The sequence below is a fragment of the Anguilla anguilla genome, chromosome 10, assembly GCF_013347855.1.
Source record: "Anguilla anguilla isolate fAngAng1 chromosome 10, fAngAng1.pri, whole genome shotgun sequence".
NCBI classification, from domain to species: domain Eukaryota; kingdom Metazoa; phylum Chordata; class Actinopteri; order Anguilliformes; family Anguillidae; genus Anguilla; species Anguilla anguilla.
In genome coordinates this window covers 16,930,015-17,002,103 of record NC_049210.1, presented here as the reverse complement: position 1 = coordinate 17,002,103, position 72,089 = coordinate 16,930,015, and the positions used below count along the sequence as shown (strand labels likewise).

Here is a 72,089-nt window from a genome sequence, read left to right as displayed (position 1 = left end):
TACGTTAATGCGATTCACCGGGGGGGGCGGGGGGGGGGGGGGGGGGGTCCGACAGCCATTTCGCTGCAGGAGGCAAAAATAAGTTAACCTATCGGACGGGTTTCTGGCAGCAGCAACGCAGAGGACAGAGGGGTCAGTGCTTTTGGTCAGCTGTGGCGGGGAGATGGGGGGGGGGGACTTGACTGGAGTAAGCAGGAGTTAAACACCCGGGATGCGAGGGCTTGCTCGGTGACTAAAGGATTCCTGCACAGCCTTCAGTGCACATCTCCTCTGTTCCCACTGAGTGCACAGGCAGCCACTGCTGGCAGGGAGTCACTGAGGCCCACTGCAAACAAGGGGCTCTGAATCACCGTGCACAATCATAATCTCTCTCTCTCTCTCTCTCTCTCTCTCTCTCTCTCCCTCTCTTTCTCTTTCTCTTTCACTCTCTCTCTTTCTCTTTCACTCTCTCTCTCTCTTTCTCTTTCACTCTCTCCCTCCCTCTCTCTCTCTCTCTCTCTCTCTTTCTCTTTCACTCTCTCCCTCCCCCTCTCTCTCTCTCTCTCTTTCTCTCTCTCTTTCTCTTTCACTCTCTCCCTCCCTCTCTCTCTCTCTCTGTCTGTATGTCTCTCCCTGTCTTTCTCTCCTTCCCCCTCTCTCCGTCTGTGTCTGTCTTCCTGTGTCCGTATCTTTCTCTCTTTCTCTCCGTCCCTCTCTCTGTCTCTCCCTGTCTTTCTCTCCTTCCCCCTCTCTCTCTGTCTGTCTTCCTCTGTCTCCATGTCCTCCCTCCCTCCCCCCCATCTCTCTCTCACACACACACACAGGCCTGGCTCACTTTTCTCTTCACTGACAGCCTCTGGTCATATTGGAAAGGTCCGTTCCTGTAAATGAACTTTATTCCTTTTTTTTGAAGCCATAGTTAAACCATACTGGACCACATGCACACCTAGTCAAGCTACTCTTTTTTAAGTACTGTTTTTTAAAAAAATATATAAATTACTGATGCATGAAGCCTGTCAATATCCATGGGTTTTCATTTTCTCATGGGATCATCTTGGGTGCTCCTTAACCCTAAGAGTACCCTCTGACATCACATCCCCTGTGGAATCTGTGGGTCTGTCGCTAGTTCAGCGCTCCACTGTTCTCTATTGAGTTTTTGTTTAAATTAGAACAAATCCAAGCATGCTGCATTATCGTGCATTCTACACTTATACTACACACACCAAAGCTGAGGCAATAACAGAATTTGGGATTGCTTATGTAGTAATTAAAAGAGTAACGGGAGTGACTGGAAGGGATTAAACAGGTCGGCAGCAGACCCATTATAATGTGCGTTTGTGGTAAGCAGTAACGGTAACCCTGCTGAAGGATTAACTGGAATTCGCTCCGATTCTCAGTCTCTCAGGAACACACTCAAGCTCATTTAATTTAAAAATAAAACAGGCATGACGACTAATTATAGATAATTTTGCTCCCAGAACAAAACAAAAAAAAAAAATACTCACCCACTTGCTGTGAAATTCTAACAAAGAAATGCATTCTCAAGCAAAAAAGAAAGAAAAAAATGATTAAATGTTGTATATTCACAGAATATATGAAATAAATGTGAATGCATTATTGTGTTTCAGACTAGTTCTAATAAGTATTATAAATATAATAATTATAAACCCTCTTTTAGCCTGAGGATATACCCACAGGGCACAGGCTGGTTTCAAAGCAGCGAGTTAGTGGAGCTGTAGGACTTCTCATCTGAAATATCTGCTTGTTGTCTGGTCATCAGCTTCTCCACCTTACTCACGACAAGAACACAAACGAGAGCACAGAACTTGACTAGAACTAGATCTTTCTTTCTGGAATCGACAAGGCGTACAGATATTAAAAGGCATACAGACATTCCACTCATGTTGATATTACTTAGTGATGTATTATCAGTGATGATTATTAGCATTGCAACTACTCTGGTCAATAATAACACTTAAATTGTTGAATTGTAATGAATTATTATTAACGGCTGTGTGATTTAAGATGCATTTGAGCCTTGGACACAGTGCTGCATGGAGGGACGTGGGCGGGACGGGCAAGACCCTGCTCCTCACTCACCCGTGAACTCTCCCATTAACTTCAATTAATGTGATGGTTCATCCGGGCTGGACTGCCCTGTCACGGCCAATAGTAGAGTATTTATCTGATTCTGTTCTTCGCCTGAGAATGATACACAAATTCAATTAAAACTGACCTATTTTTAATGACAAGGATAGAAATTGTGGGGGGGGGGGGGGGGGGGGGGGGCTGTTGAAGATAATGGAATTTAGTCATTAATTTCTTTTTCATTTTGGTCAAAACATTGATTGTGCATGAAATGATCCCTGTAAAAGTTTCCCAATCCATGTAGAATGTACCTAATATTACATGTAACTTTAATTATAAATAACCACTTTTTAAAATGCTCAACTCAGTTGAAGTAATAAAGGCATGAGTACGCCAGTCCCTCATTTAACATCGGCATCAGCAGTTCTACTTCTATAAATCTGTAGGCTGTTCATTTCCATGTATATTGTACATGACATTGAAAGTTTTTAGCCCACTATTATAAGTGTTAACTGATGTTGCGTTAGGCTGAAGTTAATACACCGTTAACTGCATGAATATGAGAATAAAAGTGCTCCACATAAACGAACATCGTTCAAATCCATCCCTTTAAAGAAAGAAAGAAAAACGATCAACGCCTGTGAATCCAAGCACCGTTTTTGAAAAAGCAAGGGCTCCCTCTACTGGTAGCCCATACGGCATGCACAATCAAATCAGTGGCAGAATTTAACTGGTCGTTTTTAGAACCATCTTAAAGACTGCTACTGTCATGTCATGGAAAGATAAATGGGCCCGACCAACGCCATTTACAATATGGATAGATTTTTCACATGAGAAAAGAGGGGGTGGGGGGTAGTATCTTTTCTCCAGCAATGTTGCTGCCCTGTGACACTCCAGTCACCATGAAAAAAGACAATAGATTTTCTGAAAAATGAGAATTTTTTCTCTTGACTTCATCTCCAGGCTGAGATGACCAGTGATTCACATTGAAGATGGAATAACTTCCCATATTAAGCAATGCTGCAGAGTATGTGTGTGCGCGTGTGTGTGTGTGTGTGTGTGTGTGTGCGTGTGTGCGCGCGCGGGCGTCTGTGTCTGTTTGAGAGAGCTCACTGACTCAAAGGATCGATGGTGTGAGGGGATTTGGAGCCAATTATTTTTAGCTTAATGGTCCCTCAGGTAAGTGGGGGAAACAACAAAACGTCGAGAAGAAAGAAGCATACGGACAATCAAACTCCGCTTTGTCGCCACTGTTGACGAGACATTAAATCCGAGCAGTTTGTACCTTCAGCCCACAGACCGGGGGTGGCTTGGGAGGGGCGGGGGCAAGGGGCATCCTAGTAACTGCGCAGTTGAAGCGGATCAAGCCACTGGACCAGCAAGTAACTGAAATGTTTGTGGATTTCGCTTCCTTTATCCTGGAGTGATGAACCATTCTGACACCTGAATGGCACAAGGATGGAACGGCACCGTTGTGCCAGACGTGAAATGCACTGAAATCTCACAGGGTCGCATAATAAATGATCACATGATCTTTATTTTACCTTCCATCATTTTGCACAAGATATGAACATATTTTTGCAAAATGCTTAGTACACTACGTGAAGCATAGGCTGTGTTCTTTTGATTTATTTATCATTTTATTTTATTCAGATTTTCCCACTGAAATGCATTATTGTGAATTCATATTGTATGCTTATTGAAGCTGTTGCTTCTGGCCAATTAGATTACGTATTCAAGTTTTACATGTTGAGTCAACTGAAAAATACAAAAACAGCACAATATGCAGGTGCTTGCCTTTTACCTTCTGGCTATTTTATTTATTCTATTTTTTCCACTACAAGGACTGTACTGCTGACGAATATAACTTGTAATTAATTATATGTATACCTCTGGCTTTGTTTTTATAGAGACAGCATTGCTAACAAGCTAAGATTACATTCCCATCTAGACATATATCTATATTTTACCTTTTTTCTTGCAACTATTAATAAATATCAATTATTACATAGCATAACGCTTGTCATGCATTTGCCATACTTGGTCATGCACTGGTTTATGACTAGTGACCACAAGTTTTCTGGTGAGCTAAGTTATTCTTGCTATTCTTGTCACAGATTCAAAGTGACTTAGTTTGCTGAAACCATAGTGCAAGCTACAAGCTACAGGCCTTAGTAAAAAAAATATCCCAGGGGGTATTACCACAGACCCACACCTACTTAAATGCACACACACTTGTCCTCCCATTAAAAATAGTAGGTGTGGTATCATAGTACAGCTGCTACCCTACTGACATTGTAGAAATACAGTAATTTGTAACTGGTTTGTGCTTTTCCCAAAAGCACCATGACTTGCTTACCAATGATCCACTCAGGGAATGGGATTTTATTTCCAGGAAATTTCACCACTGACATATTTCCATCAATCTACAGTAGCTGCCTAATTCTAGACAGAAGGGATAGAAAACTAGTTGTATTATAAAAAATAAGTCACTTACAAACAAGTAAACTTTGCTGTATAAAATTATATTTTACAACCAAATTTACAGCTTCTGTCCAATCAATTAAGGCCTCTTATGGTCACATATGGTCATATGGTAGTTAGGCTTGTATTATTATTATATTAAATAACCAATTATATATAACTGTGATGGTGTCCATGACCTAATGTTCTTACCCGAGCAGTGATTCAACAGAGCAATAGTCGGAGAAAATACACCCTTAGATTTTTAAAGTCTGTTTTTTTTTCTTCAGATATTTGCATTTTCATTTCAGTGAACATTTTTCTCATATTTCACTATTTTCAAAATAAACTTTGATATATTCCAGATATGTTTTAATAAAAGCTTAAACCAAAAGGGGCTTCAGCAGACAGTATATCCCAAAGGCCCAGTTTCAAGTGTAGAATGAAATCCACAAGGAGCTAGAGAAAACCGTAGGAAAAATAGTCTTAATCTGTATCGCCCTATTCGTTTTAGTGAAATCTTTAGGTTTGAACAACTAAAACGAACAAGAATCCCGCGGTATAAATCTACAGCGTGATGAAATGAAAGCTGAGAGAGGTGTCGACACCATCTCTCTTCCTACCAATCCCTGTCTCTTTACCAGCAGGAACTTGAGTTCTTTCAAGCGTTCCCAGAAGGGATCTTATATGCATTGTTCAATGAGCTGCCGCTGGCAACACTTTCTCAGCAGCTTATTCCTCATAAACTATTTAGGTAGACACTTAATACTAGCGGATAACTAAACATCTACGGGCTACAGGGCCAACAGTGAAGGTGCTCACACCTACGGGGCTGTTACGTAATGGACAGCGAATTTTAGTTTTTATTTTTATAAATGCAAAATGCCTAATATTTAAAAAAAAAAAAAAAAACGAATCTAATTCAAACAAACATACACCCCATACTGCCAAAATCCAAAAGACACCAGAAAATAAATGCGGGAGATGTTTGGATAGTTGAAGGAGTTTTTAAGAGAGCGGCGGGGGTATTGCACGCTTGTCTCTCCTACAGCAGGAGCAGCCGGTAGAAGGAGGGGGTAACCTGGGGAACGCGGTCTCCAGGGCTCTCCCAACTCCCTCTGTCTGTAAACGAGTCCACACCCACGGTGCTGCAGCGAAGCAACCACTCATCCGTGACAGGCCTGCCTCTGCGGACGCTCTGCTCTCCCTTCCGTCAGCGCTGCTCCGCAAACGTGTCCCCGGACTCCCATGTGCGGCTCTATTAAGTGCTGCATGACAAATGGGCGGCGGTTGCGCGGGAGGCAGAGGGCCCCCACCGGTCAGAGAGCGATGACCACAGCTGCCACAGCGCTCACCGGGGGGACACGAGCGCCGCCCGGAAGAGTTCATTACCGCGACCGACAGGCCCTCCTCCAAAACGCCGTCAGAGGAATAAACACTGCGTGGGACAAAATAAATAACGCAGCGCACGACACCAGCAACGTTCCGGCCCGCATGTGGGTTTGATAAATTATTTATCGCGCTGGAAATGCAGCGTGCGTGTTGTTAATATCCGCACCTGCTCGTTGCGTCTTTTAAAAGATGATTTATGTGTTATGGCGACGCTAAATTTCGCACCAACCGGCTTGTGGCTGCCGGGGTCTGTGGAGACACAAAGTGGTGGTTAAAAACTGGCAGCGCAGGGGAGAAGGGAATCAAACCGGGCCGGCGGACCTGCTACCTGGAGAGCTGTTACAGCAGTTTGTTGCGTCTCACAAATGGAGAGATGAACAAAATCCTCTCTGGCGAGGACGACGAAGTTTGATTGTGTATGCAGGAGAAATCACAAATGAGTTGTTGATGTTTACAGTATGGCGTGCCTCTAACAGTATGCACAATACAGCGCTGTCAGATTTATTATGCTTAATATAAGAATGTAAATGAGATCTATTTAAAGTGGGAATTGTCAAATGAGATTACTTTCTAAAACAACCAATAGTTTACCGACAAATCAATCCACATCCTGTCTGTCCGTATTTGTAGCTGCTTGACATAAGATGTTTTATAATTTGCACGGAAATTAGAATAAAAACGAGTTCATGTTGTGACCCCTTGCCAGAACTACATAACCGAGCAGAGGGTGTCTCTATTTAAAGCAAGAAAAAAAAACCCGACGCATTCTTCTGTGCTCGGTTTAAGCATTGAGCATGTGCGACGTGCCACCCACCACAAACTGTAATCTATCCTTAATATCAGCCTAATTCTGCTCACACCAGTGTCACGCACAGAGCTATATTTCAACAATGCAGTAACCAGCACCACGCCAGTGCCACAAACCATCTTAATATTTCATAGCCATATTAAATATGCCTGAGTTTCTGTTCAGCATCTGCTGTCTTTGGGGTATTGCAACCCCCAGGAGACCTGTTTGATCTGTAATTGGGTAGTATACTGAATTAATCAGCAGTTTATCTTATTTTTAATTGAAATAACTGTTTCAAAACACTGCTTACATATTGTACATTGCCAGTATTCCCTTACTTATTGTCAAATTCCATTTGTACTTACTAAATTTTAGCATTTATTTTTTTAAGGGATCCGTAGGAAAAAAAATGACATTAGAGACTTAACCCAGTTATGGAAAATGACTGAAAGCATGTTGAGGTGCTTTTCTTCTACCCAGGCACAAAAGAGCATCTGTAATCTACAGTAGTAAAATGAAAAAAGAGGTCATAAATAAAGCAGTGTGTGCTTGTGTGTCTGTGTGTGTGTCTGTGTCTGTGTCTATGTGTGGCTATGTTAGCGAATACATCGATAAATGTGTGAGCTACACCTCCACATTGAGATTTTAATTTGTCTGGTGTACACCAAAAAACATATACAAGCAAAATATAATATACTGATTTACAATCGGTTTGAAAGATTTGGAATTAAATGTAGTCCATAATGTCTGGTGAGCCATGAGCCCATCAGCACTACAATGTGGGCCAAAATGCATTTGGATCACTGTAAACTCAAAACCCGCTCATTGGTCTCCGGCAAGGGGCAGCATGGTCCCTGTACCCCCCCCCCCCCCCCCCCCCCCCCCCCCACTCGCCCCCGCTCACCCACCCCCACCCCTACCCCCTGAATGGAGAACACCTCCACCCACAGAGTCATTAGAGCTCCAGTGTCAGCTGGTGATTCTCGCCCGCAGGCCCCTAAACCTGATCCCTCTGGCACCGGCTCCAGCAGTTTAGAGCTACATCCCCCACAAACACAAAATTCATATGCAGCCTGTCAGCACAGGACCCCAGTGACACCCCTGCAAGACAGATGTCACCCTGGCCCCACCCCAGACAGGTGCTGGGGGGCCTGGAGGATGTAGACGGTAGACTGGGAGGATCTGGCAACAATATCATTACGTTAAATAAAATAAAAACAGACACTGACGACCACGACACTGAGGGGTTAGACAGTGCTTGTTTGGAGTCAGCACTTCAATAAACAGGCACAATTTATTAGTGCACTGCACCATGATATCTGCACAGATTTCTGAAGACCCTTCGCCTCCAATTAAAAATATGGTATCAGAACAATAATGTATACAATCTCTATGCTGCTTTGATTCAAATGGTAATAACATATTGATATTGAAATCATTGCCAAAAACAGTACAACACCAATTTTACTTGCCTAGTATATATATATATATATATATATATACATCCATTGGTCCTGAAAACACAACCCCCAGAGACAAGCATGACCATTCATTCCATCACTTTCTCCCAACAATAAAGACATAATAGAAGTTTTTAAAAGCTGCAGCCGTGGAGATCAATGTTCGCAGAGAGGAGGAGGCGGCCGTAATTCCCCCCTCCCCCCCATCCCTTCCATCCCCCCCCCCCCCCCGCCCGCTCCGCTCTCCGTGTTTAAGGGAGATCTATGGCTCCCGCGCTTGACAAATGAAGATCATTCTGGAGTAGCTGTTCGGTACTTGGCATCATGGCGGTGCGGAGGCCTGCGGGCCTTGAGGGCAGAGCCGCCTCACATCTTCAGCGATCCATAAGCGTCCCTCCGGAGGCCCCGGCCGCGCCTCGCAGCCAAACGCGGCCCCATAAATCAGGCCGGCGGACTGGCACTCCCGCGCCGCGCCCATCTATCTTAGCGGGGGCGGGCCTCCGAAGGGCGTCCGGCGGAGCCCCGCCGTCCCGGCGGACCGGCCGGCGAAGGAGCCGCCGCCGCTCTGGCAGTGACAAAGCACGCGCTGCTCGCGGCCCAAAGACGCCGCCGAGACGTTCGCGGGGGGACGGGGGCCGTTGGGCTGGGCCGGTGGGGGGTGGGGGGAAGGAAGGATGGAGGGCTGGGGCGGTGGAGGGGTAGAGGGAAGGAAGGATGGAGGGGTGGGGGGGGGGGGTAGAGTGGGGGAGGTACAGGGAAGGAGGGATGGAGGGGTGGGGGGGGTGGAGGGGCGATCCAAATATAAAGAGAAGCGGCGGAGGAGGAGTGCGGGCGCGGACTCCGCCTGGGGGGGCGCTAGCGGAGGCTGGAGCGACTCATCTTCAGACGGTGCCAAGCCGGGGCTCCAGGACCGCACAGAGCGGGGCAGCGCCCCAGGCCCTGGGCCCCGGTTTAGTGAAGCCCCACATCTTCAAAGAGGGGCGCGCGCTACTGCGGGGCATGGCAGCTGGGACGGCTCGGCCTGATCCTCCCCGCTTTCGGGCAGCGCGCCCCTCTCAAAGTTTCCCCGCGACGACGACGACGACAACAACAACAACAACATCGGCGACGGCAAACAACAACTACAAGAAAGGGAAGAATTCTTCAAGTTGCCATTATATCCCGTTATGCACATTCTATGAATATTGCTGTGCTGTCTGCAATGGCAAGACTCTCGTGGGACCTCGAAGTGTGCCAATAGCAACAGCATAAATAACAGTCCCATTCTTCAAATGAATGCAAATTTTTTTTTCCCCCCCCAAACTTTGTTCACATATTGATGCGCTCTGCAAATCAACTTCAATGGCGTGAGCGATACAGCTGAGAAAGGGAACCCCGATTATTTTTTCAGCAGTATTCAAATGGCGCTTTCATTAGCCTGGCATTAATTAGACTCCTTGTGCTAATTTGCAAGTCGATACCAGTGGCTGCAGGACAGGCGGCTTTGAATTGCACCCCTGTGATCTTGGGGTCTTGCAGCCCCACCACCCTTAGACAGAGCATGCAAGCCTTCCTGACAATTAGTACAAAAGGGATTAATGTTCCACTTCACAGATACATTATTCATATTTTCTCCCTACTTAAATAAATCATAACATTCTAGAGGGTTTCACTTTAACCCCACCCCACCCCCACCCCCTCCCTCCATCTCCAAATAAGATGCAGCACAAAATGACCTTGGCACCATCTCTGGTACATTTCCTGTTAAAAAAAGAACCTTAGATGAAGATTGATTCAGGAGTGATTCAAGCAAGACCTAGTCTTATCTGAATCCTTTCCCAGATAGGAATGTCTCGGAATGGTTGAGGGCTGGTCAAATGCAGCATGCTGAAAGTCCGCTAGCATTTTTAGCAGAATTACACTCCTGCAAACGAGTATTTGTCCAGGACCAGCTATGTGGTTCTGGCCCATGCTCGAGGCCCACTTCCTGTCTGTTCCACGCTCCAATTACCGTGGAAAATCATCATCATCGTTAAAGGAAACTGATCTTCATCCTGGGTTTTTCCAACACACACCAGCATAATACAAGTCTTCCTTCCTCCATCAATATCTACTTGCACAAACCTTTCCTACAGACAGCTAAGTGGGTGGGTCTGTGTTCTTCCACAAAGTGTCCAAATTGCTTGGCTCCTGCAACAACAGGTTTCACAGACATAAGATCAGATAAAATCCCGAATGTTTTGCTTTATGAAACAGTTTTACTGCGAGTAGATGGATGTTCCTCTCGAGACGTAGCTAAAAAAAAGAATGAAAAATGATGCAGTGAGCAGAAAGAAGTTTTAAAAGTGAACTACTGATTTATATCTTGTGGGCCAGGGGGCATGTCATGACATCAGTGTACTGTATCATGTCATGATGATGTGATTTGCACCTTGGGGATTTACTCCCTGAACACCTCCTGGGGATCCTCAAGATTCCTTTACTTTGATATCTATGGAAAAGCAGCATTTTCTCTTTTTTTCATAGAATTTATTTTACGTCAGGAATCATGGAACACCCCTAGCAACAAGGGACAGAGGCTAAAATCACACAGACATAGATACCTTGGGCATAGATTTCAGTGCAATCCTGAAACAGAATTGGCCATCCAAATATACCTGAATGTGACATGCTTTTTACAACAATTTAAGATGAGTTGTCATGCCTCCTAGTTTGACTTAGCATAGGTTAGGTTGAAGTAATGTTTACTGTGCGAACTGGACTTAATATGTTCTTGGCTATGAATGACTGTTAAAAAATTTGTATTGTACCTTATTGGACCTGTGTTTTGTACTTTTTCCAATGACCTTCGGTATGCACTTATTGTACGTCGCTTTGGATAAAAGCAACAGTTATGTAATGTAATGTAAGCTGGGTTGTCAGAACTAGGCTTCTGAATGGACAATGCCCTCACTCATTTTCAAATGCCTCAACAGCCTTTCTTTGCTAGCTTTAAACTCAAGGTCCTTCCAAAGTACCATTCTGGTTATTGCTGTTCTTTGTCAATAGCTTTCAGTTTCTCAAAAAGTAATTAACATTCTTTTCATAACTGAATTTACATCTTTTTAGACAATGGTTCCCACCCATAACCTCTACATGCAAGCCTTCAGTGCGGAGTCCAGTTCCCTATCCGCTACACAGCACTACAACCTGCCTATCTGCCATCGTAATCGGAATGTATAATACAAATCATAAAAGTTCACTTTTCCATTAATATGCGTTAAGTGCAGTGACTCTAAACCCATTATTTGTCTAGACTTTTACCTGTCCTAAAAGACAAGTCTGAGCCTAGAAAAAGACAATCTCACGGTTAATCAAAATGCAGTGTGGGAAGGTTCAATGGAAACTTGGAAGCTTTTACTTTTCAGCTTCCTTACTTTGAGAGTTCAAATGTGGGGTCAAACTCACCACTTCTTAAAAAACTGCAACTGCAGCTAAATGTTTGTGTTTCAGCTTTAAAAGGTCAGGCTTTTAAAAAAAAAATGCCCGCGATTGGAAGAGATCTATGAGCTTTGCTGTGTGCGCTTCTGTCACTGGAGACACGGCCCTGTAACAGGTAAAGCAATTAGCCCAGTGTGAACGCGTTTATCTGTGACAGAGGCCAAAGAGGGAGAAAGCCTGCAGACAAGCTCCCTTTTTATGGAGGCTATTAGGCAACTTCACAGCGCTCTTTTTTTTTTTTTGAGCGGCAAAAAAAAGGAGGGAAAAAACGAACCTCCATTTTTCTACCCAATTAAGGGAGAGGGTTTCTCTTTTTTTCGGCGTTTATTGCGCTTTTACGGCGTTCTGCATGCCGCGATCAGTTTCTGTAACTAGGCAGCGTTGGAAAAAAAAAAGAAAAAAAAGAAAAGCGCAACGGCTCCATTTGCTGTGATTTGTGTGCGACGCTTGACCACCTCCGCATCTGGGCCGGGGCGGCGGACGCCCAGATTAAGGGGTTTGGAATGGGGCGCCCCTGCTGTTTTATCAAGTCTGCCGAATCGGTAATGAAATAAGGAGGGCTGACAGTGACGGGGGCTTTTTTTTTTGGGAGGGGGGTGGTGGTGGGCGGGGGGGGGGGGGTAGCGGGGGGGCGCCGCCGTAGCCGAATCATTTAAGCAAGGCCCCCAATTATGGATCAAGTCTAATAGGAGGAAACAGCATGCTTTAAAAAAGAGGAGCAATAAAGGCACACAAATCAATGAATACGTTGATGGTAATCGGTATGACAGAAAGGCCTGTCAACGGATATGGCTGTGCCCGAGGATCATTACACACCCTATACCCAATACATTAGCGCGCAGAAAGAGACGGAGGACAAACAAAGAGCAGTGGGGAGGCTGGAAGTGTTCACTGTGCCATCTGTATTATGGGCAATGACTGCTCATTTGCAGGCCGACGACGACGCAGCAGTTCAATTTTAAGAATATATTCCCTGTTTAGTGCGCTGTGTTTCGCTTCGCTTAAAGACCTCGACCCCGACATCGCCGGGGTCAAGGTAATTAAGCGAAAAATCTTGTTTTGGCACCGTCTTGCGTGTACGTTCCCCGCTATTGTTGTCCGCAGTAAAATATCAACTGTTCGTTTCCATTTCCTCTCGGTCCGTTCGGCGAGAATTTATCGGCCCTCTCCGCCGATGTGATTTCAGAACTTTAATTCTTTCTCGACAAAACTACAGTAACAAAAGCCCTCGACGGCACAGCCAAAAAGCAGTCTTCGGTAAACAAGATTAACATAGGTTTGGATTTCTCTCCTTCTCTCAGACCGTGTATTAAAACTGCATAAATAACCATCTGTAGTGGTTTGGATCTAATGACGGTGGGGGCCTCATTCAAATCCCCACCCCTGGGAGTGAGATGGTGGGGGGGGGGGGGGGCTGGGGGCCCTCTAGCTTGGCCTGGAAGGGCTTGTTCAGCACCAGTATCCTCCCGGAGCCTGCGTTTGCCATCTGCTGCAGTCGCCACGCCTGTCCGCTGGCTCCAGCCATTGGCCGGCGCACTGGGCGGTGAGTCACTCCGCGTTTTTTGGTGGGAGACCAAGCGACGATATTCTGACCAAAAACGGATAGCATTTTTTAAAAAAACAACTCAAATGGCACATTGCGTACTCATATTGACAATGAAACCGGGTAGAGGAGGACCATATGAAACGCACAAATACAATTGTCACTGGAGAGCGCTGGCACTACAGACCCTCTTGTTTTAGCGGGAACTCATTCAGCTGGATGTCTATCGGCTGCAATAGTTATGAAGTGGTGTCAGCAAGGGAAGGGGCGGAAATGATCAGCTGACTGTTGCCTGTTGGCACAGGTCACCCACATCAGCTGATGAGGGTGTGGCTTCAGAGAAGTTGCTGTCCATCCAATGGACCATCCAGTGAAAAGGAGTGTCCCATTTTCTGCCAACACACCTGTGTTTTATCTTCAAACTCTCATGTGATCTGCAAATATAATTGGAGCTGTAAGTTAAATATATGTTGTCAGAGTGCAAATAAAATTTTAGAGGAAGTGTTCAGTTGGCCATGGAAAAACCGAAAATGAAAGGAATTATTTAAGCAAGGCTAATCTGAAACCTCTCCCGATTTCAAAGGGTACAGCCGATGTGTCCCCTTGAATTTTACTGTTTCATATAAAATCCTACGTGCCTTTTAAAAATACACTTAATGGCGATTACAGAATACACATTACATAATGGCGAGTCTACTGGCTTTAGTGTTTTATACATCGTTGTTGTGTTTTCAATATGAAAGCTGAAATCTTTCAAGCACTTCTTTGCATAGAACAACGGCATCCGCAGCACTGGATTTATTCTACTCCAACGGTTTCACAACTCATACTACTGAATTATATGGTGGTTTGATTATGTATAGGAACTGTAGTGCAGAGTGTAAAAGGATTCAAGAGAACATGAGATGTGTAGCTTGTTATATTGATGAGAAGGTAATCAGTGAGCGTGGTGGTGAAATAGAGTTGATTTGTTAAAACACAGTCTTGCCCAGGTGAAACTGCATTGCACTTAATTGAATGTAAGTGGTCTAGTGAAATATAGGAAGACATCCAATCTTTTGGTTTTGATACTGTAATTACTCATAAAACTGTATTTAATGGCAAGAAAATGCTGTTGGTGAAAAATGCAAAAATCTATATTGATTAATGGGTAAATAATTTGGAATTCTCCTCGTAGAATGACAATTGACACTCATCAGCAGTCAAGATCATTTTTTCATAAGAATTATGATGTTGTGGTACTGTCAATCTTAAACTTTTAAATGGAGTGCACTGGATTTTTTAACATCAGATGAGGTATTCTATGTTATACTCTCAATATTAAAATGGCCCATTCTGTGTGATTATTGTCATTTTTTCATGAATTAAAGAGATTTTTTTTTTTAAGTAGGAAGAAAGGTGCACATACACAATAGGTTTCATCTTCATTTAAGTCAAATTATTATTATTATTATTATTATTATTATTATTATTATTATTAGTCCTTAATGTTTAAATATGTTTAAAACTTTTTTTTTGCCAACATGTCCCTGAAGCAAACAGGAACAGAAAATGGCTGCAGTACAGGCCTAGCAGTACATCACCATGCACGATACCCAGTGTCAGGTAATGTCTGTAGATCACAGACTTCAGGCAGTTATCGAATTGAAAGGGTATACAACCAAGCAGTAAATATGACAACTTTATATCAGCAGTTAATTTATCCAATTACTATTTCTCCCCTAAAATGGGGGGACTACATATAAAAAGGGTATTTCCTGTAATTCCAACATGGATCACCTGATATGGGCTCCAATACCCTCAAATTAAAAGTTGAAAGTCTGCACTTTAGCTTAGCATATTTGTTGTTTTGTTTCAAATCCAATGTGCTGGAGTACTGAGCCAAAACAACAAAAATTGTGTTTGCATTTAACTGTGTCTATCAAGGTGAACTGACTGTGAGAATAGCTTAACTATCAATCAGAATAAATTAGCGCACTAATGCAGTGTAATTTCACGTAAATAAATACACAGAGTGAGAGATTGCAAGGCATTTAAGTACCTGACACTGAGATAAACAAGCCACATTTTTATCCATTATGGAGCATGAGCAGCACATCCAAAAAGGTGCGCACAGATTCTTAGAGCACAATCGGAGTAAAGAGAAACTTTGAGGAGGGGAGGTAAGGATCTCGGAAGAAAAACTGGGAAATGCTGAGCAGTGTTTGGGGTCACTGCGGCCCTGCACCAACCCTCTCCTCAACTCTCCCCTGTGCCCCAGGCCCAAACTGCACCCATGCTTGCTGTGGAGACCTTCGCAGGGCCCAGAGAAAACCCCACCCAGGTCCCCTTGTTCATCCATCAGTGACAAAGCAGGATGGCAGAGTGCTTATTCACGCTTACTCATTGATATTCATTTTACCGCTACTCCTGGCGAAGGAAAAACATATATATGCACGGTACGCACGCCTATGAAAATTGGGAGCTCGTCTCCGGCCCCCATTGATCTGGATCATTTTTCAAGCCCTGCTTCCCAGGCTGAGGGGGCCCTGTCTCCCGGTGCTGTACCCAGCCCACGTGGTAACGCTTGCCAAAGCGTGAAATTCTGATTTATGAATATGAAAGAGCTGGCCGGGGCGAGCGAGCGGCGGGGAGGGAGAGAGGGAGAGAGAGGGGGTCCAACGCCCACCGGAGGGAGGAAGGGAGGCCACGCTCAGAAGCCGCTGCACCGGTGCAGCCGAAACCTTGAGCTGCCCGCCTCCGTGCGCCCCCCTCGCCCCCCTCACCCCGCTCGCCCCGCACACCCCCGCGCCCTCGCTCTACCTAATCTCATGCACACATTTCATTAGAGCCGGCATCGGCCAGGAGACATTTATTTCTTGACACTTTTAGCAACTAGACACAATCTTGCATCGTTTGCCAGAGGGGGGAAAGAAAATACACATTTGTCCTTTGTCAGCACAAACATTTTAATTTGATGGTTTCACTCCTGAGTAAGCACCAAATATCTCCTAAACTCCTCAGAGATACAGGAAATGGTTGTTACTCCCCCACCCCCTATGAGAAATAATGCTACAACAAGATTTTTTTTATGAAATAACATAAACGAATAAATGCTGAATGTTATGGCCATTGTACAGACTTACATGACAGCAGCGTAACCACAAGACCAAAATATTGTAAGGTTTTCTACATCTGAACCCATTTTTGTTTCACGGCTAAATACTGTGCAGTTTGATAGTTTCAAATATATAGTATAGCATATAACCAAATATATAGTGCTAACACTGGAACACTAAGTTGTAGTTTATCTATTTTTTTTTTTTTTTGTCAATATGCAGTTTGTAGTATTTTACATGCATACTTTAATCCCATGGCCCATGTTTTAAGACGTACTGTATTTTGTGCATCTGTTTATGATGATGTAAATAGATTACTGTCCATATCCATTTCATGATGCCTGGGACCCTGAAAGCTAAATAATGTGCAATTAATAATGGCATAATTGAAAGTCATTTTATCTGTAAATCATGGCTGCTCTGTGCAATTTCAGCCAGTACAAGCTTTTCCTCGTGTTTCTGAAGCCTACATATAACACGCTTTGAATGTACTACAGGAGATTTGTTTGTATGATGCAAGGTTATTCTTTAATAACGGGGTGCTTGATACGTTTAGACTCTTCCCATGGGTGATGACTCAGAACCTGCTTTAAACAGCCCCATTGTAGGCCAACGTGTCCGCAAAAACAGCCCACAGGCCCGTCTGTTGCCGACATGCCTGTCCAGTTACAGCATAGAAAGCACAGAGTCATGCCTGCCTACTGCATGCAGACCAACCATTGCCTCCGCTTACACCCGTTATTAGGACAGCCGAACCCTAGCGCTCAACACGTAGCCTCCGAAAAAGCAAACGTGCGGCCACGTGCAGAGCACTCTCCGTGTGCCCTGAAACCCGCCGCTTGCCTCGTTGCCCGCCGCTGAACCGAGCATGTGACACCTTTGGCTGTCATCAGAGTTAAAATGGCGTCATAGCATAGCATCAGCTCTCCCCTCACCCAGAGCATCTCCTAATAACGGCCTTTGTTTTATTCATATGGGGTTAGGGACAGCTTCAGCAAAAGGGCTGGGTAGCAAATGTAATCTTTAAGATCACTGAAACCTGACATTTTATAAACCGCTATAAAATGCACGTGGCTGCACAGTATTGACTGTGGTGTGTTGCGTGCAGATCTAGAACTGTCAGTTCTCTTTTTTTTTCTTTTTTTTTAAAATAACGGTAAAGCGCTATAATCTGAGTCAACAATTAAATTTCTCAGGATGTCCTCGATGACTAATGAGGATAATGTGCTCAAGTTCAACAAATCTTGTCATCCTATGCAAAAATATCTAATTATCTCATTTACGGCTTGGAGATCAGCTACCTTGCAGGTGCGGATGCGCGGTGAATAGGGTAATTCCAGTGGCTGCAGAGGATTGTGGGGGATGGGGTACACAAGTCACAGTGTGGAGGTGCTGAGCAGTATTAAATGGAAGCTTCTGTTCTCTGTAATTGCACAGCTGTCCTGACAAATCTGTCAGTGTTTGTGGCTGTAATTGCCTTCCCTTCATCAATATACATGGCCCGTAACTCCAGTTTGTAAAAGGAAGCACAGGTGAATGAACATTGCACTTCCTGGGCGATGTAATGAACGGCAGCACTACGAGCATTCATTACCGGAACAGGTGCACACGGGTATGCTTCATTTGATGTTAATTATGCATTATGTGTTGGTTACTTCACAGTAATGAAATAAGCTATATACAGGCCGTTTACTGTAAACATATCAAATGAATTATGGACACGTAGCATACATTTCCAGAAATGGAGTTTATAACAACCCTTAAAAACATCAGTTACATTTTAAGAGCAGAGGTGTCTAATTAAAATGCGAGAATGAGCAGGAAGCAAATATAAGTGCACAAATGCATTTAATCCTTTGAGTAGGGTTTTTGGAATGCTTTTCAAAACTCTAAAGTCAGTGTTCTAGGACTCCATTACTTTCAACTACCAGAGGTGATTGTTACATCAGCATTAGAAATTTCAGTTAAGAACATTCTAATCACACATTTGTGATTTTACACCTTAAAGGGTTAATAACTGCATATTGAAATGCCCCAGCAATACAGAGTGCACTGGGGAGTTCTGGCACCACAGCAGCATCTAGTGGAAGTTTTGAGGCATGCATATAGGAATGTGATATGCACGTGTTCTGGGTGTGTCTTTTGGATTGTCAAGCATTTAACTGTGGGATCTGAACACTGAAATTGTTTTAAAAAAAATATCCCCATTGTAGAGCAAACCACTTTTTTTCTTTATTATTGTAAGCCTTTGCTGCTATTAAAAGTGTATTAAAAATATATTTTTTCCTACACGTTTAAGACACTGCTGCAGCCTTCTCTGGGTAATGACCTAGAGACCTTGACACGTGTTCCTAAAGTGATTCAGAACAGGAGCGCTGGTCTAGGATCAGCTTCCACAGTCCATATCCTAACCTTGTCCATTATGGACTAAATGTAAAACTTATACCGCACTCTTACTCTGTGTTCCACACTTGTAATGTCATTTGGGTGTGATAAATAGTGATTAAACGGTGATTAACATAAGTGATTAACATAAAAAAAGAAAACATTCAGCACATTTTTGATACAGAACAGGAAACAACGCTACAATTCACAAATATGTGTTCTGCGAAACCCGTTTAAGGCAGTTAAATTATTTTATTAGTCTAAATTAACATTTTTTGAAATACCAAAATTCTATTTTCTAAATGAAAAACACATTTCATCTCTTCATCTCATTCTTATTCCTTTGAGGAACATCCCAGTCTTCATCTTCCGTGCAGTATTTCATTAATAATTATCTTGCCATTGTTCAAAACACAGAGGAGAAGAAAAAATGTGGGGTTGCGTGAAACCTTGGGAGCAGCCAATGGAACTGGGTTGTTCCTGTACAAGATTGTTTTCTTGTTCAGGGTGGTTTTCCTTAAGCTGGTCTTAAAGTACTCGTAGCAAGCTAGGCCCAAATCAAGAAAAGGGTAAAGGTTGAGCGAAAATAGTGATTTATATCAACTAAGATGCTTTGTTCTATCAATTTCCCTTTTTCCAAAATCCCATCAAAGAGTTTTCTTGGCTTTGGGGTATAAAGTACGTCACGTACACTAGGATCCAAAAAGAGCAATGCTGACACGTAATGACTGAGCACTGTAATACCATGGCCATGTGAACACTAATCTGCCATATGTAATACATTGACTTTGTACAGCCTATAATGATTAGCCTACTTTAGCTGTGATAAAGGATGTAAATTCATGGTCAGACATACAGTAAACAAAGAAAAAGCCATGTGGGACTGACAGAAATACTCAATACTCACAATTTGTTTCTGTTATTGCCATTTGCTTTGGTTTCACTTAGAACAATGGACAATCTGTTTGGACAGTGTCTGTTTTGTTTTTGGCAGAACACTTTCCTGTTTGTTGGTGCGAATCTGTTGTAATGGCATTAAATTGTCTTGTCTAGATGCTAAATTAATGTTGCATTCTGAATTCAGTAAATGTTTATTTTCCTTCGATGCAGGTTTGTGTTCTTTTATGTGTCAACAGCAGTTTTGGGGCATCAATTTGAGGCATGTGAAATTATTTTTAGTACACAGAATTTTGCATGTTGAGTTCATTGTTTTGAAAATTGCACTTAAGGTTTAAAATGTGTTGTGTCCTCAATGTATCAAAAAACTGTAGCATATCATCAAACGTGTTATACCATTCGCAACTTAAACACTGTACATCAAAATCCTATCTGCCTTACTATGAATTACTATGCATACTCTGCATTCCCTGCAGGGAATTTTATTCCTCCGTGGAGATCCATGTGAAATGAATCAAAAGTCTTAAATGTGACTGAAAATGCATCAGCGCATCATATTAAACAGCACCAGCTGACATAAAGATACTGATATCAGCAAATGCATGCTTTTGTCTGCTTCCAGTAATGTGTAATGATACTGAATGTGTAAATTATCTTCAAATGGAGTTTTTGTTTAATGTATTTTAGGAACTTTATCGGTTATCTTGCCCGATATCATAAATGCAAGTCTTTTCTTCAACTGCTTCCCATGCATATTTCCAATACTTTTCCTTATACTTCATTTTAAAATCCCATATTGCTAATAATGAATGGAGTCAATAAAATCAATGACTCCATGCATTTTACTGTGAAACTTCCCCCATGAATATTTAATGTGTTCTACATTATGATAAAACCCTCTCGTCTGGCAACCCTGAATGTAGTCTGGACAACAAATGGCATGAGAGGTGCAGACCAATAGAAAAGAGGTGAGCATGCCCCACATTAATAATAATTTACTTCTGTTTGCTTTTCAACTATAAAATAAGTGAAAGAGCTGGGCTTTAAGGAAAATCCTGCATTATTTTCTGAGTGCAAGCACTGCAGCTAAGCCTTTGATTGCTCATTTGTAGCTTTTAGCACACGATGTCACACCTTGAAAATTTGCCCCACCATACTGCTCCACATTAGGTATTTAATAAAGGATAAAGCATATTTGATTACAGTGTAATAATGCATAGAGGAACAACAATATTGTCTAGGTGTGTTCCCAAAAGCAATAATTTTGCATTCTTTTATTCTTTTATGTCTGTCCATGACTGCCCATTTATTATTGCTTCATCTTACATGGTCTAGTATGGTTCTGGGATTGCAAAGTGCGCAACTGTTGTGGCATTTAAGCACTGATATAAATGCTAGGTTTTTTTTTAAAGATCTAATATTATGACATGTGACACAGTACAACCTGTAAATCTTATTGACATTTTAGTCATCCGGAGAAATGACAGAGGTTGACGTCTGAGCTGTGAGATCAAGTGGATTTGGCAATGTCAGACAGTGATAAGAAGATATATTATGGAAATCAGACCTTGGCTTGCTACATTCCAAACACACTGCCTACAGGCCTACAGGTAGGCTCCAAAAGACTCTAACTCCGTGGATCCGATAGTGATTCCCTTCAAAGGAGAAGTTCAGCAGCGAGGAAGAAAACGAGCACAGAGCTTCAGAAAAAAAATGGGACTCCGTTATTGCGTGCGCTATTGACACGGATCAAGGCAGCGATGGTGCCCGAGACTGATCTGATTTTCGGGAGATGTTATAATGATGCTCACCTCCAGTCTGCCTGCAGATCAAAATGACGAGGTGTTTGCGTATAACTGTTCGACAAAAGAACCGCAGAACTGCTTCCTTCATTATCACATCTGGTCCCGTAATATTTAAGTACGAAATTCAGCCCACTGGATTGTCGAACTCTTCAACTTTAAAAACTTGTGAGAAGTTGCACATTTATTGCATCTGCACAATGTTTCAGTTGAATTATTAGAAATGCACTATAATACACTTTAACAGCTTTCACAAGGTCAGTGACATTAGTGTTTTCTTACATAAACAGCTCTTAAATTATATTAAATCCGTGCTGAGATGATAAATTAAATTTATCTTGATGTTTTATCTTTCAAACACAGTAAAATTACGCTATAGAATTATCATACTGGTTTACTACCAGTATTATCATTTTAAATGATGTTTTTTTGGTCCTGTTATATTCAAAATCATAAAATATTGTGGTTGAAACTCAGAGAAACCCATCTCCAAATTTAACAGCACATAGATTAGTGGCCAATAATCCCATGACTCAATTTTCTCAATTCTGTTTTTTCGCTCCTAAAGTCCAGAAAATCTCCCTTGTGATCTTCCTAATGAACCATTTTAGAGGTGTTTTTTCTCTCCTAACACATAGCTGGGATATGCAAGTCCCCTTTTATTCACCAACTGAGTGTTATCAGACCCCAGGCTCCTATATGACACATTTTAAAATTTCATGATAATCAACATACTATCATTACAGTACTGTGCTCCACAGCTATTTCAAAAAGATGATGAAGCATATTGTATTAGCAATTTGTATCATACTGCAACATTTATCTTACTGAATGTGATGGGTGGAATTACACATTTTAAATTAAGTCTTCTGAAGATGCCCAGATGAAATGAATCCTGTTAATTATGTTAATTACACATGTAAATGGCCACTCAGTTCCCAACTGACTCCGTCTTGTTCACTCACAATAGGCTTATTCAACTCAAAGCAATAATGTTCACTTTGTGGTCTTTGTTCTGCCAGTTTTAGGCAAGGTCAAAAGGTTTTATTGAAGGGAATAGACAAGCCTTGAATAAAAGGAAAGTGTTAAAACCATAAATACACTTTTGCCCAGTATCATCAAAATGGCGGCTAAAACACTGTACATAAAAATCCTATCTGTTTTACTCTGAATTACTATGCATGCTTTTCATTCCCTGCAGGGAATTTTATTCCATCATGGAGGTTCATATAAAATTAGTCAAAAGTCTTAAATGTGACTGAAAATGCATCAGCACATCATATTAAACAGCACCAGCTGATATAAAGATACTGATATCAGCAAATGTATGCTTTTGTCTGCTTCCAGTAATGTGTAATGATACTGAATGTGTAAATGATCTTCAAATGGAGTTTTTGTTTAATGTATTTTAGGAACTGGATCGGTTATCTTGCCCTAAGAACCCACCTGAAAAGCCTACTGCAGAAAAAGCTGCACCCATGAAGTTTTACTCGGATAACAATGAGCATATCCTCCAGGAAGTCACAGCTTTTCCACACTTGAGAATTGAGAGAGGGAGAGAACACAAGAGATGGGGAAAGGGAAGACAGAAAGAGTGAAATAATGAAGTGTTGATAAGTCACTTTCGGGCTTTGCATTTCTACTCTAGATTGACAGGGACAGACACCTCTCAGCTACAAATGGTGTGTGCGTGTGTGTGTGTGTGTGTGTGTGTGTGTGCACGTTTGTGCGTGTGTATGTGCATATGTGTGTGTGTGTGTGGGGGGGAGCGGTGTGTGTGTGTGTGTGTGCACCTGTGTGCGTGTGTATGTGCATATGTGTATGTGGGGGAGGGGGGGGGGGCGTGTGTGTGTGTGTGTGTGTTTGCTGCTTGCGGCTCCTTGGTTCATAATGCACTTGCACAATGCATCCAATGAGCAGGTGAGCCAAATATGTGTGTTTGTTTGTGTGTGTGTGTGTGTGGGTGTGTGTGTACGTGTGTGTTCTTCTTTTCAGAACTGTCACTGGTTCTGTGAATGAGAGGTAAAAGAATGATAGCCAGACCAATGAAATGGCAGGAGTCTGTCTGTTTGTCTTTCTGTCCCTTAATGCAAATATGATATTCCTCCAGTCTGTATTTTCCTGAAGCTCTCAGAAGCTGTCAGACAGTCCTCCCAAGTAGCCACTCTCTCGCCACTCAGAAAACAGATTTTGTGCTTAAATTGGGGGTGGCTGATGTAATTAGCATGAACTAGACCAGAGGCCTCAGCTGTCCCCAGTGATCAATAGCTTTGCAGCTTTTTTAGAGTACCAAGATAAACGTTGAGGTGTCGAGCACAAGGAGGGATGTTGCTAAAAAAGGGCACAGGGATTTCCACTGCCTCAAAATAATTGGTGCAGCAGAGATTTTACCAGACAGATCTTGATGAGGAAACGTTGACAAATTATTCCACAGCTTCTCCTTTCTCTCTTCCTGGTTGAAACACTTTTTTTTTTTTTGAAAAAAAAAAGGATTCCTGTCCTGCTTATTTACCAGTCTCACACGTTATTTTTAGCCTCTAAGCAGGGTACAAGAAGCAGTGCTTCCCAGTGCAGTCATCTGGTTTATTCCTGGGTGTGCTCAGTGCTGTAGATGTGTAGGGACAGGCAGCTGTTGGCGTCGTCACGGTGATTCGCAGGAGGGCCTGGCGTATGGACAGTCTTGCCACATGGTGTCAGCATGTCAAAGGGAATCTCTGAGCCGTTCCTGTTCTCCGTGTAGCGCGGGATACAGTATGACGGGCGATTCAGACGGGTATGTTCACAGGGACATGCACTGGCGGTGCCCGCCGTAGGCATCCTTTTGTAGCTGAATTCATTTTTAATTCAATTTCTCCCTTCTTCCGTCTCTAAATTTGCTACAAATGCACACGGTTCATCAAAATTATCTGCCGGTATGTAGATAGCTAAGGGAGTAGTCTACGTACTTAATGGCCACATGCTGTGGCAGTGGCCTTACTGAGGTACTTCAGCAACTGTTTTTATTTGACTTCTGAAATTTCTGAAATACGCTTTTTTCTCATTGTTTTCTAGTTTTTGTACGCCACCTAAATAACCACTCATATAGACTATTTGATGTACAAGCTTATTATTTGTATTCATTTTATTCATTTGCACTCCTGTAAAAAGGACCATAAAAAGCATTGATACCTCTAATTGGTGTATTGTACCTGTACCTAATACCCCTGCTAGGTAAGGTAAAAAAAGTTATTGCATATTGGTGTACGGTGCAAATCTTCATAATATACATAAGCGTAACCTATTCAATTGATTCATTTAAAAATATATTTAAAGATGTTATTCATCAAAATCATTCATATTTTGTATATAGGCAGCTGCCTTGAAGATGAATTCAGAGCAATTAAGTGAACTGCTTTGCCAATTTTCCTGAAGTACTATCTTTATAACTTCTTTTTTTCAACGGCCTATCAGCTGTGTTGAAATGAAATCCCGTCCTTAAAAATATTTAATAAAATAGAAAAATTATAGAACACTGGTAGGAAACATTTCTCCCTCACTTGGATACAAAGTGGCATTCTACCTGTCACATTTGTGGCCAAGTAGACAGAAAGTATCTTTCTGAATTTAGTACCTTTTTAAACTTTCAATATTAAACAAAATGGCCCTTCAGCTTTAAACACAAATGCCAACGTTTTCTGGAAAAAGAGGACAGATATTTATTTGAGGCAGCACTTATCCTCACCCCTACCCCCCATCCCCCCACCCCACCCCATACCCCCCCCCCCCAAACCTCAAAGGCCTTTACCACAAGCGTATAAAGGAGACCTGGATGAACTCGCATATAGAGAGAAAAAGAGTCTCTTTTTTCCCCCACAAATTTTCATTTCCTCTATTGCTTTTCTTTCAATTGATTTTTGATAAATGTGAGGTTTATGGAGTTTGAACATTTGAAAGCTTTGAACGTGCAACAAAGAGGTCTGCGTTCCTGTCTGGAAAAAACGACAATGGTTCACCTTCAATCGGAGCTGCCAGTGCAGGCAAAGAGAAGTGTGTCTTTCTAAAGGTCAAGAGACTGGGATCATAAAACTTTCCATCTTCCTCTATTTTATTCCACATCAGCACATGAGAATAGTTCTTATTTTTTCTTTATATATTTCGGTCTGTTTTATATTTCCTCAGATCTCCAGCCAGTAAATGAAATGTGCAAATTACTAAACCTGCAAAGGGATTAAGTGTTTGTGACTTAAGGAAACTGCTGTGTTTTCACTGTGATGGGTAGTTTGTGTATGTGTGGGCTTCTGAAAACAAAACATTTTTATTATTAGGATATGATGTTGACTATAATTATTATTGTTGTTGCTACATACAGTAACAAAATAACAAGTCAGAATCATCATCATCATCATCATCATCATTCAAATAATTGCCAAAATTCAAAGGATTTTTTGTGCATTCCAGAATACTGCAAGGCCATTTTCAAAATATTTAAGATATCCTCCATCTGCAGTAGAAGCCCCATCTGGCAGTAAAAGTGAATTGTCACACATACAAACCGCATAGAAAAGAGGGATTTCTGACTGTTTAGTGCGCAGCATAAAAATAAATGTATGAGAGCAGTGTCCAAAATGTTGACGAGCATTTAATCAGTGGCAAAGCAAAACACACAGCCACTTCTTTTCATTGGTATAGTCTTCTGGTACAGTAACAATGCAGTAAGATTCCATTGGTGTGCATAAATTAAGGAATAGAAGTAGCATCTGATTGTGTGTTCTTTTCTGAGCTCCATGTGTATATTCATTGGGCTGTTTAGTACCATTTCATAATAAACAGACCTAATAATAATAAATTTATTTTATATAGCGCTTTTCATGAACTCAAAGACGCTTAATCTGACCTACATCTGTGATTACAAAGCAATGGTAGCTTGCTTCTTTTCTATATGGTATGTACTTTTTTTGTTGTTCATTGCTACTTCTTGACCAACTCCCCAGCTTCACACTGTCACATTTGAGAAGAGGCAAGAAACTGACAAAATATACACATTTTCCAATCAGCTATGCTTCTTATTGCAGAAATGAGATTCCAATAATTCCAAGAATTAGATTACAATGTGACCCAGTTTGCCCACAATGTACTGGGGTTGAGGTTGGGGGGTGGTGGGGGGGGGGGGTGCGCCAGGCCATCTCCTTGCGCCGTCTTTTGGCCGCGTCCCTGCCCCTTTGTTCCTCCCCTCAGCGTTTATGGCGGTGCCTCCGAGCCCGTCGCCGTGGAGACGATAGAGCCGTCACCCTCGGCAGACAGGGGCCCTGAGTGATGGGCTGGAGGGTCGGCCATAAAGCGCGTCTGCCGAGGCCAGATTAGGGCAGACAAACATGCTCCGAAAGGCCGGCGTGGCAGGAATGTTTGTTTACGAGGGAAGCGTTCCGCCATTTTCCCCCCGGCAGATTTACAACAGCGCCCGGCTCCTCGTCCATTTCACCAGCTTATTTATTTATTTATTTATTTATTATTTTATTTTGGGTCTGTTCTGGAAAAAGATCCATTTCAGAAAGCCCGAGGACGGGACAGATCCTGTTGTGTCACTCAAATCTCGTTGGGCGGCCGCATTGGGGGTCGCATATAATGACTTTCCCCTATGTGTGCTCATTCTCCTCGAGTGAATTACCTTCAGTAGGAGGCTGTTCGTCACCTTCCATCCAGGTGGCTACCTGCATAGTTCAAGAAAACCTGCCCTCGCAGACCTTGTGATAACTTTATCAGTGTTATGTGCATTTATGCCCTCATTTTTGGGTTTCGTAGTCACAGAGTTTCTGGATGGGAAGTATATGGCTCAAGTTCTGCGAGCCAAAATGATATAGCAGTATAGTTGAGCAGTACAGCATAATCCTTTGACTCAAGTACACTCAAAAGCAAACTTAATCTTTGCTGTTCATTGCATATTTTTAGATTATACATCATATAAACATAATTATCTTGAAGATACCAGCCTGCGGGCCGGACGATAGAAGTAAGTAAAGATTCTGGGAAGTCTACTTGTCTTCCTTAGGGCACCTCTCTTCAGGTGCACTAGTGTCTCTTTGCTGATGTATGCTGAGTTCTAGACCCACCTGAATTCCACCCTTCCATTGCTCCTGTGGTCTGACTATAAGAGTTGCTTGTCTCAGAATGCTTCCTGTGTTGTCACTGAATTTCCACTAGGTGTATTGCCTTCTAGTAGGAATCACTGGGACTGGACAGATCATGAATGTCCCCCTAGGAACCGATGGCGAACCATGTTGACGCACAGATTCATTACAAACTACCGGTATATTTCTCCCATCAATTAGACCACTCGGACCAGACATTACAAGCCTATAGCTTGCTAACTAAACAAGTATAGATAAATAGCAAAGTGAATGTAGCGTTTCACTATGCTGTACCTACACTCAAATAATGAACTATTTCTGAAATCGTATCTGCCTAGTGGGAAGGATGGCTCTGACTCTATGATTGAGTGCATTTCAACCGCTCATTTCTAACCTCCTTGCTTTCTTTTCTTGCCTCCTTTTCATGTATGGAAGGCAAACATTTGTGAAATGGACATCTGGAATCACATATTGTCAACTTTGATGCATTTCTATTATTCTATTCGTCCTTTGTTTCCAAGGTCCTTTCAAGGAGCTAGGAGGCTCCCAAAGAATTCTTGAGTGAGGAAACGCACGTAATAATACATAACACATATAATGATCGAGCCGTGGATCCACCTCTCCCCATCTGCTATGTTTGTAATTGACATGGCTTCAAACTGACGCTTGAAAGAGCAAGGACGTTCCAATTGCTTTATACTTGTTTCCTCGATTTCTCCATCCTCGTGTCCTATCCTTGCATCCTCTGATGGGTTTGGATAGGAGCAAAGAAAGGAAACAAGGATATAAGATAAACAAATGGAATGAGCCAACATTGACAATGCGTGATTCCAGACATCAATTTCACATATTTATGACCCGTTTGGCCTTCCATACTAGGAAAGGAGACAAGGAAAGGAGAAAAAATAAGCGGTTGGAACTCATCCATTGTCTGGGCAAGATCCCTCCGTAGACCCCCCAGGTTTAAACCTCGGCAGGCAACGGTGGACCGTTCTGTACATGATCCTCACCCTACATGTCAGCACAGCACATCATCGCTTCAAGTGGAAGTTCCAGGACAACTCAGCATGTAATAGTGGCCGCCCAGATCAAAGCATTCCTCTTATTGTGAATGATAGCATGCTGAGGAAATTCTCAGGGGGCGTCAAGGAAATCCACCTTGCGATCGATGATGTTCTGACCTAGCTCACCGACTTGGACGTGTCTCTATGTTGGCTACTGCAATGGTCAATAGCAGTGTCTCTGCCCTGGACCTGTTCTAAGCACCTGTAGTCCAGGAAATGAGAGAATTTTGCTCTATTCTCCTTGATAACGTGCCTCAGATTGTCCTTGGAGAAAGTACATTATTTCAGAGATGAAATTTGTCAGGCAATGACCTCCAAATACCTCTCATATTTTTCTTGGTTAGCTTGCTATGTTGGCTGAAATTAGATTTTACAGGCATACGATGAAAGACAGAAAAACTTTAATGGCAAAAACAATGACAGCGGGACTGCTCTATCCCAGAATTCACTGCTCCACACTGCTGGTACTTCTGGGAAAGAACCTCCTCCTTGCACTACACAGAGGTCACTGCCCCTTTGTCTCCAATAATGTGGGCCCAGAGAATGTTTGACGTTGCCATGCCATTCTTAGAACTTTCAAGTTGCCATGGAAATGTGCTGGGTGGCAATGGATGCAATGGCTCCAGAAGAAGAAGTCGGGGGGTTCAATTAACTTAACCACTTTATGTCTTTTTTTCCTGTAGTGGGAAAGCTAGAACTATGTTTCCCTTTTTTGTTCACTCTGGACACATGGTGAGCTAATGTTGATTAAAAGGAGCTGTTAGCCTGCCCTGGCATGGAGATGCATTTTAATTGAAGCAAAGCAAGAGAGTGAGAAATGACTTTTGAACACAAAAACAGATGCCTTAAAGAGACAGCAAGGCCTGATTGTTTGGAGAGGCAACCTTAGGACCTCGGTTAGGGACTATAACATTATTTTTATGAGTTCAAAACAAAGAGAGAAAATGATGAGGAGAGATCATTTGTGTTCATTGACGTTTTAACTGCATTAAACTGTAGCAGGGTCCTGTTTTACATCTGTAAGCAATCAATTTTGAGAATGGCAGAGCTAACTGCTGCTCTTTAGGACACATCATGTAAACTGTGATTGGCGACGAGCAAAAGATACCCCCTGTAACAAACAAAATAAGCTAAAAAATAAAATAAAAATAAGAACAAAGAAAATATCAACAGTTTGTTTTTGTGTGCAAGCTAACATCCCACATCAGATGCATGAAGAATAGCAGAAATGATCACTCTGTGTTTGTACGTAAGCGTGTGAATAGGTCTGTGTCTGTGGGGTGGGGGGTGTCTGCACTATAGCCTGGCTAGCAATCCCAGGTTTGTCTCACTGTTAGCGACTAACAGTGATAAAGGTGAAAATGACTTTGCCTTACAGAGTGATTTTTAAAAAAAACATCTCAATTCCGCTTCTTACAAAAGGCCTCCCTGCTGCTCCTCACACACCTGATTTTAATTCAAGCTAATTGCAATCACCAGCAGGTGTGCAACTGACCTTAACCAGTCACAGACTGCATCTCAACTGGCAAAAACACAGCATTCAAAAGAGGGGAAGGCATCAAGGTACATCTCATTCGAAAGTCAGCAGAAGAAAATGTGCCTGCTAGGTTACCTTCAGACAATACTGAAGGCAGCATTGGATGTATTGGATGTATTGTTCACCAGGTAAGATATCCCATAGGCCTTCATGATTATTTCAGGCTACTTACTTCTGCTAAAGTAATGCCTGCTGAAAACAGCAAAGTGGCTGTTGTGGTGGCAACAGAGGAGCTCATTTACAAGTGTGAGCATACTGTGAACTCAATCATTTGTCATAGTTTATAAATATTTTTAAAAATACAGTTTAATTATTTAATAAACTAGTTAATGCATATAATGTATTTAAGCCTCGGTGAGCTTTCCATGAACTACCCAGCATGCTACTTTTCTGTGACATCATCCCGCCTTCAAATTGTGTCCCAAATTTGTTGCCTTTTGAGGTTCCTTTTTTGTTAGATTCAGAAGGAGCCACTTCTAAGGATGTCCACATCAGTGCAGCTGCATTCTGTTTGAGACACAGCCACAGTAACAAATTCTAAGACTATTAGCAGTTCAAGACAAAACAATGTGTTATACAGAAGATGTTGCCCTGACAATAAAAAACATGTCAATCATCAGCTACAGAATGACGTCACAGAAAACTAAAAAGGTTACTAGAAAGTTCACTGGCTAATTCATGGAAAGCTCAATGAGGCTCAAAATCATTGCATGCATTATTCCAGTGTATTAACCCCTATCGTACCAGCCCGTATTCTGGCCCTAGTTTGCATTCATTCTGTTTTTTATGGTGAAATTTTCAATCAATTTGGTTACACGATAAACCATTTGAAGTGTTAAAACTCACGGTTCTATCTCTATAAAGAATTTTACAATGCCAAGGTTTTAGCCAAGCTTGGGGGGGCCCTCCCCTTCTATGTGTTTTGGATAGACGACATAGATCACAGAAAAGTTGGTATCCTTATCATGGCAAAAATCCAGTATACAAAATTCATAGTCAGTTTTAGTCCCCAAAACATGTTAACTCAGAGAAACATCTAAAAAAAAAAAAAGTCCATCATTCACCGAGAAATTATCATTGTTGTTTTGCCATTGTACACATGCTGAAAGTATTGTGCGGACAGGACTGTTATTATCTCTGATTTATATAGATTCTCTGAAACAAGATGAGCCAACTTACACGCTTCTTTGAGGAGTCCTGGCCAAGCGGTCCCTCAGTATAGCCAATGAGACCCGCCGTGTGTGCGTAATGACTCAGCCTGGACAGTATAAGTTCTGCCCAGAATACAGCCAGCCATTGGCAAGCTATTATACTGATGACCCAAAAACATCTTAGCCATTTTTGATTACTTCCGTTAGGGACCTATGAAGGATAAGTGTGTAAAACTGTGAAAATAGTGAAAAAATTGCTGCCTTCTATGGCAGCTGATTTTTGTTTTAGACAGCCATCAAATACATAGTGAAGAGGCCTTTATCCACACGCACGCGTCCGCACACACACGTGCACACACTACTTTTATTACAGAAAAACAAACCTTTTCACATTCTTAAGAAAAGGTCAAGTAAACTTATAATCTGATGACAATGTTCAGCTTCATTAATTCCACACTGAAAGAGAAGTGTAGATAAGCTAAAGGCTGTTGTATACGTGAATAGTTACACAGTAAAATACGACTACATCAATTCTGTGTTTTCTATGAGTCAAATTGGGACCATATGTGCTCTAAGGTACTCTAAGCGAGTCGGTTTAACACTGAACGTTTTGCTGTGTGCGGGGGAGAAAGTGTCGGTCTGTGCCGAGGTCTGCTTCAGAGGTTCAGTCCGCTTGTCATGTCCTGCCTGCGCCTGTGGACAATGCCGCATTTAAAAGGCTGTTTTTTATCCTGGCTTGTATTCATGTTGCGGCCGTCTGTTGCTCGGGGAGCCCTTTGAAAATGCTCCAATGCCTCCCGCTTGTCCCAATCTAATGGGGCACATTTGTGTTGACCAATGCCGCTTTTACAACTCAATGATTCATTGCGTGGCAGTTTGGCATGCCGATGCTACGAATGAGTCATTAGATGAAATCTGCCTCTGCCACGGCCTCATATGGAACCTCTGATTCATCATCTGCTCGGATGGGTGGCCTGTAGGCCTAATAATACTAATAATAATAATAATGATAAGAAGAAAAAGACGAAGAAGAAGGATCAAAGAAAAATCATTTTTTAAATGTAACCACGGCAACATCATGTTGTTCTTGTCTACCTGTAGAATTTTACGACCGTTGTTTTCAAACTCAATCCCACAGTGTTTGCTGATTTTTGGCATATCCCATATCTTCAATTTGGGTTGTTGGAAATGTGTGTTCTAACAGAATTTTGAAATTCCAATCATTCCCACATAATGCAGATTTGACATTTTTGGACATTTTTGGACTTAAAAAAATAGTTTCAGTGGCCACTTGACCATATTTTCACCATTTAGGACCCCAGTGATTTCACATATTAGTCTATAAGTGCATCAGTTCAGAAATGTAACATTTTTCTTAAAGGCATAATTAGCATTAGCTGATTAGCTGATCATATTGATTAAAAGTCCTAGGATGTAAATTTGGAAAATGTATCCATCACTGTATACATAGCTATGTTTACCATAATGCCACAAATAATCTTTCAGTAGACATTAAGTGTCTGATTTAGAACAATTAATTAATGAAGGAATTAATTAATTCATTAATTATACGGTGTTGTAATTTTGGTAGAAATGAAAATCTGCATACACAGCTGGCCCAGGGTTAAGTTTGAAAACCCCCAGCTGCACATGAAGAGGAAGAATCCACTTTTTCTTTTCTTTGTGAATGTGGCGCTTAATTTGCTGTTCTGTGAGCACAAGCGCGTGGGACCGTGCAGACTCACCGCTCATTGTGCAGTTGTGCTGTGTGAGTCATGCAGATCAGCTGTGGGGTTCACTGCGGTTCACTGCGGTTGGTCTTTTCAGCGGGCGTACGGTCAGCGCACTTCAGGGTGCGGCCCCTGCTGTGATGTTCCCCTGGCTCTCAGGGAAGAGCAGTCAGTTACGCTTCATCTGTGCAAGTTCTGCGTCTGGCAGAAGTAAAGTGGGGATTTCGGTTTCGGGAAGATGATGTGAAGGTGAAAGTGAGGACGAGAGTGAGACAAGGAGATAGAGAGAGAGGAGAAAAGATTGAGAGGGGTTCTGAGGGCAGTTGAAAACTAAAAGCTGTCTCCGTAGTACAAAATAGGAAAGACTTTGCTGAAATTAGTCATGTAGTTATGAACATATATAGTCATATTTAGGCGTGTAGTCAGAACAGATAGTAACATAGCTAACACAAAATGTGCTCACAATGTTACTGGAATGTTTTGTCGGTGTTACAGCATTTCCACTACATTGTAGCGACATTGCAGTGCCTTCATCATCAGCTGAGTCAGCAGTCCTTGCAAATAGAGGAATGGTGAGTTGGAGTCCATTTAACATCATGCCATACATGCGAGCAACATTTCTGCCTTCTTAGCTAATTTCCTATATGGTAATGTTTTTCATACAACAGGCAATGCTGCTCATGGCGTAGGTGTAAATGTATTTCAGCATTCGGCTATATTTTTTGCATTATTACGTGAGTTAAGATCAGGTTACACTGCTGACGTGGGCAGGTTTGGGGCTGATCACAGGGGGCATGGGAATGAGGTCTTCATTGCTGGGGAATTTATAAGAGCTGAATTGGGACAGGGCAGCAATGCTGGTGTCTAACAATGCAAGGAGGCGGGAAGTGGTCACCCAACGGCCAACAAAAGCCAACCATAAATACTAGTGTTCGGCATATGGGGGGGGAGTGGTGTCCAGGAATCCTGACCACACTGAAGTGTCAGGCTTCTGTGAAGGGGGCAGGGAGCTCGGGGCAGGAAGCAAAGATAATTAATTCAGTTAAAATTCCCCCACCCACATTGATCTCAGTACATCTATCACTTTTACTGTAGCACTTGGTCAACAGTCTCTATTTTGGGGGGTGGGCTCTATTTGTTGCATAGAAATTTAGCTGAGCAAGCGACATTTGCGTGACCTCATCTGAGGTTTTTGTTCTACCATGTTATGCCATAAAATCTAAATTTATTAATTACTTTCTTTGGATTGTTATTAACGTCTCTTAATAGAAAGCCATCAGCCATCATCATCTGTTTTCAAAAAAGCACAAAAACTACCACTGGTTTTGTCAGCATTATCCAAAAATAGCAGACAGGCATATCATATGAAAGCTAGGTTGGGTTGAGGTTTAGGTCAGGAAATGCAGTTTAATGAAATGACCAGAAATCTGTGTGCTATTCGGATTTTTTTCCCGTGAAGTTTATGAGTTGTTATATGCCTCAAGTAGACAGAAACTGGTTGCATAGTTTATCAAATCTAATGTTTCTTTGTCGAGAGAATCAAACTCCTTATAGTTGGCAAGGCGCGTGATTGTGCTCAGAAGAATACTAATGGGGTTGTTTGTCTTACGGATTCTTGTACTTTGGGCATTAGTGATGTCATTCATTTTGTCTAAAGGTCCACTAGGCCCGTGTGCATGCGTCTGTGAGTGAGTGTGTGTGTGTGTGTGTGTGGATTTGTATGTGCTTAGGGGTACACGAGAGGCCAAACCCTTCAAAAAGGGACCAAAACAAATAAGAAACAAGAGTACCCCTCTTTCCATCTCAGCACAGTGAGGCTCCCTACCATGGAAACTCTCCACAAAGAGACACACTCAGAAAGTTTAGAGCGCTATATTTTTTCTTTCATACCTTTTTCATATTCTTCTTTCTTTCTTTCTTTATGGTAAAAAAGCTGCCAGGGAACACTATAGCTGATACTGTAAATATTATGCAATCCTGTGCATGTTTTTTTGGGGGGAGAGGAATACAGTACAGTTTTTTTCTCTTGTTATGAGAAGACTTTGATGCCCCCCCTCTGTATTGGTTTAAAATGGGGGAGGAAGTGTTAAGAGAGCACGTCTGCATTGTGTAAGGAGAAGGGAAACTGGGACGTAAATAACACACAGGCTGGTCGGCTCTGGCTGCCACCAGGTCCTTGATGAACTCTATATGCCAAAGCCTGACACTGCTTGCGCAAGAAGCCTTCTTTTAAAAATGGCCCCATTTGCATGACAAAGAGGCTACTGAATCAAGGGCCAAGTGGTGTGTGTGTGTGCGTGTGTGTGTGTGTGTGTGTGTGTGGGTGGGTGGGGGGGTACAGAAAAGGTCTGATTTCACCTCCCACTTGGTAGCAGTGGTTTTTTGCCAGACAGGGCAGTGGGTCCTGTAGAGTGGGAAAATGAGGATGGAGGGGTGGAGGACTGTGCTCTGACCGTAGACGCATCTGTGGGAACTGACCGCGGCTGTGGATGCTGGACGCTGCACACAGTACACGGCGGACAAGTTCTGGGGGAAAGCAAGACCTTCCTCAGCTCGCTGGACGGCTGTTTGTTTCTGTGCGATCCAGTTAGCGTTGGGCACATGGATTTATGTCAGCGGGTAAGTCTACATGTTCTGCTTTCCAGATGAGAATTTTTTAATCATGAATAATTAATGGAAAATCATAGCGATATGCTGCTTTTTTCTTACAGACTACCAAAATCCATTTACTTTCTGCCAACTCCAATTAAGCTCTGTGTCTATATATTAATAAGTTGCATGTTACTGAGGTAGAATACTAACTTACATCTTAAGTCTAAATGACGGATTATCTTTGTCCGGAACAGATGGGAATGTTTAGGATATCCTGACATGAATGATACACCATATAATTGTCCAAAGGGAAATAAACGATATGCTTTGTTTCAGCTCTGAAACGCCAAATGATAACCATGTCAGGAGTCTGGCTGAAAATTGCCTCAGTGGTGAATTTCATTGTGGTAAAGTATACATCTCTCACTGCAATCAATGATCTATCACTTTGTTGTGTGAGCTATGCACCAAGCTTTCCTTAGTGCTGTAAAAATTCAATAGTTTTTTAATCGAAGGGATAGTTTGTAAAATGCTAAGTTGTGTTAAAACCAAGGGGTTTCTGTTTGATGTGGTTCATCTAGTTTGATACGCTGGACTTGTTTCTGTTACTTCTGTCCAAAAAAATGTTTGTCTGCTTCACAGCTCCCCCCCCCCCCCCCCAAACACACACACACACACTCACACACTCAGACACACCATCTCTGTTCAGAAGAAAGGGCCATCGTCAGTCTGGTATTCACAGTGCCTTTTTCCCCGTCTCTTTGGCTAAAGGTGCTTTGCAGCAGTGAACCTGTGCGATCTTGGACAGACAGAGGTAGGTGGAACAGATTTAATGCGCTCTGAAAGTTTCACTGTGCTCCACTATTTCCTTTTAAGCTCTTCTGAGTGGCTGTATGTAGTGTCAGTTCTTATTCCTCTACATCTGACTGGCTATACAGTCTGTCACATTTTTCTAAAACTTTAATTCTCCAAGTCATCACTACAGATAAGACTTGCGCTTTCAGTTGACCTACCTGGTTAAGTAATAAAGAAAATCAGTAATACAATTAATATTCATATCACACAAAGAAAATTGCAATTGCTTATTTGTTAAGTTTTCCTAGCAGAGCAGCCTTATCAACTTACAGAGCCTATATCTAAAATTTAGCTTTTTTTACAGCTTGATGTTCACTCGGTTCAGGGTGAGATTCAGTTCAGGTCAACTGTTTTAGTCAAAGGTTCACTGGAACATTTAATATCTGAACCAACAACATTATGGACACAACTCCAAATAATCTTCAATTGCAATTACATTTGTTCATTTATATTTGGTGCTCCTACTGAAAGGTGTGGATGAACCCCAGGCAACCCTCCAGACCCTGGAGACAGTGTTCCAGCTGATAAACATCTCCCTGGACTTCTGGCAGGCTGAACGCTTCTGTCTGACGCAGTTCAGCACTCTGGCCACCATGGGGCACCACAGGGAGGAGAACGGCACTCTGAATCTGCTGAAGGAGGCGGGGCTGGACAAGTCTGTGTGGGTCAGAGACCCCGATAGGCTAACCAGGACTATGCCGGCAGTCTCCAAGCAGCGTGAGATATTACTGCTCAGTCTTGTTATCAGAGTCAATCCAGTGGGTAGAAGGGAGACAGGAACAGGTTGTCTATGTTGCTATGGGAACAGGGTCTATTTAATTTGAAAATCCTTGCTTACAGACTGGAGGCTGTTGTAATGACGGTTAAGCACGAGGGACAAGTAGACAGACGTTTACGCATTTGCACAGTTCACCCAAGCGTACTCGGTCAGTTCCGAATTCGCTATACAAAAGCTAACGCGCTCCTTCCCTCCGCAGACGTGTCTCTGCTTGCCCTGACCTTCCCGTGGGAGTTCCAAGAGGGCTACGCCCGTCTGGACCTGCAGTTCCAGCCGCTGTCGGCCGTTAGCGTGTGCGTCCGGGTGCAGTGGGACCCGCGCCACGACCAGGTGTCCACGGTCTTCAGCTACGCGGCGCGGGTGTTCACCAATGAGTTCCAACTGCGGGGGCGGGTAGACGGGGCGGGGCGCATCCTGCTGGCGCTGATCGTGCACGGCCAGCACCGGCCCTACAAGGCCTCCTTCCCCAACGACGGCGGCTGGCACCAGCTGTGCGTCACCTGGCGCAAGTGGGATGGCTACTGGGCCATCCACGTGGACGGGGAAATGCGGGACGCCGGGTCCGGAGAGGACACGCCCAGGGACATCCATGGGGAGGGCATATTCATCATAGGGCAGGACCAGGACTCGTTCGGGGGAGACTTCACTGAGCCCTTTGTGGGTAACATTACGGATCTGAGAATTTGGGATACCATGCTTGGGGAGAGACAGGTCCTGGAGTTCAACACCTGCTCCCAACTGACCCCAGACCCACTGTTTGCCTGGAGGATCAGCAACATGACCCTCTACCCTAATGTGAGACAGATCCCAGTCCAGCTGCAATGCCCAGGTGAGCTTGCATTGATTTATGACTCTCCGCCCAGGAGATCCTATCACCACTGTGGCTGGATGTATAATGTGCTTGTGGGAGTGATCACACTTAATACAGAGTGAAGCTGATTTACTTTATTCTTCTTGAAGAAACAGTAAATATTTATATACATATAGTATTATATATTAAATCACCAAATTCAGGAAAGATATTGACAGGGGTACTTATTCTCTACATATACAGTACATGTGCGCTGTTCATCAAATGATAACTGTACATACATCCTGTAAACAAGTTGGGACCAATCGTGTTAACAGTGAAGTTCATCAGCAATCAGCTGATCTAGACTGGCTGATTAATTTGCCTTGGCAGCATTGCTTTGAAACAGTCTGGTTGGTCAGGCTGCCAGCTGTTAACAGCACCAGTATTGAGCCAAAATGCATCCCTGCTGTGAGTTGTCAGTAACAAATGCATTTTCATATTGGGTAGAGTTTTGGTTGGGGAAGATCAACTATAAATCAAAATATATCCAGGCTTAGGCTGACCCGAAGCATATTTCAGAATGCAGAAGATATCTTTATGGCATCCTTCATTAGTCAGGTGTGCCCATTTAAAAAGAAGTGGTTTGTCATGATTGTAGTGCTGGATAGAGATTACTCAGCCTTAAATTGATGTGCTTCCAGATCACTTTGGATCCTTTTGTCTCTTTGTTAAGCAATCTTGGGTTCTGGAAAGGCACTATATAAATACAAATAATAATAATAATAATAATTACTATTATTATTAGCATGGACCTACCTGTTTTCTCATTCTTTGCATGTTTTAAGTGTTCATAAAACCCCTTTTTGACCACACCCCAAAAGTATACATTTGCCAACACAATCAAATACTGACTATTGTGCCCACCGTTCTTTTGCTTGTTAAAAAAACATTGTACATTGGTGTGCTTTTGTATCCAACACGTAAAAGCCTGTGGTTTTTATTTTTTACAGTATGTGCATATGTAAAAAGCCCATGATGCAATGATGGATTGTCATTATTTTTTCCTTTTGAATTGCAGCTTGTCTGTCTTTTAAATTAGTTCACCAAGGGAAACATCTGTCACCCGAAAGTTAAGCAGAAGCTAGCTGGGAGTATTTTACTGAAAAAATAATCTAACAGACACAGTATTTGTATTTTTTATTGTGCTATAAAATGGAACGACACACACATATCAATGGCCTATAATAATTTCCTGTAAGTTATAATTATTGATTAAATTAATGTTTCTATACAATTCTAAGATCAATCCCCTTCTCTTCTGGGGAAAACTTACTTGGTTGATAAAATGCTGAGATGCAATATGAAGACAAATGTGTCATGCGATTTTGAGCAGCTATTGCAGTGGTGTAGTAAAGTAATGAGCGGTTTAAGTAGTAATGCCAGTATTGTAGTAAAGACACTACTATTTGAAAAAAGAGATGTTTGTTGTAGCGATTTTGAACAGATGCTGGGTAGGTGGCAGTGTGAGGGAGATTAAAGGCCATGAAATGCAGTGATTGTTATACGTGCAACGTCTAATTTTTCGTGTTTTTGAACGGTAGAGAAACGGGTCAACTCCGTAACGGCCAGCTTGACTAATCATCAAAAACACTGAATAATGCAATAGACACAAACACTCAAAATACAGCATTCTGTGGAAGAAATGGTTGATGGATGCAAAGCAGAGGAAGACACAAATTGTCAATACAGTTGCATGGTAAAGTAAAATACTGTTTAAATGAAAAGAAAACCAACCAGCAATCTGTTGTAGCGTGGTGAAATAGATGCTAGGTGGGTGACAATCTGAGGAGGAGGAGAGGCCGATGGTGTAGTGGACACCTAAATGTATAGAGTACAGTAACAGAGTAAAGTAGTATTGTAGTAAAAATGCAAACACATATACCTTCAGCCTGTAAGGCTTTTAAAATATTTTAATAGACCTTGTTTGATTTCTTATTAAAAGCAACTTGAATAAAGTCTTGTATCCTGCCTCTACCTTTATTTGTAAAGGATTTAGTGGCACTGCAATTCTAGAAATGCAGATTTAAATAATTAGCCCTACTACATTTGCAATCGCATGTGCCAACATTTTTCTTTTATATTAATTAATAATATAAATAATTAGCACCACTGCCTCTTGTCATGATCTTGATCTGGTTCATGCATTTATTTTGAAGCAGAGAGTGAAAGACAGCCGTTTTCAGGATGTGCAGCGATGAGCTGTGTGTGATTAAGCTCTTCTAGTCAGTGTGTTTCATCTGACTTTGCAGGGAATCTGACCTGGAGACCAGCATTTAGAATCATTTCATATAAATAGCCAATCTGCTTGCTGATGGTCTCATTTGCTGATGTCGGTCATATAGAGGCATCAATATTAATTTGAGACCGTTACACAATCACAAAGAAGTTACTTGTAGTTGTTTTAACGAACAGTGTCCGCCGCTGAATCTTTTAAATCTTTTTTCTTGTTGCATTAGGGTCAGAGGGACTGTATTTTGAGGGCCCCTTGATCGGCAACAATGCTGACATAGCCAGTTTTGTTGAGGAGATCAGGAGTGTTAAGTATTAGTAAATTTTGTGGAGTTCATAGCCTGGCAGTAAATTACATTTGTGTTTGCAGTCTTGCTTAATTGAATTTTCATGCAGACTAAAGGCAGGGGAACCTGTAGAGCTAGTCAGTGGTCTGCTGCATTGGAGTTTGCCAGAAAGGCAAACAGACTGGGTGAAGAGGGCCTTCTGGTGGCTGGTTGCAGACATGGAGTACTACTTAAGGCCCTCAGCTTGTTCTGGGGGGAGATATTGGCCTATCCCCTGTTCCTGCTGAAGCTTCAGGCAGCCACACAAGTGCATTTCTATTGCACAGATTTTTTATGAGCCAGGTGGGAAAAGGCAAAAAAAAATGCCTAAGTCAACTCTATAGCCTGTGTTCATAAACTGTAGATAATGTAAATAATAAAATAATTTATGCTGGTAGTCATAATTTGGGGTATACTACAAAGCAAGATTATGGGGTGCTAAATTCAGCTTTAATCCTGGGTTTTCCATATCATGACAGACTCAGTTTTACTCAGCGTATGTTGCCATGGTAAGATGCGAGTAGCCTGATCCAGGCCTGGTTATGTTCTGGCTAATGAATTGCAATGCATAAAAGCACTTCCCTTTGACCAATCAGCTCCTTTAGACAATGGTGTTTCTATTCCTGGAGAAAATTGAGAGTTGTTTAGACCCCCAATTTTGTATTTTATTTATTTATTTATTTATTTGATTAATTTATTGAGGTACAGTGGGTAGCACTGCCGCATCATAGCAAGAATGTTCCGAGTTTGAATCCCAGCCTTGCTGTCTAAAGTCTGCTTGCCCTCTTTGTGGGTTTACTTCATAGTCCAAATTCATGCAGGTTCGGCTAAATGAAGACTCTAAGTAGCCTGTTGGTATGAATGTGTGAATGGTGTGTGTGACCTGTGATGAATTGGCAACTGGTTCAGGGTGTATTCCTGCCTCTCACCCTATGTATGCTGAGATCTGCTCCAGCCCCCCTGTGACCCTGACCAGGAATAAGTGGGTTAGAAAATGCATGGATTGATTATCAAAGCCTGCATTAACTTAGCAAGTTCATAACCACTGTTGTGATGTTGGTCGAGCATAATAGCTAACAGCCAGCTAATGCAAAGAAACTCTGGGCATGTTAAGCTTCCTTTGTAGTATACCCCTCTGAGCAATTTTTTTTTCTAAGAATGCCCAATGCAATAAGAATGTCCAAGGCAGGCCCAACGTGAATAAGTCACACATGCTTAGCGTTGTATTCAATAAGGGATCAAAATGTCACAATGAAAATGAACAGGAATGGGATGGATGCAGTGAGCAGTTACACTGGCTAGTTGACTGCATAACCACACAGCATGTAGTCAACATATCTGTTTGGCAGACATGGAGGATGGGAGCAATGAGCTATCCTTCAGGGATTATACCAGAAGCACATACATGTCAGTTAATACCAAATATGTTCTTCTATGCACAGTCAACCAGCAGATTTGTGTGGGCTGCTCAGAAACTGCCTGTAGAAACATGGTTAACAATCCTTGCTCATTATTATTAATTAAATCTTTGTCACAATTATATCACAGTTACGTTTTTCAAGTTGTGTTCATTTGTATTACCGTTAACATTGCATGTGCTGCCAACATTTTTGAAACCGTGTAAGTACCTTTTCTAAGTATCTTTAATGAACAAATCTATTTCTCTTGAGGGTCTTTTTCTGTCATTTAAAGGCATACTATGGAGGATTCTTAGCTTTGCTGTGGTCTTGTGTTTACAATCAAAGTCTCATCTGTCCACTCACTCATCCCTCACCTCCAGGAGGAATGCACACTAACATAAAAGGAAATACATGGAAAAATGACTTAGTGCACACTGAATGAACACAGGCACACAAAAAACAATTAACATAAAAAATGCCTTCTTAAAGCACAATTTCTGTCTGTATATCCCACGGACTCAATATTTGAAAAAAAAGCTATTGAAAAAAAATATTGCATACAGGGGAGAATTTGTTTACGTTTTTTATGGTGTGTCTTCAAGCCAATGTGCAACAATTTTCATTTGACAGTTATGCATTAGTTTTTGGTGTGACTTGTTTTGTATTTATTTTTTTAATTTGGAGCAATATTTAGCACAAGCATAGGTTTGTCTGAGTACTGTTTTTTTTTTTGTTTTTTTATTGAGTTAGCTCCTAAAAGAGGTCATGCACAAGTTGTGCACGTATGATTGCACTTACTTAATGTAAACAGCCTATATTATGTGATTCTGATTGAAAATCACTTGTTAAGCTATTTCAGAGAATGCATTAATATCAAGATATATAGTAATTTGCCAAAAAGCTTCATAACAGAGATATTATTTTGATTTTGACAATGATTACACATTCTCACTTCTTACAGCAGGGGCGCACAACAAGGGCCAATCCATTTCAGGATTTTGTGCCAACATTTCCCAACATTTATTGAATTGGCCCAATCATATCTTGATCTGGCATGTGTATAAGCACCAGCTACAGCCACAGATTGCAAGTGTATCCTAGAGATTTCACTGTGCTGAAGTATAGGAGTGAAGCAGCATAGTTTATAGAGCTCTAAGAAATGGTAACCGGTTGGAACAAAAACCAGCACACAGATCGGCCCTCCAGGACCGGAGTTGTGTATCCCTGTCTTACGGTCATTAGCTTGGATACCTGCTGAACTGTAAATGCACAGAATTCTGATTCATCAAATGGCCACATAGGTTCTTTTCGGTGTTTCTTATTTCTTCTTCTTCATCTTCTTATTTTAATTTTTCCTGCCCCTAATCTCCGTATTATCAGTTGTCCCCATTCTTCAATGTCTGCTTCAACCAAAACCAATACACTTGTCCATAGTAGATAATTGCAAGGCACGCTGGTAACATTTGACATAACGATGTGTGCATGTGATTTCATCCAATAGAACATGCTCAAAAAACATTTTGCTGCAAAATACCCTTCTCTGTACCTTTTTTAAATAATTAATGAAAAATGAACACTATTGCCTTATCAAACCAGCAAAATTCTCCAGCAAACGAAAGTACCTTTTTAAAGTGTATGTCTTATCATTATATGAAACCTGTATTTTTTAGTTTCTTGGCTTTGGATACCTTTCATGACCAAGCTAGGCTACTGCATTAAAACCAAACACCTGAACTGAGGAGACATTGATGGAATCAACTGGAAAGCAACACATGAGCTGGCCTGCTACCTAAATAGCCTGTTAAATAGCTTGATTCCCTGGATGGCAACACATTTTTTGAGTTACTTGACATGTATAAGTCACAGACCTGTACATGAACACTATTACCGCGATGTGTCTTACTGTATGGTCTTGTACCATCCTGTGACCTTTTGGCTGAACAAGAGAACTGTCATGTAAAAGTTTAACAAAATAAATAAATATATTTGTTCCAAATAAAGATTTCTCCATACAGCAGACCGATTAATCAAAAGCCTGTGCAGCCATGACCAAGTAACAGTGCAAAAGAATTCAGGAAAAATAGTATTCTGAAAGAAAATGTGAACATACAGTATTTATGATAAGGTACTGACAGCTGTTTGCTCAATGATGAAAACAGTGTCTGTACAGGATATTCTTGAAAGAATTCAACTGCTAGGGAGTGCTTGACATTTGGAAATACAAGAAACATTACTATGGAAACTGTACTGAATTTGTTTTTAAACTTTGTGCCTGAATCTGACCTTGAGTAAAACTTTTCAATTATAGTTTCAATCAAGTGGAGAACATTGTTTATTTTGTAAAAGGTTTTTTGTGTGCTAATTGTTTCAAGTCAAGTGTTAGGGTTCCGAGAGCATTTCAAGCTGTTTAAAGAATTGTTTGAAAATTCTTTCTTTTTTTTTTTTAAGGTGTTTTAGACCATGTCTTCTATATTCTGGAAATATAGCCGTACCTTCCTTATTCATTTCATAGAAGGTGATAAGTTTTAGGTTAAAATCTATATATGTATCTACAGAATCTTTTGTAGTTGAAATTTTGTGGAATGCAATGAAATGATTTCCGGAATTCCTGTATCATATGCTTGTTTTTAAGAAACCCATTTCAGTTAATGGAACAAATGTATTTTCTTCATCAAAGCAATTTTCAAACTGTTCACCATGCCACCGGATTTAGCCATTTGGCTGCTGGGTAATTTTGGATCACTTGCTAAACGAGTACATGCATTTAGGAGCAGTTTGTGTGAATTGTGAATAGGTGTACTTTGGGATATGGGTTTTGGGGACAGGGGAGTGGGCAGAGGTTTTTTTTAACTGTGGGAAGGGTTGTGGGAGATTCCCAGTGATGACTCCACTGACCAGGACCCCTGGCTTACTGTAAAACAGGAAACTGGCTGTTTCAGTTTTAGAAGGCAGACCACACAGTGGGGCCTTAAAAAGGTTAAAAAAAAAAAATTAAAAAAACATTAATCAAAATGAAATAGCTTTGGACGGGGGAAAAAAGTGTCTTTCCTCAGCTTAGTTTCACTCATGGCAAAGGATAAATAAGATTTTTCAAACGAGGCTCATCCTTTCCAGTGCAGATATGGTGCGAGTTCCCATTGATGTAAAATGAGTGATTACACAACTGCCGCTCAGTGATAAACTGCAGATTCCATCAGAGAACTTCAAAGAGAGTTGGGAAATGTCTTCTTGTCAAAGCAAATGGCGGGATCATGTACACATGAAATCACATTAGCTGGATGAATGGAAATCTTATTAGGATGAAAGCTAAAAAAAACCCTTACTCCTCCACTCCTGATGACATTGAGCATTCTGGGGCAAAATGGTTGCCGAGCCCCGGAGATGGCTGCTATAATCAATGTATCTGAAGAAATAATAATAAAAAATAAAAATAAAAATAATAATAATAAATTGACACTACTGCTGTCCTATTCTATGATAAATCAGCTTGTCTTATAAAGGCTTTGAGAATGACACATTGTGGTATGCACTCTTTATATCCCTGATCACCACTCATAATGTTTGTGCAAATGTTTGCGCTCAATCTTATTTGTGCATAAGAGTGTATAAATCTTAATAGCATGTAAAGTTTTACTATTTTTACAAATGACTACATGTAAGATGCATGAAGGGTGTTATATTGTTCTGCTAGCTCTGCTGAAGGTAATGATGGCTGTACGATCTGTTCTCTTGATGGGGCAGCTTTCTACAAGCAGAAAAAAGCCAAGCTGTGCCAGGCTCTGAAGGGGTCCTCCTCAGGACAGCCTCGCTACACCCCTGTTCCCTGCACAGACACACTGCCCTTCATATGCACCACCAGCACAGGTAAGTGCTATGCCTCCGCTCTCCTGCGCTGCAGTCTGCTACACCTACTCACACGCGCCTCCACATCTATGCACGGCTCACCCACCATCGTGCGCCTGAGCTCGCCACACCCGCTTCTGAAGTCAAGCGCCTCCTGATCTCCGCACCCGTAGGCCTTCACACCTCTTCTGCTTCTGCTGCTGAGACCGCTATGCCTGCTTCTCCAAACCCTGACGCCTCTGCTTTCCCGCAGCACCGCACCTGTGCACCTCTCCTTCCCCACACTGTACATTTTACTCCATACCTGCATACGTCTACACTTTTGCACCTGTAATTACCAGCACCTCCACGTGCTGTTACCTGGTTAAATAAAGAAAATATATATATATATATATATATATGTATATAGATGCACTATATGGCCAAAAGTATGTGGACACCTGACATCTCATCCAAAATTATGTCCATACATATGGAGTCCCTTTACTCCACACTTCTGGGAAGGCTTTTTACTAGATGTTGGAGCATTTCTGCAGGGATCTGCTTCCATTCAGCCAGAAGAGCATCAGTGAGGTCGGGCACTGACTGAACGATTAGGCCTGGCTTTCCAAATTACATTACATTACATTACAGGCATTTGGCAGACGCTCTTATCCAGAGCGACGTACAACCATGTGTATAACCGTAGCCAGGGACAAGTGTGTTGATTCCAAAGAGGTTGGATGGGGTTGAGGTCAGGATTTTGTGCATTTAATCAGTCACACTGACAGTCTGAAACAGAAACTGACACAAACTATAGACAAGAAAACATACCGTAACATATAAACATAGACATAGCCCTGGACACAAAAACGAAGGCACTGATCCGTACAGCAAACACAGACTGACGCACAAGCGCAGGCATCTGTAATGCATAACAGATCTTGATGTTCATTGTCTAGCCTGGAATACTGGCTTTGTGTGTGTGTTAGACGTTCGTCCAGCATTTGTTCTTTATTCGGTGCTATTTGCTTGGTTTGTGTTGAACCTGTGTGTAGTATGTGTTTGGCGTACACCACTGTCGTTTGTGCAGCGTGCACCTGGCAGTTACCCGGTGCACATTTGGCACGCGTTCAGAGCATGGTAAGTGTGCGGACGTGTCGTGGTGTCTTGCAGAACGCTTCGCGAAGATGAAGGAGCTGAACGAAGCGCACGACAGGAAGCCGAGCCCTTTCATGCAGCACCTGATGCAGCTCTCCAACAGCACCCTGGTACGTTACCCAGGTTCATTTCTGTCTTCACTTCACAGCCTCGAGCACAGACTCAGCGTTGGAGATTTATAACAGTGTCCGTTTAGTTAGCCTGAGCTGAGAAATATTTGTTCCAATGGTGCAAACGTGTGGCAGTCTTGTGGCTTGTCACGTCAGCCCTTGATAACATTTCTCCTCCTCCCCAAATTCATCCCTCTGTCATCCCTCCCCTACATTTCAACTCACTGCAGAAGGTGCAGCGACTTATTGCAGTTGTCAGGATCAATCCATTCCTTCATTTGCAATGACTAGTATGTGGCTGTTCTGCCAGGGCATAATTTAAAGCAGTTATGAGGATTATTTTATCATTTAAAAATTTTACTGATTTTCATTTTTAAATAAGCTCCACTGAACATGAGACAGTATTTATTTTCATTCACAGCATGAGTCTATTATCCACATTTTGTTCTAAACCGGTTGTTTCCTAAATTTGGGATAAAACCAACATATGAATCTTTACAAGAGTACTTGTTGATCATAAAAAATCCCTATAATGGACAATTGCGTTGTTCTAAATAAAACACTCTGGCGAGTCTCCATGGAGGTACTTTAACATATATTTATAAACAATTGAATTTCCACTTTTGATCACACATCAGCATGTTTCAACGGGGTGCGTTACAGAAAATTGCATCTTAGGCCTGGAAAGTTTAGACACCTGTGTTTTAAACAACTGCTCCCTCTGTTGGTGGCAGACGCAGGTTACAGAGGGGCTGATCCCCGACGAGCCTCAAGAGCTGACCTGGGGTCAGGTATCCGGCCTGCTCGACGTTTCCAGGCAGGCCTTGGAAGAGTCGCCGGGCGATCTGGAGCCCGCCGACGTGCTTCACCTGGTGCAGTTCCTGGCCCGCGCGGCGGAGGTCCCGACGCGCTCCAACGAGAGTCACGAGGCCGCCGCCCTCACTCGCCACTTCGTCACCGTGGCGGACAGGATAGTCAGTCAGGAACAGGCTCCCACGTGGCATGCCATCACGCAGGTAACACCTCAGACACCCCCGCCATGGTAAAACAGCCAGAACACAGCCTTGGTCAGGAAGCATGTTACATTTCCCCACTAGAGGGCAGTAAATGCAAAAGAGTGCTCCCAGTGATGAAGAATTTGACTGAAAGCAGGCTGACACCATTTTCCCTTCATTGTGTAATAAACTATACATTTTTAAATGACTGATATGAGAGACAACTCAATATGATCTTGGTAATCCACAATGTAAATACATATAAATTGTATATAAATGCATTTTAGCGTATAGTATGGTACTTTATATGTGAAACAAATCCTTCTGTCACAGCGTTATTTTGAATAATGGAAATAGGAACAGCACTGACAGAAGGTTCTGTGTTGTTTAAAAGCAACCCATTATCTGCACAAGCCCTGAAACAAATGCATTTACAAATCATGAAAATAACAACAGACATTGCTTACATAGCAAAATATTCTTAATTCATATCAGAGACAAGGCTACATGACAAATCAGTACACACACATACAGAGAGAGAGAGAGAGACGGGGGGGGGGGGATAGAGAGAGAAAGAGAGAGTGAAAGTGAGAGAGAAAAAAATAGAGAACTTCATTCATACCCACTTTCAATATTACAGCAAGCCCTTACAGTATGTCTAACCTGTCATGAACAACATAACAGTTGTATCACCTCCCCCAGCCCTCTAGCATCCCTCAGGTGACAGCTGAAGAGGTCAGAAGTTTATTTGTCTGTTTTGCAGGTTGTAAATGGACCAATGGCAGTGGTAGAGAGCATTGACCGGATGGTGACCAATCTACAACCTCTGATGATGGCTGAGAGTGATACACTTCTGATCCAAACTGACAATATCAGTGAGCCAGACTCCTGCACACACACACACACACACACACTTTCAAATATACATAAACATATACATTATGTACAGTACACATATACATGCGTATTGATAAAGCACACATGTACATATATGTGGACACACATGAGTACTCAAACACACACACACACACACACACACACATATACACAGATACACTCACAGTTCTTGTAAATTTTATCACCATCATTTTTTCTCTATTTTCGCTTCTTGCAGTATTTTTTTCCATTTAGTAAATTTTACTTCCCATATTCAGTTGCATTCCACCTAAGATGGCACAAATCATTCAACATAGTCTTAGCACTCACTGTGTATATTCCCCATGTTATCAAGTTAGTTGAATGTGTTTATCAGAATGGCTGCCCAAGCTAGCATTACAGTTGATTCTTATTGTTCTTGTGACGCTGTTGTTGACTCTACTAGAGTAAATAATCATTTTTATGTAGCACTACTGCTTTTATGATCATACTTAACTGCATCTATATACTTTATCTGGTAAACGGCCCTGGATAAAAACATCAGCTAAATTGATGTTAAGTACATTTCTAAACAAAAGTATAATGCATTGGTTTATTCAGAGCTGACAGTCCAGCAGAAGAGTTTGGGAGATGACGCCACTGGTTCTGAATTCTGTGGACTTGACTTTGAAAATGACACCGGCCTAGACTGCATCTCAGTCCCAACCCAGGATATGCAGGCTCTTCATGACTTTGGTGAGGAAGTCACAAAATGGCTATCATCGAGTCAATATACAAAGAGATGGCTCAAACATTCTATTGCCTCCAAATGCCACATTTTGTTGATTGTGTGCCTAATGTAACTAACCAGGCTTCCGGAAGGTTACCCTGATGAACACCTGGTATGGTTCCCTGCGCCCGCTGTTTCAGACACAAAGCAACGTCACCCTGTTTCCTGCCGTTACCGACGGCACTCAGAAGTAAGTGTTCGTTTGCTCAGCATTGAGTCTCAAAATGGTCCAAGGAAATCCATTATTCCCTGTACAACTGGATGCAGCTAAAAATAGCCATAGCGCCAAGATGAGGACTGAAGAAGACAATACAGGGCGAGTCACTGAATGGTAGCAGCATTTGAAAACGTAGTTTTGTTCCCTGGCCATAATGTTACAGTATGTTTTTAATCTCTGAATAGTCATGGCATCAGACAGCCATTTTATTTTGTTATTTGGTGAGGTGACTCACGCTAATCTTCATTTTGAAAGACGGGCTGATGTTAGCATGTCAGGTCAGGCTGAAAGCTACTTTCCATCTGCAGACCCTGAACATGTTATCATGATGTTGGTGTAATTTTAGTGCCTGCAGATTCATACTGTTATAGTGTAGACAGTGATTGTCAGGCAGGTGTACTCAGGCCCTCACTCCTCACCTTGTGCTGTGTGTGTTGCAGGTATTTAGGGACAGTACTGGGCTCTTCTGTCATCTCCAGCACGGTGCTCGGGGACGGCCAGCCTATCAGCATGGCAGTTCGCTTCCAGCTGCAGCACAAACCTGAGGTTAGCACTTGTCGCTCTCCTCTGGTGCTCAAACGATGAAGCCCAGGGTTCATATTCAAACAAGCAGTCAAAGTACATGAAATCTGAAGACTAAATTCAGTAGAAGTCAGCAGAGAGGGGGCTGGATGGCTCTTTTGGTTAAGGTACAAGGCTGTGGTGCATGAACAAGCCTCATGGTCTCAGATCAAATCCGGAACGTGCCGGTGCCGACTGTTGCCAGTAACTCCATGGGGTGATGCGCAACTGGTGATCGTGTCCTGCACGGAATGGGAGGGCTCCACTTTCAGTGCCATCTAGTGACTCCTGCTGGTCTGTCAGGCACCCATAGATTGCGATCAAAACCGCATGTGAAAAAGGACTTCCTCCAACACACATCTTGCTGTATGTGAGCTTAACTGCAGTATGCAGTGTCTAAAGAAGCACCTGGAGAACTGGGGATGTCTACACTGCCTGTGGGGTTCGCAGCATTAATACTGCTTGGACAAAGGGGTGGTTGCAGACATTTGGACATTACGGAACAGAGTGGGAATTAGCTATGTACTGGTGACAAATTTATAGGAAAAAAATGTTCTAAAAGTTTCATTCTGATTTACTTTTATTAAATCAGGGCTTTAGGGCTTTAATTCTGTCAAGTATTTGAAAATGTACTGACTGGTCTGTTCCTTCCCACCTTTTCCAGAGCCTTCCTGGGACAGCATATGATCCTGTTTGCGCATTTTGGGATTTCAGTCTCACGTGAGTAGCCATCAGTGCTGTCATGTAATTCACACATGGTTTCACACCTGACCTGTAAGCTACCACTTGCAGAAAGTCATTCAGTTATTTCCGATATTGATTAACGGCAATTATGACAATATATACACCGGCAGTTTTCAGTAAAGCAAGACTGCCTACGTAATGAAATGGTTAATTCCCTGTACTCCGTGATTTCTTTTGCTCCTCCTCATTCTCCTTTTTGTTCTTGTTTTTTTTTTTTCATCTTACTTTGCTATTGATTTTACCTTGTATTCACACATAGCATAATGGAGACACATGCAAGGCATTCTTGGTTTTCAGAGGTATTTAATGGCTGTGATTCACTGGCAGTCAGTACGTGGGTCATGGGGTCAGTACACATCAGTCAGACTCAGGTGGCCATTTACCTTGTGGCCCGCTCCTACACCTCAAGACTATAGACCTCAGATTCACTATAGTAACCTGGTGGCTGCCATTTTCTCTTCATGTTTACTTCTTTGTCAAAGGTTCAGGTGGAAGAGGAGTCTCCATTGTTATAATTTTTAGTATTCATTAAAATATATTTAAATATGTAAACAATTCTTCTTGCTTCAAATCCTACATAATCGCACGCCCAAAGAGAGCCTGACCACATATTTACACTTCAGTTGAGTTTAATTATTTGTTTACTTTCACTGTGAATAAACGTAACCAGGAATAAATTATTAGCTTGAAGGGAAGAACTTTTGGTAGTCTTTCAACAGGTTCTCTCCCTATGTCAGCAGAGTACACATTTGCTTTGAACTTGATTCTATTTACACACAAAAACTCACAATCACACACACACACACACACACACACACTTAGTTTGCTTGCTGGTTGTCCATTGTATTCTATGATGACTATATTCTCATATTTATTCTTGGTGGCTGTATAGTCCAATCCTGGAAGCTACGGTTGCAGACCAGGCATGTAAAAGTGATGTTGGGGCGGTACGGCCAGTTTTACAAGCATGCCTCTTTGCGCGCTTAGCTATGTAGTTTTGTGCACATTGATTTGCCATACGTTCCACACCCTCTGAAGAGTAAGAGCACCAGAGGGTGAAGCAGTAAGTTAGTTTTTCTAATGAAAATCGCATCTCTTCAGCATAGTCTTCATTTGGTCCTTGAGCCACTTCTTCTACCCCCCAGCAATTTGTTAGCCGAGATGTAGCTGGCTGTGGAGCATGGGAGAATAACATGTCTGAGTCACCTGAATTGATGGTGGTTCAGGGCGGACTCAATACTGCAATTGCCTGTCTGTTCTAGCAGCTCTGTGTGTTGCAGTCTGTCCTTCCAAGTGATTCCAAGGATCTTACATGGCAGACCTCCAAGGTTTGGTGACGAGGTGGTGGCTGTAGACAGTCTATACCTCACGTCCATACAGTAAGGTGGTTTTGGATCTCATCAACCATTGTGCCATTTTTGGATATTATGCTTTCCAGGTACTTGAAGGTAGGAACGGTGGTTGGTTGTTGCTGTGAGGGTTGTTGAGTGGTGTGGGAGGTCGGCGACCATCTGACAGATTACTTCTGTTTTTTGGTTGTTGATATTCAGTCCCACTCTCCTGTATGCAGTTACGGCTGCTGAGATCATTTTGTGGGGCCTCTGGTGTGTGGGCTACCAGGGAACAATCATTGGCATACTGGAGCTCAGTTATTTCCTCTGAGGTCAACCTGTCTACTAGCTTGTATGTTAGGTGTTTTTGTTAGAGGGTCTGGCACAGTGGAGTGGCTTCTTCTTTGGTCCACTTTGACATCTTAAAAGATAGACATGCAGTGGAACTTTTGTCAGAGGACTCTCCAGGCTCTCGTAAGAAGGGTGTCTTTAGGATCAGGTGCCAGTGTTTGGATTTAGGATGCATCCAAGATGCCTTGTATTTATTCTTATGTCAGAAGATGGTGTTTGTTATGCTGAGGTCATGTTCAGAGCACAGACTAAGAAAGCGTATGTCATTGGAGTTGACTTGGAGTTGTCCAATACTATGGATGCCAATCACTCCACCTGCCACCACAGCTTGTTTTTCTGTCAGGGTTTGCTCCCTTCGTCTTTTATCCTCCCAGGCTCACCAGGCAACAGAACAGTGGTTGATAGGTGCCAGGGTGTGTCCACTGGTGTGGGCCTAAACACCATATATTTGAGGCCCACTGCAGCTAAGAGTCCCCCTGCTAAATTAGCCTGTGTGGCCATTGGGAGGCCTGGCAGGAGTCTCGGTGAAGGAGAGGCTATGTACTGGCAAGGGAAGGCTTACATGCTGGTTCACCACAATGGCTAGCCACCAGCAGCAAGTTTAAAACAAGAGGGTTGCAAGCAGGTGGGAAGCATGCATGCACCTTCCCTCAAACTATGCACTACTGCACCACATGCATTGCAACACCCAGTGTGCTAACCCACACGCACACACACCCATCACATCCATTAATTCATAGGAATTGTCCTTGGTCACACCAATCCTAATTTACAATCATAAAGATATCAAATTGTAACATCAAATTAAATACATATCAGAGTGAGAGAGGCAGAACTGTCAGTTTGAATTATAATCAAATGAGCTTCTGTTTAGCCTGTAGAATATGTGATTGTGTCTCCTGCACAGATGGTTCTGGAACATCCAGGCTGTCTCTGAAGGGTTAAAACATGGGGGCTCCCTGCTGAAGCTGTACTAATGTGTAATGTCAGCTCAGACCCAAGTTATCTTGTGATGTTCTTTTATAGTGAACGGATAAAACCAGCCTGGCTGCAATTTCTGGTTCTCTCTTAGGCCAGAAGTCGGAGGAGGCTGGTCCACAGAGGGGTGCCAGGTCATTTCCACTGGCAAGACCTCCACCTCCTGCTACTGCAACCACACCACTAACTTTGCTCTGCTACTGCAAGTGTACGAAGTCCAGGTACCTGAGATTTTTAAACTAGTGTCAGCAGTGTGGTTTGCCCCACACGGACATTTGCCATTTGTGTAGGATCTTTCAAGCTGTACAGGACTGCAGTTCATAAGCCAGTTTTCACTTACCATTAACTGTCCCTAACATTGAGCCCTGGTCTGGTCATTCCAGAGGAGTCCAGAGGACCAGAGTGCCCTGCAGGTCCTGACTCTCATTGGCTGTGGAGTGTCACTGTGTGGCCTCATCCTCACCTTCATCCTCTTTATGGCTGTGGGGTGAGTGTGCAGGCATCCTAGCCCCAAAGAACTTTGAGTCACACCATGATTGTCAATGCAGGCTTCCCGCCTTCTGCATGATGCACAGCGATTTTGCTGACAGACTTATCAAAATGCATTCGTTGTTCTCCTCTGTAAATGGCCTTTTTCTCTTCTCTTCTGCTTTTCCTGTGAACTGTAGTGTGCCCAAATCAGACCGGAACACGGTCCATAAGAACCTCATTGTGGCGCTGGGGACGGCTGAACTGCTCCTGATGTGCAGCGACTCCGCATCACTCCACCAGGTGGTTCTCCATGATGTGCAATCAAGGGCAACATGCTTATACGCATTCAATTAAAGTTTTAAGCTTATTGGACTTCCCTCTTGTCATTGTGTGTCTGTCCACTAGGAGGTGTGCCTGGTGGTGACAGCAGGGCTGCACCTGTTCTTCATGGCTTCCTTCACCTGGATGCTGGTGGAAGGCCTGCTGTTGTGGAGCAAGGTGGTGGCTGTGAATATGAACGAGGACCGCAGGATGAGGCTGTACTACCTGATTGGCTGGGGTGAGGACACAGGCACACACATGCACATACATGCATGCTTCCTCTTAGACTGTAATTTTCTTTGTCTTCAGCAGAAAATGCACCACAGTTATGTCATCCTCAGTTTAATTAAAGATGGTGCAGCCACTGAAAACAAACCTTTGTAGACAAACCACATTGACAAACTAAAGCTTGTAAACTAGCCAGAGTTTAGACAAGACAATTATTTCCCTTCTACGCTCAAACAACTCCAGTACCCCTGACACAAGCAACCCATACGTTGCTTGTGTTGGGGGTACCAGGTACATGCAAACAAGCATGCTTATGCTCAAGCTTAATCACCAAAATGTAATCTTTTTTGCCATGCCCTTCACATGAGGAGATGCACTCATTTTCAAGACTGTATCTCAACCAGCTTTGAGATATGCCTGTTTAATTCTAGCCAATCTAAAGCATTTCAGTCAGTCGTCCATCCATCACCCCCATTTGTTTGATTGCGCCAACGAAGTATGGTTTGCATCTACCTGTCTGCTGAGAGGCACACAAAGTTTAATTGTGAATCTATTTGGAAGTTATATTCTTTTTGGTAGAAATCACACCCACTGCCATACCCCCCTTCAGAAAAAAGTATGAAAATTTTGTCACTTCTTCCTTGCCCCATGACCAGCCTTTCTAGGAAGTTTTGTGGTATTACGTGAATCCGTTCATAAGTTATATGCCTTTTTGTGAAAAGCCATGCCCACTCTCACTCCAATTGGTGTGAAAAGCTCATCAGTTCTTCCTAGCCCCAAGGCCAAGCTTCCCACAAAGCTTCATGCAAATCCATTCATAATTTTTGGAGACATCCTGCTAAGACAGACAGACAGACAGACGGACAGAATCAGGCGAGAACATGACCTCTGTCGACTCCCCCTGTTGGTGGCAGTAAAAATGTAATATGCAGACAAATGGGCAGTGCTTTACTGTGGGACAACAATGGACAAGGACAGTAAGCCAGTGATTAATAAAATAAACATAAAGCTTGTAACAGTAAATAAGCGCATACATACAAATACAAAGGCATACTAGCACACAATCGTGCACACAAAATGGTACGTCTGGTACATGGTAAAAGTGAGGTGTACACATGAATGTGCAGTATGGTGGTGAATTTAGGTACTGATGCACAGACTAACATTAATACATCCATCAGGTCATTGGCCAAGGGAGGGACTTGGAATAATGCTGTGAGATACGAGCATGTAGCACATCACATCACTCACCAAAACACAGACAAAGATGTCTATTTATTGATGTTTATTTTTTATTCTCTCGCTCTCTCTCTCTCTCTCTCTCTCTCTCTCGTTCATTCAGGTGTGCCAGTTGCCATTGTCAGTGTGACCTTGACAGTTTCTTTTGACAAGTACAAGGCTGACAATTACTGCTGGCTCAACGTTCAGACTGATATCATTTGGGCCTTTGTTGGCCCCGTACTTTTTGTTCTGGCGGTAAGCACCTCAGCCAAGTACGCCTTTTCTCTTCACAGTCCAACGCGATTGGTCCCTTCTGCGAGCATTGTGGTGCAGTCAATAGCGTTGTTCGTAAATGCTGCTTGAGCCCCCACAATTTAGCGCTTCACTGATGTACCTCAGCACCTTATAGGTCATGCTGGCTTCCCTGTCTTAACTGTTGTTCTGTATGGCATCACAGCATGGCACACAGCTTAGCACAATAGATACATTTCATAAATATTAAATTCATCCAACACATGCATTTATTTTTTAAAATCATTTATGCTATGTATTGTGTCTTTACTGTGACTGTAAGTTTGTCATGGCATATGTATGTGTGCGTATACGGACGTGTGACTGGCACCGTGTGTCTCCAGGTCAATGCAGTGGTACTATGTCGAGTTGTCATGGTGACAGTGTCAAGCGCTCGACGACGTGCAAAGATGCTCACGCCAAGTTCTTCTTCCCAAATACACGCATTGGACCTCACTTGGTGAGTCACAACCACGCACGCAAACTTTCGCACACAGACACATTCACAGACACACACACACACACACACACACACACACACACATACATATGCTTTAGTGTTAATGGAGAATGATGTAGGGAAGAATGTGATCCACAACATGCTTTTCTCTCTGTCCAAACACAGGATGGCAGGTGTCACTGTGACCTTTTGACCATCTGTGGCAGATGCACAGATGTACAGATGTACAGACAGACAGACAGACATGCAGACAGATCGTTCTCCAGGGGATTAGCCTAGGTTGTGGTAGCATTCACCAGAGTCTTGCGGGGTTACTGGGTGAACTGAGAGTTGAGCTGGTTATGTTTTCACAGGATGTATTGTATTGTAATCGATGCACCTGGCATGGAGGTGTTGTTTTCAGAGTAACATACTAGGGAGCTGATAGTGGGAGAGTGTGTGTGGGGTTTTATCAGACAACACCTGGGCAGTGAGGAGAGGACAGGGTCTGCTGGGACTCTCTCTCTCTCTCTGTTTCTATCTTTCCCTCTCTGTCTTTCTCTTTCTCTCTGTTTCTCTCTCTGTCTCTCTCTCTTTCTCTCTCTCTCTCTCTCTCACCCACACACTATGCAGTGCATGTATTCACTCAGTACTGGAGTTGTTTACTCTCAATAAACATTTTCAATCGGAGTGTGAAGTTGTTTTGTAATGTCACATTATGTTTTTTTCTTTTTAATAATAAAAATCTTGAGAGTGGATGGCTGTATGTCTTTACCAACACCATCGCAAGACCCCCCCACCCCCTTCCAAAGGAATCCAAAGGAGTTTTCAGGATAAAAAGTATAACTTAGTCTAAAATAAATGAAATGGGAGGGAGGAGATTGAACTGCTCATTTTGTCCTTGTACACACAGTTGAATGTTGAAAACTCAATCTCCTAGCCCCAGGTGCAGTGTGTCTGCAACAATACAGATGTTAACAAAGACAACCTCCTTGCCTCCTCTTCACAAAGACCTTTATTTATATAGCTATTTGCTAGATGATTCTAAAGAATGGTCGTGATTGAAAGAAAACGCAGCAAGGCTGCAGTAGCCTGAACTGTGTGGCTCCGAGTTGCTGAATGAGCAAGGCGTAGACTTAAAGAACATTTTACATTTTCAGACTGTACTTTTCTCTAGTGGAAGATGCAGACTGCAGCTGACGTGTTCCATCACACTTTCGAAATGCCTCTCATGCCTAATGCCGATTCAATTGAATAATTAATCGCTGCAAAATAACATATTTTGCTAACAATTGACGGATAAAAAACATAACAGTTAAAATCCCGGATTCCAGCAGAAATGACCTCCAAGCTGTGCAAAGCATTCAATTATTGTGTAGATTTTACTACTGGGTTTTTGGCTGGATCTGGATAATTTGCTTAAAGGTAGGAAGTTATTTCGCATCAAATGATGTGCACGGTCTATGAAGCGAAACGTCCTATAAGTGTGCGGCTAAGGCTAAGTGATTTAATAATATAACCACACAGAGTATTTGGGCTAACACGTGGGCCTGGGTTCTTGGGTCTGCAGGGCAGCGACCCGGCCCGTTCTGATCTTGTTACCAGTTCTGGGCCTTACCTGGCTGTGTGGAGTTCTGGTGCACCTGTCCACAGTCCTGGCCTACCTGTTCATCGCACTCAACGCCTTCCAGGTGAGTTCTGCCCCTTCGCCCCCACCCCCACCCCCAGCCTCATTCGCTTCACCATCTTAACACACAGGATGTTAGAAAACACACCCTTAAAACATTTATTCTCAGTTTCCCTGGCGGACAAGCGATAGAGACAGACAGAGAGAAGGTGAGAGACAGAGACAGAGAGAATGGGGTGAGGAGGATACGCAGAGAGGAGAAAAAGAACGAGAAAAGGCGAGAGACTGATGAGGGACAGAGAGAGAGAGAGAGAGAGAGCGATGGGTGAGAGAGGGGGAGGGAGAGAGTAGAAGAGATTGGGAGGGGGCTGCTGGTCCTGTTCTGTGTGTGTGCGCGTCTGTGTGCAGGGACTTGGGTGGGTGGGGGTGTGTTTTGATAAGTGGAAGTGCAGCGCGGGGGATGGAGCAGCCGTGCGCTTTGAAGGACAGGTCATGGCTGGGCTCCAGGGCTGCCAGCCCGCCGGCCAGATTTACCTCCACCCCCTTATCGGGCCGCCGATAAAGCCGGCCGCGATACGGCGTAAATCAGGTGTGTCCCGAGTGGACTTCCTCCAGATCCGGCTCTCTCTCCGCCCAGGAGTTCACAGCTCCGCGGCTTTTAATTAATAAGAGTCACCTGGCCCCGGATTGACCCCTAGCATGGTGCTTGTTAATTTAGATTTACTGTGAAGGTCCTGGAGAAAGAAAGAAAGAAGAGATAAATGCATAAATTTGTCTGAGGGAGGATACCTCACCCGTATAATAAGTGAGTGGAAGGAAGCCATAGGAGAGGCTGATCTCAGAAGTCGAGCACCAGCCCACACCCTCTATGGTCATTACGTTTGGCCCACTTCAGAGCTCACAAGCAACAGCCAACGGCTCCCCAACCAGCCAGGAACCCAACTAAACTTCTGTAATGGAGGAAAAGTAGTTCAATTCTAAAAAGATAACCGTAAGGATGCCATGAAATCTACCATTTTGTGGAGGGACGCAGCAGGTGCAGTAACTGCTTAAGTGCACTAGAGGGCAGTGGTGAACATTTAAAAATCTGGATGGCAACTATGCAAATCAGCAGCACTCATACTTATTTTTTTATAACAATGGGCACAGTTAAACCTGACACCTTTTCAAGAAACCGAAAAGGACCAATTTATTTCCCACATTTTTTGGCACACTAACACAACGGATTGTTTTCCTTATTATTTAGTTATCAAACAGAATAAATGACTGACAGGTTGTGTCTGATATTTCAGTAAATGGCTCAAATATTAATATTTTTTGTGTAGTGCTTTGTGCATTACATTTACGGCATTACATACTCACCATTTTATCACTAAATTAATCTTATTAATTTAGTGATAAAATTCAGCATATTTGCAACATTTATGGATGCTCCTCTATTAAAAATGCAAAATGACTCTTAATTCCTGTGTTTAGGCACATGCTTGGTATTGGTAGTGTAAAGGTAACTTTTGGTATGTACAATGCAAAACTTATAATAATAATTCCGTAAATAAGATCTTTTTAATGGAGGTCTAATGATGACAACAATGATAATGGTCTGCAGGGTGTTGGTAACTATCCACGATTTTGTGCCCACATCAACAACTGAATCTTTATGCAGAATTCTGGGGCAGGGTTTGTGGCTTTGTGTGAGCAGTCTGTGTGTCACCTGGCACCTTTCTCTATCACTTTGGCTGTTTGACTGCTAAATGGTAGGTTACTGGGTTTAGGGGATGAAATATTGTCAAGCGGCACCTCTTGATTTGGTCTTCATTGAGTAAACTGCTTGGGATTGAACCTACATCGAAAACAGCATCACTACCTTTAAATGTTACCTAAAAAGAAATCCATAGAAATATAGTGTATAAATTTTCATCCGCTCTGGGTTACAACTGTGGATGGAAGACATTAATAAATTGTTGACTAGTTTTTTGGTCCAAGTAAGTTTTCTCTTGGCCCTTGAAGTTCAGAGATCCTCCTTTAATCATCAAAGGAAAAAACCGCCTTTTTGTCAACCGTAAAACAATTTGTGTGTTAAACCTGCCACTCTCTTGTTTTCTCTCCCTTCTTCTGCAGGGCCTGTATATCTTTCTAGTGTACGCTGTTTACAACAGTGAGGTAGGTTACTGATGCATGGTCTGCTCTCGACTGAACGCAACTGAAAGGAGCTTGTGCTCCTTCATACCATTTCCACCATATTTTTTGGGATTTCACGGGGCTGAACGTGAATCCAGGCCTCCTGAACCTGCAGGATGTAGCCATGTTTTCGGGTCTCTCTGCCCCCATTTCCTCACAAGCCGTACAGAAGTAGAAAACACTTTCAGATGCTGAGCTTTCCTTTGAGACACCAATTCAGTTTAACCTGAGCAGAGCAAAACTGCCTTCAGTTTACCTGCAAAGAAACTAGACCAACACTTGCCAACATTTAATTGTGAGCGAAAGTTATGGAACGTTCAGTACAGAACAGCAATGTGAATTTCTGTGATGCAGCCCGACGCCTTCTGTCCACAGTACACAATGTGAAATACCTGAACCACTGTGAATTCTGTTTGTTTGTCTGGAAAGGTGAGGAATGCCATAAGAAGGATCAAAGAAAAGAGGAAGGCATTGTCCTTTACGGTAAGTCTGCTCTCCGCCTAGAAGAAAGCAGCTCTTCAAGTGTGTCTGTGTAAAGTGGTATGTCTGAAGGAATGCCAGTGAGGTAACTTTCATTTTTTGCAGAATAGACTACCAGCACATCCGTCTGCCACGTACCCACCTCCACCATGCTATTTTCCTTTCCTCCATGCTCTCAGTACAATTCTGTAGGAGCCAAGATATGCCAGTTTTTTTATAAAAAGTTCTTTGTGATGCACCAGGTACTTTTACATAAATTGAGGCCTTGAATCAGTGACACAGTCCTTAGTCATGTTTTGGGGCTTAATGTTAAACTCCCAATGTAATACTCATAACGATAATTCCTTATTATGGAAGAACCTCTTGTGCATCATTGTTCAACATGCAAAAAAAACATTTACAAAAAAGAAATAAATAATAACGTGAAATGGAAAAATAATTTCTTTTGATTTTCACACTGATAATTAAACCAACTTTTCAGTGGATATAATACAATTTCCAAATGGTCCAAATGGTGAAAAAATCAGGCTATGGTTAAACTGTCATGAATATCTGAATTACCTTTGAATTGGTTATGAGCCCCAGACAAAGAGAGTCAGACAGACTGGATTTGATTTTTTATTTTATTTTATTGAGCCAGATATATGACCGTGTAAACGTAGCCTAGGACAGCAAAATGGAAACAGAACAGAGTAAATCATTTGAGTAAAATTTTTTTGCCGGATTACTATTGTGCTTCTTCCTGATCTCAGACATTGAGATTGGTGCATTGGACAGGATCCGGTCAGTGAGACTCAACAAGTGAGTGAGGCCTGTCATTCAGGGCATGTCATCCCCCCTTCTTTTCAGAACTGCTCCCAGCCAATCGGCTTCCTTCCATCACAGAGGACGACCACCGCCTCCTGGACCCGGTGTGTTCCAGCGCTGTCCAGCCCAGAGACCAGCGATACCTCCGCGCCAGGCCGCACCTCCTGCGGGTCCCTGGTCATTAAAAACGGTGGGTAGGGTGGTGTGCGGCAGAACGGGGGCCTTTCGTCTGACCTCACGTTTTCAACCTGTGCACCAGCGCTGACGCACAGAGCGATTCATCTCAATATTATCGATTCTGTCTTTTCAGAGAGTTTCAGGAAAGAGAGCTTTGTGAGTTTCTCCCTGAAACCAGCCGCAGAAAATCAGGTATGCTTTAAGAGAGTGATAAGAGGTTTATGATGTACAGAAAACATGGTAAACCACATGGCAGAACCTGTGTCATTGATTCTATGTTACTCACTTATATAACTGAAGTCCTGGTACACATGAGCCAAACCAGGTTTTCCGTTAAACTGTGAACACATAATCCACTAAATGTGTACTTACTGAATGTCACTGTGACAATGTCAGCGTCATTTCCTGTCCCTTCAGTATAATCCTTCAGTATCAGCACATATCGTTCCTAATATATATAAACATATCGTATTGCAGGGAGAAAGTGATAAGAATGATGATGATGATGATGATGATGAATGAATGAATAATGATGACCATAGAAATTATTGTGATGATGATGGTGGTGATGCAGCTTTTGATGAATACAGTGATGAACATGAGTTTTCACAGTAGGAAATCTGGCTCCTGCAGGTGTTAAAGAATCATATCATCTTGCAGAGTTAGAGAATGACCATCATCATTAATAGTGATGATGCTAACGGTAAAACATAATGGTGACGATCATGCCGACAATGATGGTGATGACAACGATGATGGTGGGGATGGTGATGAGGATAATGACGGTGAAGAGTATGATGATTTGGATGAATAGGGTAAAGATTGTGGTAGTAAGGATGAAGTTAGTGAGGATGATCCTGGTGATGATGATGGTGATGATGATCATGTATAGGAGAATGATGGTGGAGGAGGGAGGGAGGGAATGATCCTGAATTGATGCCAGAGTTGCAACGGTGCTTGTGAACAGACATTTAGCAGTTCAATTCTAATTTGTCTGCGTATCTGTGCACAGTCATTTTACCATTCCTACACAAACTCAGGCATGCAGTCTGAAAAGGAAGCAGACATTACACAGCCTCCAAAACGCTCGGAGAGCAATTTCAAAAAATACCAAAGAAATACCAGAATTCCAAGGCACGTTGCAAGGTGAAGGGGGGTGGGGGGGGGTGTGCAGGAGATGCAGTTACAATTGTTGTAAATAAACTCTAGGTACAAGTCTTCTGAAATTTGCCAACACATTTAGTTTTAGTCTCCTCAAAGGCTATAAGCCCTTCTTAAATGTAATTACCTTATTTACAAAAAGGCCTAAAATAACATATTATAGCTGGGGGTGTCCTAAAAATCTAGTTTTGGATGGCTACTGTTATCTACAATAATGAACCAAAATCATGTTGGTAGCTGGGAACTGTGGGCAGATTAAGTTGCACGTCATGAATTCCAGTATTGCCTGTTATCTCCAAGGTAAAAGTACCGCTTTTTTTATCTCAGAACACATTAACTTAAATTAACACATAAAATAACACTAAATTAAACACTTAAGTGAAATGGCATGTTTTTAAACACCACCGACTTGGAGAACAGGATTATGAACATTCACAATAAATATAGACTTCTTGCAATGTTACATTTTACGTTTAAAAAAAAACTATTTTTTTCAATCCAATACAAATGTTAATTTATATTGTGCTTTCTGAAGGTGTGGGATCAGGATTCAATCAGTATTCCTTAACATTGACTAACAAATAAGAGTTTTGCTTTGCAATGCCAGGTATTTATGATTTTAAATGACTCACATCTTCCTCCAGACCCCACTTATCTAAAGTTAAGTTGCAGGTTTTTATCTGAAGATGTGGAACAGATGATGACAAACCAAAAACAACACAATAAAATAAAATAAGAATTTTTAAAATCCCACCTCCAGTTTGGAGACCACCTTCATCGGTCTCCACCCTCTCTAGTTAGTCTGGCAAGCTAAGTCAATTTCTAAACCAGAAAACCAATATGACACGACACAAAGTACTCATTCACTCATTCAGAACAAACCTTTCCTCTTTCCCTACAAGTCTGTGTTGTGTTGGTGAGCTTTTATTTGTCAGTTTTGATTGCAGGCTATAGTTAGTATGTTCCAATGATGAGATATTTGGTTGGAGTTATGCCTTGTTGTCCTGGGAGCTGCTTGCTGCCTTGCCAGTCAGTGGGGTAGAGTCACGTTGTGGGAGTGTATACCAACCTTAGAGGTAGTGTTGTGGATGTGCGGCTGAGATGAATCAATAGGCACCCAATTAGGATGTTGAACACGTGATTAAGGTCTTTCCCCTTTTCTCCTTAAACTTATTAACATAATCATGATCGTCATTTGTTTTGTCTTTGAATTCTTCATTATCTGCCAAATGGTTCGTTTTTTGGGTCTATTGATTCACCTTGGTCTTTAATTTGATCAAGTAAAATGTTTTGTTACCTCTTTTTTGGCATTGTTTGCATTATAGCACAATCAGCACAATGTTAAGCACAAACTATTCTGCATGGCCTGCATAGCTATTTCTGACATAATGTGGCGTAAGTGGATAAATAATCCTTCTAAACATGAAAACCACCTAATTAAGAAAAAATTGAACAGCTTGTTAAAATTCTGGGACTGCAGTTGTTGGAGTGAAAATCAGCATGCACAGTGGTCCCCCTGGGCTGAGTTTAGGAACCACTGTTCTAAATATAAGCCTACACCACAGCTGCCCAACCCTGTTACTGGGGATCTACCATCCTGTTGGTTTTCATTTCAACCCTAATTTGGAACACTTGATTCTACTAATTAGCAGCTCAATGAGATCTCTAGCTGTTGAATGAGGGGTGCTTTTTTTGGTTTGACTGAAAACCTACGGGAAGGTGGATCTCCAGGAACATGGTTAGGCAGCCCTGGCCAACACAATAAATTTTTTTTAAAACAAATAGCAGTTTAATAGGAATAATTTAGGACTTTAAGCTTACATTATTGAAGCATTATTCATTCATGCTTTCATTAAATAATTTGGTAAAAGTATAGACTCCGCAGTTATTCTCAGTTCATGGAGCTGTCATCAGGATGTAAGCTGAGTTGGTATGGGTATTGAACAAATCCATCTCTATGGGAAATGTTCATTAAATGTGAAATATCCTTAATCGCACACAAAAAACTGCCTGCGCTAACAGAACAGAAAATGAACTATCCCTTTAAAGAGCTTCGGTGCTGCTGGATCCAGATGGACCCCTGGCAGCTGGAGAACAGGGCTGTTTACCATTCTGCCCACCTTGTGCCAGCACTTTGGCATGGAGAGCAGAATCAGATAGAAGGGAGAGATCAAAACAAATCGGAGGGAAAATGTTTCTCATCTGCTGAGGAAAACCTCAGCCAGCCAAGCAGCGGATGTGCGTCTAATCCAAATGATATTGGTGGGACGGCACAGGAGCATTATCGTGTTCCACCTTAATCCAGAAAGTGTATCATGTTTTGTGCCCTCACCTCGCTCGCTCTCTCTCTCTCTCTCTCTCTCCGTCTCTCCCTTTCTCTCGCTGTCTCTCTGTCTGTCTGTCTGTTTAACATTATTTATTTTACATTTACATTTGTTATGTGTCTGTTTCTTTCTTTCTTGTATTTTAACATTCCCTTGCTTAGAGCCATTCACACATACAGTGACATGTCAACTGTAAAAAAAAAAAAAAAGACAAAATTGCGTCCTTAAAAAAAACCTTCCGGTTACTTCAACAACATCTTCCATACATGAGAGAGCAATAAAATATAAATGAAAGCACTTTGTTAAATTCATCATTGAGCACTCATGGGCTTCCAGTTGTCATCAGTGAAAACATCATGTTTGCTTCTTTTCCAAAATGTGCAAGTTCTCCTGTTGAGAGTGTGTAACGGTAATGTGGAAAAATAGTCTCTGGCCTGCAGGTGAGCACATCAGTGTGCATCGGTTTGCACAGCAAACTAAATTAAGGGTGCAAAATACAGGGGGGCAGTGTGTCATAGGATGCAGCACCTCATTTGAGGATCCACAGTAGTCTATCAACTACCACAGCCTACAGCACAAACCCTGCATTCTTTTGTCCACAGACTTTTATAGGAACAGTAAAGCAGGTAATGACATGTGCTGACCGGTGACCTGGGGAGGAGGGAGGAGGGGGGGCTGTTCTCTTACCAAAAATATTTATGCATGAATTAGGGAGTAAGGGGTGAGGACCTTTTTAATGATAGGGGTGCAGGGGGATCTGTTTATGCATGCACAAACTTGAGATAATCAACATTTAAACTAAGCAAACTAAAATGTAACATTTATCTGTTGACACCGTGTGAATGATCCCACAAAGTTATGTTCTGCTGTCATTGCTATGGGGACAGTGTGGGTCTGTTGGGTGGGGGCCTGTTGGGTGTGTTGTTGCAGAGAGATAATTGAATTCACAGCCAAAAGTATTGCCAATTACTTAAAATTACTGAATTTCAATTTTAAATCTCAAAAAGCTTAACATAAACTGGATATTTCAAAAAATAAAACTTCAATAGAATAGAATAGAATACTGTATTTTTCCCTGGGGAGAACTTTGCATTACGGAGAAGATGTTTTGGATGATATAATGCAAACTGTTCTGCAGAATGGCAGAGGTTTTTGTAGAATGATGCATAATTAGCTATCAATTGACTGGAGGGTCACCACTGCACAAGGAGATGGAGAAGATCTGGCCAAATGGGTAATATCGTGCCCAAATATAGGATGCCAATGTGGTCAGGATTCTATTTATGGGGACTATGAGATTTGGATATTAACTGCAAAAACAAACCTGTTTCAGTTAACTTTCTGAATTTTCTTTTCACAGACTTAGTGAAAAGACCTGCTGGCGTGGGTAGATGTAATATGTCTGACCTTAATGATACTCAAATGTTCATTTGTCTCCATGAATAGACAGGCCATTAAGTACCCAATAGTTGATTTGGTGTGCTAGGCGCTTAACATGAATAGATGAGCAGTTCATTGTCTTAGCTGTCAATGATGTCTCAAAAGCCATCCTTCCTCTTGGAAGGACATGCAAAATCAAAAAAAAAAAATATTTTATGAAAGGATTTACTATCAGAAAGTAAGAAATTACCTGGTTGCATGATTTTCACAAAGAACAGCAAATAAACTAGAAAACAAGAAAACAAAAGAATAAACTACACAACGTTTGTATAGCAGGTTTCTTTGTTGGTTCTGGTTGCTTCAGATGTAAAAGCGCAGCAGTAAGGATCATTTACATTTATATTCTTGGTTGTTTTGAAATTGTATTGTCACTGCAAATTTCTGTAAATGTAGCTCCTACTAGCACACAGCTGAAAATCTTTTGTTGAAATTACAAAACTTATGTATAACGAAAACAAATGGAAACAAAAGGTATTTGAGGGGAAAACACTCTTATGAATTATAGTTCTTTGTTTTTTCTTTGACTTCCTTTTCTGATTACTACATTTGACTAAGTTGATACGACTTCAGGGTGAGAACAGTAGCTGTAGACCTTTTTCAGTTTGATAAATCTGTAATTGCAGTTAATGACCTTGTGAAGGATCTGCTCTAATGCCCATCCCTGTTATATGATTATCCCCGAGCACAGGTTTTTAAGGGGGAGGATGTAATCCAGTAAGCCTAGATGTTGATCGAAATTCAAAACATCACCGGTCCTCCCTGTTCTTCCCTACAACCCAAGCCACCCTGCTCTCACCCTGCTCATCTCAAATGTTTTTTTTTTAATATTATGATTATAAGCATCCAGTTAGGTTGATTCATCTTGTACGGACAGAAAAATATGTGCCATACATCAGTAACCTACATGATTTCACTAGAAACCTGAGAAATAATCACTGCAGCAGTAGTTTTCTCCTATTCAACAAGCTGGCTTTCAGAACTGAAAACTGACAAATACATTTTGCCTAACAAAAGTGGAAAAACCAGGCATTTGAAATATTTTCATATTGTAGCAATTTCCCACATACTTTCACGGAATCACATTTTCACTAAATAACAAAGTAACATTTCCCTGAGCAACATAGAAATGATCTCTGTCGGGACAGTTACATAAACAGCTAGTTTTAAAGTTTTTTGTTTGTTAGCTGTGTTCATGTCTCACAGTTATACACAGTCTCGTGGTTGTGTTTATTCATCAAAGAACATACATTAAAAATGAATTTTAAAAAAACATCTCCCAGATAGATTGCCCCATGTATCTATCTCCCAGATAGATTGCCCCATGTATCTATCTCCCAGATAGATTTGCCCCATGTATCTATCTCCCAGATAGATTTGCCCCCCTTTAAAAACACTGCATTAGCACCCCAACGGCAAATTCCTTCATAGCCGAAGAGCAACGTGTTGTGAAAGGCTCCATTACAAACCTCTGTGAACCATTACTTATATCAAAGCAAAGGTGAGACTGAATAGTTTTCATTTTCATATTTATTTCTCTTGCAAACAAAATATATTTTCTTTGTTTCTTTGCTGTCATTTTTTGTTCAATACCACTATTTGAAATAAACAAACAAAATTCAGCTAAGTTTCATTAACTCTAGACATGCAGCTGATGAGATGAATGTACGCTCAATAGAGAAACAATGGCGAAGCCAACCAGTGCCTGCTCTCTCGTGTATTTTGTTTTTGGATTCGTTTATAAAGCTGAATATATAGGCTACTGAAGCAATTCAGGTGAAGTACATTGCTCAAGGGCAAAATGGATCCTAGCTGAGAATTAAACCCAGGTTACGAGCCCAGCTCTTTAACCATCATATACTACACTGACGCAGCTATGTTGTGTAGACTACAGCAGGTCTCAAAGAATGCATTTTCTGAGGACTGTATTGTAATGTAGCAACAGACCAGTCCCGACATCTGCAACACATTTTTTAACATTCCAAAGTTTTGTGCAATCATTGGCCAAGCCAATGCCAAATGCACAAATAAAATAAAGTTGTCAGTGTGTTCTGGGCTCAATGTACGGAGTAAGTGGCCATGATGGACACTGTCTCCAAATAGCCACCGTAAATGCAAAAAATAGGCTCTCTATGGCATCCCATTATGTATTCAACCTGATTGCTGTGACTTTTAAAAAAATCACATAAGAATTAGTGCACCTTCGCACATTTAACAAATGCTATCTTACACTATTAGCAGGTGAGGAGCCGGTCTCCCAAGTTTCCTGTGTTCCTTGTGTGTCTCTTACAACTTATTACAATTGCAAGGTTGACACTGTGATATATGAAAGCTGTTTGTTAGGCTACATTTACAAACAGTGTACTTGCATTAACCTCCCCTTCTCTCTCTCTCTCTTTCACACACCAGGTGGTTCAATTGACAGCCTTCAAGCCATCAGGTAACACATGTTTTGGACAGGTCTGAATCAATGTCGTTGGCCAATAATGCAACATTAAAATATGTATTCAAAACCTGATGCTCCAAGGTCCCAGGTATATTTAAGCAGGCTTTAATACTTCCCAGAGGCAAACCTATGCCACTCAAATGAAACCTGAGGAGACATAATTGCTCGTTACTTCCCATTACTGAAGACTGAATGGTCATTGTCATCAGAATATATTAATGTGGGGTTATTATCAACATTTTTTGATAATGCAACCAACTTTACTTTCTTTGGGTGGTGTGGGGGCACAAAGTAACAGCCAAAACAAACAACTATACACCTGTTGACAGTATTTAGTGGGGCCAGCCACTTAGCAAGTTCAAATATATGATTAGGTTGCCTACTTTCACTCATGTTTTGAGTAGGTAGACAGAGTAAATCTGGCTGTGATCTTTAGTTCTCTAAAAGGGATGTTTGCTCTTGTCTCTCTTGGCCCATCAGGAACATCCTCAGTAGATAAATTCAGCCATCCAAAACAGTGTGGCATTCAGATCTTGGCAAACTAGGATATCTGGAAGGGATATATATAAAGTGAACCTTTCCATCAGTTTCATAAGGAGGGGTCTGGCACAAACATTGAATGTTATTTTATGTGCATTATTTGCTCAGATTCAGCTTACGGTATTAAATCTACTTGAACATTGGGGATGAAAAAAAAAAAAACGTAAGGCAAATTGAAACTTTTCAATTTTTCTCTTGCTTGTGGTACCCTTCAGTACAATTAATCTAAGACTCATTATTCTCAAATGAACTTTGAATGAATTACATTTTGCTGATATTGAGAAAGGCATGAGCTCCCCAAGTGCAGATAGATTTCATTTTCTGAGCAAAGCAAATCAATGCATCACTGTTTGCGGCAATCCGTTTGTTGACCTAAAAGGTACACTGTGTCTATAGGAAATGATTGAAAGCATGAATTCTATAGGTTGAATGGTTCGAAGGGCATTGCTGTCATTTTATGTTTTTCTGTGCTTGTGGGTAGAGGGGGTGGGGGCTGGGGGACACTGAACCGGGGCCTCTCCTCAATGCATATTCAATCTATAAAGTCCCTAAGGGGTGGGGCTGGGGTGTTTAAAGTTTTCCAGCGTGATTAGTGTCTGCGCGTCGTGGAGTGCGATCAGCATTGTGGCAGACTCCCTTTATGTCAAACGACCAATTAATGGCTTTAAAGTGGCACTTGAGGCACTGTGTGGCGACAGGACTGCGGCGCTGGGAACACGCTGAAAAGCTTAATTTCCTCCGTCGGAGGAGAAGCACATTCAGTCCGCCGCACATCAGCCACTCAAACACCTGCTCCCCCTGTGGGACTGACTACGCTTTCTCCCTCCGGTTCACAGAAACACAAATACTCGGCAATGAAAGGGAGCTTTTCTGATTAATTGCTTGGAGGCTGGCTCTCTCTCTCTCTCTCTCTGTCTCTCTCTCTCTCTCTGCTGGATTCAATATTGAACGTCAGCTGTGTTTTATTATTTATTTACTTTTATAAAATGTAGGCTCCTGTTTTGTTTTGTTTCTCTGAGAGACAGCTGTGGTATTTCAGCAACTCTCTCTCTCTTTCTGTGTGTGTGTGCATGTATATGTGTGAAAAAGAAAGAAAAGAAAGGCGGTTTTTCAGTGTACTTTATTTTTGCATGAATCTGCTTGTACGTGTGTGTGTGGGGGGTTGCTGTTTATAAATATCTGTGTCTGTTCCTCCACAGGTTGCTAACTCACTGAAGTCCACTGAAGATAGAAAGACGTGCTCTATGAAGGACAGGATGACAGACACATGCAGTACATGCTCCCAATCACACATAAATGAATACCATACAACTATAGAATGGTCATTGGTTGTATGTCAGTACACACAGTGTGTATTAGGGATATTAAGGAGAGAGAGGGTGACTCTATCAACCGCCCCCCCCCCCCCCCCCCCTTATCTCCCATGATTCTCTGCAATTTGCAGTTCCCAGGGTTAAGACTCACCTGTTGTTTGGGAAATGGACGTTCCACAGAGCCAACGATTTCAAACACTGGCTTCAATCTCCAAACATCACAGCAATTCCTGTTCAGTACCAATTCATGGGAAAAAAAGAACTGCGCCTTCAACTTTTTATTTGTATGCTTGTTTTGGTATATTTGTTGTAAGAGTCATGTACAGTAGTATTGTTGCAATTAAACAAATCAATCTTCCCATCTCTGTTTGAAAATCATGTCTTTTTAGGATATGACCAGACAATATGATCATGTTGTCAGCATATGTGTTTGTCAGTCAGATATGCAATTAAATCTCAATCACTAGAGGTTGACAGATTCCTGTTAATGAATGCTTCCTGAACTTTTACCTTCAGTATTGCATACACTACTCTGTTCATCTGCTACACTCATTGGACAAAGCCTGCATGGTCTCTGACCAATAGAAGCTGTATTGAAGGCTGCTCTGGGATAAAAAAATGGAGGTTTCTTCTGCCTGTTCCCCACCAAACTATACTGTATTTACCAACAAGCCTTGGTAAGACACACTGCTCAGTTCCATACTTTAGTGAACACACACACAGAATTGTTGATCAGTT

General features: G+C 42.0%; 1 protein-coding gene across 1 annotated transcript; it reads left to right on the top strand.

Annotated features, from left to right (window-relative positions):
- The first annotated feature begins 35,297 nt into the window (after window positions 1-35,297).
- On the top strand, window positions 35,298-71,820 carry adgrd2 (adhesion G protein-coupled receptor D2). The gene is made up of 26 exons (XM_035379294.1): window positions 35,298-35,561; window positions 35,871-35,941; window positions 36,306-36,348; window positions 36,861-37,106; window positions 37,367-37,996; window positions 45,717-45,839; window positions 46,974-47,068; window positions 47,803-48,084; window positions 48,827-48,938; window positions 49,540-49,674; window positions 49,790-49,898; window positions 50,366-50,471; window positions 51,151-51,206; window positions 53,985-54,111; window positions 54,274-54,377; window positions 54,559-54,661; window positions 54,767-54,920; window positions 56,253-56,386; window positions 56,767-56,882; window positions 58,432-58,552; window positions 60,607-60,648; window positions 61,096-61,149; window positions 61,996-62,143; window positions 62,264-62,322; window positions 69,462-69,492; window positions 71,238-71,820. Exons 1-26 carry the CDS (start codon window positions 35,552-35,554, stop codon window positions 71,243-71,245), a joined length of 3,219 nt encoding a protein of 1,072 aa, XP_035235185.1. The 5' UTR covers window positions 35,298-35,551; the 3' UTR covers window positions 71,246-71,820.
- Window positions 71,821-72,089: the final 269 nt, after the last annotated feature.

What these genes read in the sequence shown, in the direction of transcription:
- adgrd2 (XM_035379294.1), top strand. An exon ending in GCCGGCAGTCTCCAAGCAGC is followed by an intron (nt 37,107 to 37,366) that starts GTGAGATATTAC and finishes TTCCCTCCGCAG; the next exon opens with ACGTGTCTCTGCTTGCCCTG. An exon ending in GTACTACCTGATTGGCTGGG is followed by an intron (nt 54,921 to 56,252) that starts GTGAGGACACAG and finishes TCGTTCATTCAG; the next exon opens with GTGTGCCAGTTGCCATTGTC.